Source organism: Schistosoma haematobium, chromosome 7 (assembly GCF_000699445.3).
Source record: "Schistosoma haematobium chromosome 7, whole genome shotgun sequence".
Taxonomy (NCBI): Eukaryota; Metazoa; Platyhelminthes; class Trematoda; order Strigeidida; family Schistosomatidae; genus Schistosoma; species Schistosoma haematobium.
The window spans coordinates 16164981-16237069 of NC_067202.1; the positions used below are offsets into that span (position 1 = coordinate 16164981).

A 72089-nucleotide genomic window follows, 5' to 3' on the forward strand; every position below is an offset into this window, starting at 1 on the left:
CAAGTATAATGCTGACATTATTGAAAATTGTGTATTATTGCATTTTTTTGAAGAAACCCGAAATGGTTTCTTCACAACACTTATGTACCCATAAGATGTTTGTGAATAATAATAATAATAATAATAATAATAATAATAATAATAATAATAATAATAATAATTAGATAAAAGTGTTAAGCATTATTTAGCGTTCATATTTAAGTGCCTTGCTGCTATTTTGTTTCTCTTTCTTCAGAACCCTGCTTTGAGGGCACGGTTATGGAACTTCTGACGTGTGAAACAAACCTAACGTACGCGTCCTCTCAAGGTCATACCAAGCGCTCTACAAATCTACTTTGTAACGTTTATGAACTTAAAAAGTTGTATTGCATAATTACTTAGCACGACCACAATTCTAACACAATTCTGCTAATGTTGGATCTGATGTGTAACGTGAACACGACGCCGCTTTGGAAAATATTTCGAAGACTGTACTCAGTGTAATACTAAGGCATAAACCTAATCATTAACGCTCCAAGACATCTGCATGAATGTAATGTTACTCACTTTTATTCGTTTTATCTATTTAACGACCCTACTTGTGAAGCATACTGTAGGCAAATTAGCATTGTAATTTGTTGGTCATGTCTGTAAAAATGGTGTATATTTGTTTTGGCAGAAATATATTATTATTAGTATTATTAAGTGAGAAGACGAGGAACAAAGTGAGCGGTACTTCTGACATAAATCTTTTGGGGAAAATCCTCTAGCACCGTGGAACTGTCTTAATGAGCTATAGATGAATGGAGGGTGAACTGATAATGTCAGTCGGCAAATCAAGTGTTCCAATCCACATCAACTTGAGTTTCCTTCCCAGAACATCACTACCACATTGATCGGGGTAACCCCTGAAAGACTGCATATTGAGGCGCACACTCAGATACGTTCCGTGGGAGTCGCTCCCACTTGGGATGATCTCTAAGCGGAAATGACTCCAATCCTCTCAGTGGATAACTTAAAGAGGAGATTTGACAAAGACGTATTTACCCACGGGTTGGCGATTCAATCTGGGACTAGCTGTATCTGATGCGTGTCTAATAATTTACTACAGTTGTCATTATTACATATCATTGGCCACTTTCTAATTCGCTTATTATAATCAACGTTTCTCCTCTCTATTCCTAAACTTCGATCTTCTCTTACTATATCATTTTATTGACATATTTGCTTCTCGAAACAACCGAATCGTCACTTTATTATTGTCACATTTCAACCGACCAAGGTTCTGATTAGTAATGTAATAGAGGCTGGTATCCAAGATCTTTACTACAATGAGACAAACGCATTCCCCCGAATTATAAGATATGAAAACTCACAACCAACTACACAAACTGAGTAGAATTAGTGCAATCCAGTGGCCAAACTAACAGCGGATGTTTAATAAAAGATTTATGGAACCATACTGTTGAGTCAGCTTTGAAAAACTACAACGGAGCTTCCAGAAGTCCTAAAGGAGCCGAAGAGTTTCAGCCAGTCAGTGCATGTGAGAGCTTCCTAGAATATGAACGTGGTATGATACTATTGGTCAGTAGCATAATATGTCTCTTAGCGGACTGGTCAAAATATAATGTTGATTTGACAAATGCTAATAATCTATAAATACCCGTGTTTTTCTGTACAAAAACGAACCTTTAGAGTAAAGTGTTTCTCGCTTATTTCGTGCCTTTTGTTTCATGTTCAGGTCTCTGCGTAGTTCTAGCTTGTGGGTTACCAGAATAGCATAGGAACCGAATAAGCGTTCAAATTAGCAAGACTTATCACATACCGAGACATAGAGAAAGGAGGGAAAAGAAATCGACCAACTTACACAAGTTTGTGATGAAGATATCAGATACGGAACATTGAATTTTTCGCCTATGGTGGACCATATATGTCAATTCCAAAATATTGATAAGATTACTGCAAAAATGCTTAGTTTACTAACATACTGAAATGTAAACTGTACACGAAGAGAATACGGGACTCAAAATAAATCGTTAAGGGCTGTGTTCGGGTCACGTAATCCACGGTTACAAGCAGTCAGTGATTCCAAACATAATTGGTATGACCTGTAGGGCCAGTGAAATGTCACTGAGCCCTAGCCAAATCATCCGGCAGTTGGATCACTGAATGTCGAACAGATCATCGCTCCCTGCCAAGGTCATGTACAAGCAACGCGCATTAGTTAATCATATGCCATGGACTGGCCCATGCGGCAGTGGTCTTACTTTCGCCTGTATCTACCTTAACTAATATATTTCTGTAATAACGTCCTCTGTGTTGTACAGTCTTCAAAGTATCTATGGTACCTTGATACGTCAATGGGGTAGTCCACGTAAGGTGCTGACCACGAGGTGTGACTTCGACGTTAGCTACTTTATCACACCATTCACGTCTAACTCGAGTAGGCCTCCAATCATTTCGACATAGATCATCTACGTTGGTGATCTACACTGGTGAGCAAGACTTCGAATAACGCAGTCTATCACTATGATCTTTATTTTTGCATTCTATACTTATTCTTTTTCATTTTTATCATCGCCTATGTTAATCTGTTACTGTGAACTTTCGTTGCTTCATGTCAATGTTGATTAGCATTTAAACCTAAATAATTCGTTCAATCGACAAAACTAACCAATCAACTACGATTATAATCGGCTATCGTGGTTCTTTAACAAGCATTAGCAGCATGTAAATGCTCCTGTGTAATATGTCTGTTAAAATATCAACCACTCGTGAGTATAGCCACAAGGCAACACGAACGCATATCTCTTTGTACCTTATCCACTGGTATAAATAAGACAAGATTAACTATCGACTATAAATTCATCTTTCTGCTTAACCACTATCCACTAGAATGTTCTGCTTTTTTACCACTGCCTGCCTAATTTCCAATTGCTGAGTTCCATGGCCAAACAGAGGATACGAATGCTAGAAATTCACGTCTACAACGCTGTGTTAATCGAAAAATTTAATCAACAGTACCTCGTACATAATCCAGATTCAAACTATTGCCTACTTCATTACTTAAAGGCAAGAGTAACCCAGGCGAGTTTCATAATTTCATTAGATTATTTCGTACTATATTTATGATGCGTGATAACATTTCGTAGTTGCTTTCATGTAAACTAGTCATATATTCTGTCACTGCCGTCAAGTTTTAGTCGAAATCATGTACATTTATGACTCGTTAGTCGACATACTGTGGTAAAACATATTGCATGTACACGAGCACGCTTAGTCCATGTCCCAAGTACACATGTTGTCGTACTTAATATGTCACTTAACGCTAGGTAATAAGCTCTTTGTATCAGCCTTTTACGAAATGGCCACGTTACCTGGACCCTCTAAACCTTAGTTACATTGGTGGTTACCATTTTAATTAATGTTTATTATACCCCTTGTATTTGCTAATAATTCACACGGTAAATCATGGCTCGATTTCCTTATTACACGACAGTCATTTTAATTCTATTTTCGGTTTATTTACATGCGATACGGGTTTGGAAAATATCTAAACGTCCTCGAAAATTCTCCACGAACCCAACCATAGTTTCGTATATGTTTTTATTCACACATCCAACTGTTACGCTAATCATACCTAAGCGAACGTTCAGTGCAACTGTCAATATACGTAAGAACGATGTTATTTAGACTTGACATTGTAACACATCTGAACTATTGTAGTTGTTCTACTTCGATGTCGTACTTTATTTTATGAAGTATTGTTTCCTCGTGGCTGTTATCTCACCGATGATTTCGGTACATCAATCGGTTGTTCAACTACTCGACGATTTACAACCTGTCCAGTTCAATTGGTGGTCTGACGACATTATCATTCGCGCGAATCATCAGTTTATGCAGTCGAGCGAATCTCCTGCAAAATGAAAACGATATTGTCGCCTCTATCCCAACACTGACAGCGTTTTTCAAGGGTATCATTGACATGAGTCCAGAGTGACACTTTTGTTTTCTTATGTTCTTTTCGATATTTTTCTGTTTACTAACCGAACAAACACACAGCACTCACCGTTTATCATCTTTTAGAGACTTCATCGTGCCACCTTTGCTGTCGATTTGTAGCCTTCAACCCTTACTAACTGTAGCAGCAGTCATCGACTTTTCAAACTGTGACTACAAGTTGGTCAATAGATTCGCACAATGAAATCACGACCACTCTTCACGGTTATACTTCTGTACTTACGGTTAGTCTGTTAGATATAGATATAACTAGAATTTGACACTAATTAATAGCTGTCAACGACACTGTCCGACTTACAACTTCAAACTAATGACAGTACAAACAAGGACATCGATTGATAATACACTTATCCTACTATCGCTATAGCATCATTACTCTTGCGACGGACTTAACGTTTGTCATCGGAGGAACTGAATTGCTTGTCAAAGCTATATATTTCAGCGCGACTTGATAGAACAATTAAACGCTTTGTTCTTTTCATTATTTCTATGGTTAATCGCTTTACGTTTAACCAACGTTCTACTAACATATTATGACTCGCTGTTTCCCGACCAGTTTCTGCCGCCTCCTTTCCATTTCTTTTACAGATAAGCAATACCTGGAGGATTTATAATATTCGTTTGGAACTCTCTGGCGCGCGACTGCTCCCAACATGTTTGGTACCGATTCAAACGGCCATTGAATCTGGTGGGGGAGTATTGTAGGGCCAGTGAAATGTCACTGAGCCCTAGCCAAATCATCCGGCAGTTGGATCACTGAATGTCGAACAGATCATCGCTCCCTGCCAAGGTCATGTACAAGCAACGCGCATTAGTTAATCATATGCCATGGACTGGCCCATGCGGCAGTGGTCTTACTTTCGCCTGTATCTACCTTAACTAATATATTTCTGTAATAACGTCCTCTGTGTTGTACAGTCTTCAAAGTATCTATGGTACCTTGATACGTCAATGGGGTAGTCCACGTAAGGTGCTGACCACGAGGTGTGACTTCGACGTTAGCTACTTTATCACACCATTCACGTCTAACTCGAGTAGGCCTCCAATCATTTCGACATAGATCATCTACGCTGGTGATTTACAGACCCAAGACGTGCATCCAGATAAATATAGTGTGATCTGTAAACACAGCAAATATATAAGAGTTATGTTATTGTGACAGATGATAAGTAAGAATGAGTATATATGTGCAACAGTGTATTTGTGAGCGATAATCGATGTCATCACATGAGTGCACAAAATGAGAACGGAATATCAAAGTCCAGTTTTTGTAAAGGACAATTTCAAAGCCAATAACTATCACTGTACGAATTAAACAAAATTAAGAATAATAAATGTAAACGAAATCATAAACTCATTGAAAAAGAAGTTTGTGTTAGTTATATCTACACTCTAACGTCTTCCTTAAGGTCACTTATAAACAACGCTAATTTAAAAATACCCGGAAGTGATCTGTAAGTCACACCCTGAGTTTTCTTGTCTTCAACTCTTAGCACACACAAAAGTTATTTAAATAAACATATAGGTTGTGGATTATTAAGTAAGGATTCACAAATTTAGAGTGTCAGAAGTGCTGACTATCTAGATATTGGTACAACACATCTGATGGAACAAAATTATTTTCCTTAAAATCTTTATGAGGCATAACTTTTAGATTTAGTAATTTTGATGTGCATATGTGGAGGTGTTACATAAATCACAGGAGTTTACGAGCCGGTGATAGGATGAAAACAGATTATACAACTAAATACAATAGGTTGAATGTACAGATTGGCATTGAGTTGACAGATACACTAATAATGACAAAGGCAATGAGAGCCCTATCTGATGTTTTAAAATATGAAATAGGTCAAGAGTTGTAAAATCGGACACTAATAGAGTATTATGGAGTACAGGTAATCAAGAATTACTAAGACTATGTAATAAGGAGTGTTCTAATTTTATTTTAGACAGGTTACTGAAATTAGTGGGGGAGAACAAACAGAAACTCACCTGAAGATTAAAAAATGGTACTATTATTTGTCGATCCGTATCTGGTTAAAGAGGATTGTGTGATACTACAATTTTCTGAAAGCATAAACTAAGGTTTCTATCGCATACATAGCGATTGCGTGCACTTATGTATAGAATGTACGCATATCAAATGTGTATATTCGCGACAGCTTAACACGTATTTGGAAATGTTTTGACACGTGCAGTTCAAAAGTTCGGATACTTCACTTCTAAGTGCAGTTGGTGATGATGTTATTGAGAAAAACAATGGAAGCCCCATGATCATATCGTTCACTTCAAAAAAACAAAGTCACTGAAAACGTGAGAAGTTTCTCATATTTACAAAAACGTACCGGATGGATTAGTAGCTCCTTCCGATCCCCCACTTCAGGACGAAATTGTAAACCGTATAATTTTCTCTCAACTGTGGTTATATTTCTCGGCACCAGGTTTCTGACATTTGCCTAAACACTTGGTAGAATAGTGACATTGTTTTCATAATAGACTATCTATCATGCAGATCTTTCCAATTCTTAACATTTTGAGTTATAGGTGAATTGCCATTATAATCTTAAGCACACTAAGAGTTTGAAAAATAATAAAATCAGGATGACGCACACGCAATAAAAGAACACCACATATAATATGCAATAATGAATACAGAAACATGTTGTCAAGGGTCGTCTTTAATTTTTTCCCATAATTGTTCGTCTCGATTGATCTATCTAACTTAAAACAATAGTGAGGTGAATGTGAACTACCATTTCTACAAAAATGCAAAGAGACGAACGCTTATAAGTTATCTGTTCTTAATCAACTCGTCATGAAGCTTTCGATATTAGGTATTACAGTCCTCTCTAAATTCGTGCTTTTTACGTATATTCCAATGTGACGTTACAAACGTAACAAGGTTTATAAATACTGTTACAGTAAATGTCATGTTAAATTTATTTACGCGCATTTGATAGAAAAACTAAATATTTTATTGCGAAAGCTTTCATTATCTGTAAACGCTCCGCTCCACACCCGGTCGCTAAAAAATGTCAAAATCAGAGAAATCAAATTTGCGAACCTTGCGAAAGAAAAATACAGTTAGGTATTACTCACTTTACAACCTTTTCCGGTTAGTATGACCAACAGTTGATACAGATATGCCCTAAATTTCCACACCTTATAGTTTTATTTTAGTAGGTATGTTAAAACTGTCCACAGAATTCTTGAGTAATGTGGTATAAATGATAACAAGTTTGGAACTGTGCCTTTAATCATCTCATTTAAGGTTTGTTCATAAATTCTGGGCATTACGAGAAATGGTTTGGAGAATGAGTTTCCTTTGTTTTATAATATCAACTAGAAACTAACGTTATATCCTATATTTAATAAGATAAATAATTTTTCACATGTTTACTGTCATTATTGTTGGACTAGTTCTACTTTAGTGAATTACACTGATAATGTAACAGTTTATTACTTAAGGTCTGCCACAGAACTACCTTTTTACTCCATTGACTGCTGGAGTAAAATTGGCCATAGGTAGCTACATTATGACATAAATCTATGAATTAAGTACCTGAATAGGATAAATAGTGTGGGACTTTTTTCATATTTAGGTAAAAATAGAATAGAGTTAGTGTTTTTATAGTAGAATATTAGCACTCAATAATTTAATTTCAAAACATTATACGTAACCCCTAAGGAGTATTTTGCACATTGTTTCAAGATTTGAATGCAATAATAAAATGGATTCTTATTTGTAAGTTTGTTTAAAAGACCCTTGACCAACTCTCCACTTTTATGTTAAAGATTTTAAATGTTTAAACCAGCCTAACAGACTTATATATGTTCCATCGATGGAAGATACCGAACTAAGATACTTTCGAAATCTCATTACATTCATTATTCTGATTACTTTTAAGTTGTTTTCAATCCAATGTTTACCTTTATTCTTGTTTTGATAGATGCTGCTAAATCTTATTAGTCCATAAATTTCCTAGATTTTATTCTTTGGACAAAATTTCTGCCTTCAAAGAACTTAAAATGAGGAAACATTCACATGTATATGATTCACAAAACTCCAAAGAATTTCAACACAGTGTATCTGTTAATTCTTCGAAATCTGACTCATTTGCACCAATATTTCATGAATGTTTTTCTTCAGTTGAACAGCTGTCTGGACCTGTATCTAAACTGAACGAAATAATTCAGGACCTTATTGACTATAAAGTAAGATTTGTGGATGGAACATTCTCAGTAGGCTTAGTGCTTGATGCGAAGTTTAGGATTTATAAGCAGTATATTTTATTTAGCCAATATTTCAAAAAGTGCCTAATATGTTTTAGTTGCTTTTAAAAATGAAGGATTATCGTTTTATTCAGATCGATTAGTAAGGCACTTTGTGTACGTGCTTGCATGGAACTACTGAAATATTTGCAGTGAATAAATACTTTTCGAAAGTAAGATCAAATATTATAGTAAATGTTTTTGTAATCCTAACCTGTAAAATTAATATTTAGCAATAAACCTTAAAAACTATCAAGGGATATATACACAGCTGACTCAATTTAACCTTCTTAATGCTGTGTGAAAGGTTATAACTTTGAATTCTAATATACAGATTATTGGTTTTCATCATAAAAAGATTTAAAAGATATTTGGTCGGACATCCTGTTATAAGTTTACTTCAGAAGGCTTATGTGCATTATTAATTATTAGTTCAGTTACAACACCACAAATGGATAAAAACAGTTTAAGTCTAGACCCATTTGTATCAATGTGGGCTGGTTATGGTATGGGTACATTTGAATTTTATTTTAAACTACATTTTCCGCTACTTCAGCTTTCATAAATCAAACATTAGATTATAATGTGGACTAAATTGTTCAATTATCTTAGAAATATAGCTCGCACCTGTTGTGACCACCGGGTAAGTAATAGTGAGGTTAGACACAGGGTATTAGGGAATAATGGTAAGTCAGTCTATGGGGTTGTCATTCCTCATCCACTGAGATGGTTGGGCCACGTGTTACGTATGCCCGAACACCGTTCACCACGACGCGCAATGTTGATTGACCAAACCATCCAGCTTAGAGAACAAAACTCCATCAAAACCATCCACCTGAGCTACAAATATTCTCCACCATCTCAATATTCATTCTATCAGAAGCATATTATTTCATGATTCCTTTCAGAATCACTGTAAATTAGTTGTTACAGAAATTCAGTTTATCGGATATTACAAGTTATGTAGAATTACTACAATCTTTTTGAATTTAACCGCTGAAGTATGGACTCAAGTATGAATTCTTACAAATTCAGTTAAGTTATTTAATTTAAGTTTTAAGGTTTTTGAATTACCTTGTTGATATTTTTGGTTAAATCCTGATCAACTTTAGTTTGACAGTTGAATGTATCCAATGCGGATTCCCTCAACTTAACCACCATGTTACACGTTTTACATAAAATAAATGGAATATGGTTAGTAGCGAAATTCAGCAGGTACGCGAAGTCCTTTTTCGGACACTTCAAGCGGATTTATCTGCATCCTAGTGTTGATGTTCATAACAGGTCTTGAACGCAGCATCTTCCGCAGGTATGTTTAACTAACGCGTCCAAAACACGACAAAATCCGAGTCCTGAATCCCACTGCAAGTAGAAAATCTATTCCATGAAAATTATGTTAATTACTTTTTACTGACTCGTTTAAAAGTTTAGTGTAGTTAATCTTTTTCTAATATATACAAACAGTGCCACTTTATTCGATATAAAACTCAGACCATTGCGTTTAGTTTATATGTGAATAGGTATTTTTCACACAGGGCCTATTTTTTATATTATCACTAGGTATATATTGTTTTTACTATATTTTGTCATTACAAAGAACGATGCTGAATTTGCGGCTATGACTGCTTCAGATTTGGCTAAACGTCTCCACTCTAACATATCTGCCGATGAAGCATTTCAAGTTGTATCATATATCCATAAATTTGCACGTTATCAAGCTGCGCGTTGTGGATTGGTGAATTGTTCTGAGGTATGTTGAAAACTTGTGTTTATGGGGAAAATCAGGTTCTTTGCATTAATTTCTTCCACTATGAACTTTCTTAGAGGAATTCAATGGTTGAATGTTTTCTTGTTTAAAACTTATTGTTTAATTGTGTTTCCAATAAGATTCGAATTCGTTCTCCATAACTTCTCCCACTGTGACTGCTACATTGATATGGTGATCGTTTTAACATATCATAATGACTCAATTGAGCTGTATTGTTTGAAATACCCATCTTCTTCGGTCATCCCATGCCAAGAGAGCCGATTAGAAACTGGCAACAGTTAAAGTAGAAAACCTATGGTCCTAGTGTAAAGCTGTATTGTCGAGGTTACAGGGCCACAACAGCAGTAAGGAGTTTTCCTTAAACAGTTAGCAACAAGATGTTACTTGAACTACGGGTTTTTGTTTTTGACGATAAGATCTTTAAAGTATGGAGCGCGTAGGTTCAAAACTATCCATCAAAAGACCGTTTGTAATCAGCTCCAAGGAGTTGTCACCTGGATTCTGCGGTCATACTCTAAAGTGGCCAATACCTTACCTTAGTTGGTTTCCTGTTTAAGTCCCTCAAGAAAAACCAACCTTCTACTAAGTTTTGACAACCGGCAATTTGCAAATACCCTCTTACCTCCAACAATACTAATTGCTTTTAATGATTAAGTATCATCCATTAGTTAATCAAATTAAAGTATTCACAAAGAGGCTAGAAAATTGTTTGTGTTATAAGGGTAGTGGATTCCGATTTCTTTTTATTTACCTAGATTGTTTATTAAATGATAAGTTTGTTTTCTGTTGTTGGCAACGATTATTCCATCACACCTATATCATGGGAGTATTCATAGACTAATTCCACATTTCTCGAGAACACAAATCTACTTTTCCAATACTCAAAAAAAGTTGTGTGATTTAGCAATCACCTTTCACAACTTTGTTGGTAGGTTCTTAGCATACGATATGATCGTATTAGGAACATATAGGTTAAGAAATTCATCCCATTTTGCTGATCGACTAAATAGTAACAATGTTACTGGCAAGTCCATGTTCAATGACCTAATCAAAGGTCAATAAGGACTCGTTACATGTTACCATCAACTGTGTTTATAAATTTACGAGTACATTGCCAAACCAGCTATATTGACCCAACACAAAGAAGGGCATATCTTAGATCTTTTGAATATGTTCCAGAAAATCTTCGAACAAGAAATAGTACTATTTTAATTTTAAACAACTCAATTACAAAATATCTCATATATACGGAACACCAGGTCGATATCCTGGAATCCTGATCAATAAACAGACAAGCTCCAGTATTCTGAAGCCTGATTTATGTGTTCAAAAGGAGATGGTTTCTAGTCTTTCTTTGCCTTTGTGACAAATATTCTTTGATTATACTATAAAATTCTGTTCAGTTCCTTTTTCTTAGTTAGTTACATGATTAAATCTTTTTATTTCGACTATCTTCTAGATTAATAATCTTATTTTAGTCAACTAAACTTTACTTGTTATCAGCGTTTACTCGTTACGTAACCACTTGTCTCTAAGACTTTTGATACTAACAATATTATAGAGTGCCTTTTTATATAAAGTTTATATTTACAATATCTCATTCAGTCTATTAAGTTTATCGTCACCCTTGCTCTGCTATATTGATGTGTTTTCAACATAGCTTCCAACTAAACACTTTCATGTAGGTGATTTAAACCCATTTTGTAATTATATTCTTAAATATCACAGGTTGTAAACAACCGACAAGAACCAAACGAAATGAAGTGAGTTCATGCTATTCTGCTCAAATCTTTGTTTCCGCTCTCTTCAAGATGATAAAGGAAATTATGTTTATTAAACTTGACCTATTATACATGTCCAATCTGTATCATTCACGTTGGGGCGACGCAAGCTGAACTCTTATTTATCCGTTATCTGGAACCCCTTCTATATCTCCTACTTTGAGTCTATAAGGAAGCTAGTCCCTATTATACTCATATTTCAGGCACACATAGGGTTTATATATAGACATACTGGACCACATCACTTCATAGTTTGAAAAACGACAACTATACATAAACGAGCTAAAAGTGACTATGAATAGGTGGTCAAGCAACAACTTAGGAAATATTTCTTTTTCTATTTATTTGAACACATAAATATTAGTACAAGAGAGCGCCAATATATATGCGCCACACAAAACAATGAGAATTCGAATAGAAAAAAAAGGTAAGGAGCGTAAAAGAAAAAGAGAACAATAACGAAGAGATTGGTGTAAGGTAGTGTGGTATTAACGAGAGAACGGAAAGGTACAATCAGAAGAAATCTTTCAGGTAAGGGAGACACAACCACTTTTTATGAAGAAAGTAAAAGAAGGTTACAGCAGGATCGCCACTGGCTTCTATTCTGAGCCATATCTGATAACTTCTCTAGCCACTGTGTAGCACCATCTCTCAGACCCCAACCAGGGAGTCGTGAAGGACCAACAGAAGCCAGTCCTTTGCAGCTTTCTTTCATACCACGACACCATGTCATGCACTGACCACCTCTCCGCTTCTTCCAACCAGTCCCAGAGTCGGCAAATAATGCACGACGTGGAATTCTCTGGGACGACATTCGTAGAACATGTCCAAGCCACCGAAGTCGGTGTTTCAAGATGGTGACACCAATTGCATTATCGTCTCTGTGACCGAACACACGATGCCGAACCTCTGCATTACTGACATGGTGTTGGCACTGAATTTCAGCAATCCTTCGGAGACAGCGATGATCGAACACAGAGAGTTGTCTAACGTCCTCAACTCGGAGAGGCCAGGTTTCACAAGCATAGAGCAAAACTGCTGTCATTGACGCGTTGTAGATCCGACCTTTTACAGCCAGACTAACATCACGAAGGCGCCAAAGGTGGCTCAGATTGGCATAAGCCGCTCTGGATTTCGCTATTCGTGCATTGATCTCATCACTCACACCCTCACCAGCACTTATGCAGCTACCCGGGTACACGAACTTCTCGACTACGTCTATCTGCTCACTATCCAGGGTGAGTACAGGACTAGAATCCTGCCAGTCTTGTAGAAGTACTTTGCACTTCGAAGGTGCGTAGCACATACCATACCTACGGACACTGATTGCCAACTGATTAAGTGCGGATTGCATGGCTTGGGCATTATCACTCAGTAAGACAATATCGTCCGCATACTCAAGGTCGAGAAGTCTTTCTCCAGGCAACAGATCCACACCACCATTACTTACATTCATCAGAGCTGTTTCCAGAATGTCATCGATGGCAAAGTTGAAGAGGAATGGTGAGATTGGGCAACCCTGCCTAACCCCACTGCTCGAATGGAACAATGGAGAGAGGTGGTTGTATTCCCTCACTCTGCCTGAGGTGTTTTTATATAGGGCTTTTAGGATGTTAATAAACTGAACCAATTGTTTGTTTTTCAAAGCGAGAAAGGCGCATATATATTGGCGCTCTCTTGTACCAATATTCATGTGTTCAAATAAAATAATATAATAAAATAATAATGTTAATAAACTTCTCAGGCACTCCCTTCTTCAATAGACAATCCCAGAGAACAGTTCTGTCCAACGAATCGAAGGCAGCCCTGATGTCAAGAAACACTACGATTGTTGGCCTTTGATAAGTATGGCGGTGTTCTAACATTTGGCGGAGGGTGAATATATGATCAATACATCCTCGACCAGAACGAAACCCAGCCTGCTCCTTGCGAGTCAATCTTTCTCGGGTTTTGAACAACCTACGAAGTATGACGGAAGCCAATAGCTTGGACGCAATCGGAAGTAGACTTATCCCCCGATAGTTGTTACAGGAACGACGTGAACCCTTTTTAAAGATAGGGACAACTATCGACTCATTCCATGCCGTTGGTACACTCTCTAACTCCCAGACCTTTGTAAACAACGTCGTCAGTTCCTTAGTTAGAAAGTCACCACCATCTTTAAAAAGAGCCGGAGGTAAGTCATCTGGGCCAGGTGATTTGTAGCGTTTCAAGAGTTGGAGTTCCTTGCGGGCTTCCCCCTTATTTGGTGGATCAGTCGCCACCGGCCATGGAGGGCAGGACAGTCTGACCGATGTTGCCCGAGCGGCAGGCCAGTTGAACTGCCCTTCGAAAATTCTGTCCATCGTCCAAGACGTCGATGGATGTTAGCTTCCGGTAATTACCAGATGCAGCTGCTGCTTCCAGCTCATTAGCACGCTTCGACCACCAGGCTTCTCGGTCCTTACGCAAGCTTTGCCCAATTTCCTTACGTAACATCCTTCGTTTATGGTCAAACTCACGGTCACCCGGAGTAGACCGACGGGCTTCAATGAGTTGTAAGGAACCAGAAGAAACCCAGTGCTTAAAAGCGGGACGTTTCGCGAACCCACAACTGACTGTACCCGCCATTTTTATGGCGTCATGCAATTGCAACCAATGCTCATTTATACTTTTCGGTGGAATGGTAGCTAACCTAGAAACTAGCTTAGTTCGATACTTACTAGCAACAAAAGTTGAAACCGACATGCTAACATCAATCCGTTGGTGGCGGTCACTTCGTTGTCCACTGAAAAGTAAGGTAAGATTGGCGCAGACCAAGGCATGGTCAGAGTCCAGAAAGGTACTGCAAAAGGAGTGGCAGTCTTGTACACAACCACGCCAGCGGTAGCTGATCGCGATGTGATCAATCTGAGTCCAGGCTTGGGATGCAGAGGGAGGACGCCAAGTGGCACATCGGCGATGACTGTGCCGAAAGTTAGTGCTAGCGAGAAACAGGTTGTGGTCTGCGCACAGTTGCAGTAGACGGTTCCCGTTACCTGTCCTGCGACTAACAAGTCCCCATCGGCCACCTTAACGACTCTCTTCTGTGCCTAGACGCCCGACCTGAGCATTCAAGTCTCCAGCTAGTACTACAATATCTATCGAACGCACTTTCTTGAGAGGAACAGATAACTGGTGGTAAAACTCATCCTTGACTGCATCCGGGCTGCAATCTGTCGGGGCATAGGCGGAGATGACGAAAAGACATCGTTTCTCACGCCGATTTCTTCTCACTTTGATGGAACCCTCAAATCTAACAGCACATAACCGACTGTTAATGGGGATCCAATCGATTAGTGCTGCCTCAGCTCTAGCGTTTAGTGCGACACCAACGCCAGCAACACCAGACGAGGATGTCACAGGGTCCCCGGATAAGCGCACGTAAAACAAGCTTTTCGAAGCGACAGATGGAGATCGAATTTGTAGTACTTCGCCAGAGTCTTGAATACGGGTCTCGGATAGACAACAAACATCAATATTAAGACTTTCCAAAGACATAGCCAGCCCTATCTGTTGTCCGACCTGCATAAATGTGCGAACGTTGAAGGCAGCCAGTTTGAATGGTGCACGTGGTTTCAGGAAGACTGCTTCAGTCCTCGTATTCGGTGGTAACATACAATTTTCAACCGGACAGTGACTCGAGAACATTTAGATACAGTCGAATTTCCACCAAAGACGAGCCGCTGTATAAGTATAAAAGAGGGTGAATAATGTGGTAAATAATAATAATAATAATAATAATAATAATAATAATAATAATAATAATAACAATAATAATAATAATTTGATTGTTAGTTGAAGCAAGTAAGGTAGTTTCCATAGTTATAGGCAGTTCATCATATTTGTGTGTGGGCTGTGATACTGCCCGGGTGCCCATACCGAAGCAGGTGGTTTTATTAGGGGGCTACTCCCCGAGCCTTTGACCTAAAGGTCTAACCCACAAGGAAGTGGAACATCGTAAGGAGATGCAATCCCATGGTAGCCGGTGACCAACGATTGGTTCATACGCCATTTGTTCCCTCAGGATACTGGAGTCCATGTGCACCATTGATTTCGTTTGGGATCCGGTTAAAGCGCCGGATATTCGCTTTTCGTCCTCTCATTTTCGTAAACAACACCCCCGTGGTGTGAAAAGGCAGTGAGTATGACTTCCCTGGCAGAGGCTATATACACGTGGCCGTGTGAGAGTATTTAGGGAGGGAGAGCGGACTCTCCCGACTCTCGGCCGTACCAGGGCATTCGGGGCTAGGAAATATTAAGTCGTAAAAAAATAGTTAATGGGTTAAACGAAAGCTTACGATAAACGGTATATGTAGACTTAATAATTTCGATTACTCAGTAATTATGCAACAAAATTGTAAGTAATAATAATTCATGGCAATCAGTTCCCAAAGTTTCAATTCTTACAATCATCATCCCATTATAACAATATTGTCAGTATAGGGTTGTGGAAATTATTAAGTTTTTGATTGAGATCGTCAATCGATTGATGTTTGACTGCCATTGAAAACCTGGAAGCCCTGGAAGGCCTTTTCGTCCCACTGTGGGACTCCTCAGCAGTGCTCATTCACGATCCCGCTCGCGCGAATCGAACCTAGGGCTTTCACTCTCGCATGTGAACGCTTAACCTTTAGACCATATTATTATTCTACTTACTTTTCAATTCAACATTTATACGGGTTTATCATACACTATTATTGCCTTACATATAATTTAGTGTTTTTCATGTATAAGTCCAGTAGTTTATAGACAGTGTTACTGCAATAAATGATTTGATTAAACTCTACTTGACTACAGTTTTTATCGTAAACTATTATCAAGTAAATGACCATTGGAAACTGGATAGTATTGAATAGATATTTCATTCTTGTTTGGTACTGTTCATCAGTAGTTTACACACGTTATTTCATGTATAAAGTTAAACTTGAGGCGTTTCAGGTATTTGTGATAGGCAAAATATCATTGAACCGCTAAGTCATTAGTTCATAATTAGATTCAAATCCTTACAAAACTAGAATAAAACACTTCTTCAATGTAATCACAGTTGATTGATCAATGGGTGGTGATCAATGTCATATGTGTGTCAAGTCCTTATTTAGTGCAGATCGAATGCTATCGACCATGTTGCAATGTGGCCACCAGTCTAGGTGACTCGACACTGCATGCACTATATATTGAGATTAGATGGTGGTTGGAGGTAGTCGACAGGAAACCCTGGACCCGGGTTTCGTGCTACTTGGCACTCGTCAGCAAGGTGTACCTGTAATCTTGAGGGAACTGGTGCTCCCTGGCGGATTCGACCCCATCTAATCTCAATATATAGTGCCCGCAGTGTCGAGTCACCTAGACTGGTGGCCACATTGCAACATGGTCGATAGCATTCGATCTGCATTAAATAAGGACTTGATGCACATGCCATTGATCACCCAGTGATCAATCAATTGTGATTACATCTCAGTCCCATAGGATGTCAGCCGCGGGCTAGATAGCTCAGTGGTAACGTCTTTGACTGTGAAGCTGTGTGATACCGGATCGAATCCTCCAGGGAGCACCAGTTCCCTCAAGATTACAGGTACACCTTGCTGACGAGTGCCAAGTAGCACGAAACCCGGGACCAGCGTTTCCTGTCGACTACCTCCAAACACCATCTAACTTCAATGTGTTTTCTGATTTTTAGAGATTCTTTAGATGAGATATCAATCAGTGATGAAAATGATCTTGAACTTGGCTTAATCTCTATAGATGACTACCTTTACTAAGTATGTATTTCTACTATTTAATTCCTTTTATATAGTTCGTTCAAATTGCTGATAACATTAACCAATATAACTACAATTATTCAATGTCCAGATGTCTTTTCTTTTATAGCTTGTTCGAGCTATTATTCACATTCTTCAAACAACTAAAAATGTTGACCTACAATCTGAAGCTGCATTGACACTCCAATTGTTAACTAAAGCTTTAACTGGTGCTAAATTAGCCTGTGAAGAGATTGGTATTCCACAATTAGTTGAAATGTTAAGGTACGGATTTTTTTTTAAAGATTCGATTCACTTGGTGTTTTTGTTTACTTGCATCTTCCCATTGTTATTTAGGACTGTAAGTGATCAGTCTCATGTTGGCATATGTACATCCTGTGCGGATCCCTTCAATATAGCCTTTCAAGTAAATATGGATAGTAGCTAGTAGTGGGATCCAGGATGCGTGTTTCATTCTATTTGGGACTCTTTAACTGGATGTACCTCCACCCCAGGCTATATCGAGGCAATCCGCACAAAATGTACATATGCCAACATGAGACTGATCAATTGCAGTCCTAAATAACAATAGGAAGATACAAGTAAAACAACATCAAGTGTATTTAAACTTCACCTCATTGCGCAAGCAAGTGGTTATCAGGACTCAGTAGCTAAGTGGATAACGCGATGGCGTTTGAAGCAAACGGTACTGCGTTTGGAGTCCCGGAGTGAACATCACCTCTGCGATGCAGGTACATCCAGATGACGAGTCCGAAATAGGACAAAACGCGCGTCCTGGATTCCACTACTAGCCACTATCCATCCTTGCTTATATTTTATTAGACCTACATAAACATTTTTGGTTTGGTCTGAAATAGTTGTCATCATAAAGGCTTATAGCTACCATATTATTTCTATTGACCTTCATTTTATTACACGAAATATACGGTTGAACTAGTTTGTTCTTAATTATTCCCTGTATTTCACATTGTCTTCGTCAACTTAATCCTTGTATTTCGACTATTAGAATCCATTCATTAACACTGTGTATAGATTAGGGAGAGACATCTTCACAAGACCTACAAATCTTCGATTCAGTTCTTGAGGGATTGATGACATAGGTAATGTTAAACGAGAGTCCTATACTAGGACGATGTAACTGTCTAATGCTTCCTGGTTTTCAATAGTTTTATAACTAAGATTAATTTATAATGTGAATTATGATATTCACGCTCTAGAATCGTTGACCATGATGATACTTGAGGAGGAAGTTTAGAGTTAAAAGCCTACATAGGAGGAATAATAGGAATTGAAGAGGGAGATTGATTATGAATATAGTCGTCTTCAGTGCTGTTGGAAGTATGAGGGCGGTATTCACTTCCCGGTTGCCCACACTGTGGAAGGGTTCTTCTAGAGGTACCTGGAAAGGTAATTGGATTGAAGGTGGTCTTAGCGACCACAGTGCCCAAGGGGCAACTGCTTGCGGCCGGTCACACACGACCATTTCATTATAATTTTCGTATTAGCTCCGTACTTGTTTGGACCTCACCACCGGAGACGGGAATCTGTGGGATACGTCGAGGTGCCCATTTTTAGGGTCGACCTTTTCTAACCCCACCCTTTCTTTATGGGGAAGCAGCATCGTTGATATGCTGGTTGTATGAGAGAAACACGTTACTCCCGTCACAGCTCTGTAAAGTCAGCAGTACGACTTCGCCCTCGGACCTTGGGTTTGTTGCTTTTAGTTTTATCGCTCTACAACCAACCTGCTTGACATAGCAGGACATTGAGCCCAACTGGTTCATCAAAATAGGCAAGCCCGACCACCACGTCAAGGTAGCAGCAAGGGTGATGATAATCAGATATAATAAAAGAAATTATGATTGACTAGTAAATGTTATTGTGAATAGTTAATTCAAATTGTATCATTTCATACTAATTATTTATTTAAACACACAAACATTGGTATAAGGAGGCACCAAATTGATATGCGCCACACAATAACAATGAGGCCAGTAACAGTAATCATTGATTTGTGAGAGGGCTGGGATGCTGACCGGGTGCCTAGACTGAAACAGGTGGTTTTCTTAGGGGCCCACACCTGAAGCCTGTGACCTAAATGTCGGATCCACAAGGCAGTGGAGCAGCGTCAGGAGATGCAGTTCCATGGTAACCGGTCACCGACAATAGGTTAATACGCCATTTGTTCCCTCAGGATCCTGGAATCCATGTTCACCATTGGCTTGGAATGAGGGTTTTTCAACTCCTCTTAGTGGACCCTCCGTATCCACCAACCCTGTTAAAGTACTGGACATTCGCTTTTCGTCCTCTCAATTTTGTGAACTACACCCGTAGTGCGAGATGTCAGTGAGTATAACTTCCCTGGCAGTGGTTGTATGCACGTAGCCATGTGAAAGCATTTCGAGAGAGAATGATGAGCCTTTCCACCTTCCACCATACTAGGGCATTTGGGGATATGTTTAGTGTAATTTATATCTAAATGTTACATTTAATTAGATGGTCCATAAAAAAAACGTAAAATTAATTTCGTACAATAAATGAGTAGCCGTCTAGTACTTCTAGGTTTTCAGCGGTGATCTAACCCAGATCGACTCATGAATTCAACCGTTATAATATTCATAGTTTATTTTTTGATCGACTTTTTAATTAATCGACATAAATTATTTTCATCAGTAGTATCTAATTATGAAAAAGAAATATCTCATTTTCGATCAATTATTGAATACGTCTTTGGATATGTTCCAGTGTCTGTAATTAAAGATGTGTTGTGAACTAATAATAAAATAATGTGATATCAAGAAGATGGTCATTTCAATGTAATTTACCTACCGATTCAAAGACTAATGGATCCAATGTTATAGTATGCCTTATTTGATTTAAGTAGATGTAATAAATGAATCCGTTAAATAGGTAGAATGACAGATAGATAAACCTATCCGGCATACCCTATTTTCCCCAAAATGCCCTGGTACGACAGAGTGGGGAGAGTCAGTTTTCCCTCTCAAAATACTCTCGGATGACCACACGTGTACAGCCACTGTCAGGGAAATCCTACTTACTGCCTTCTCGCGACATTACTTTTGTTTACGAAATTGCGAGGACAAAAAGAGAATGTCCGGAATTTTAACCGGGTTGATTGATATGGAGGACCCACCTAAGGGAGTTGGAAAACTCTGATCACAAACGAATGGTGCACATGGGCTCCAGGATCCTGATGGAACAAATAACGTATGAATCAATCGTTGGTGACCGGCTATCATGGGACTGCATCTTCTGACTTTTCTCCACTGCCTTGTGGATTAGATCTTTAGATCGAAGGCTCCGATTGTGGCTTCCTAAGAACACCACCTGCTTCGATCTCAACACCCTGACGGTAAATAAATAAATAAATTCAAATGAGTTCCTTACTAATTTAACAATAAACAAACATCTTAAATATATGAAAGTGGATTATTTAAACATACTATCTTTGTTTTTTTTCCTCATTTCAACTTTAAGGCATCCATCCGAAGTGATGTATACAACTGCTCTTTATGTATTAAATCAATTATTATGGCATTTACCAAATTATTCACGTCCAGAATTTCGACATTGTAATGGTCAACTAAATCTTATTTATTTACTTGAAGCAAATCGTTTGGATGATTCAAATTGGTTATTAATTTGTTTAGATACACTACGTATGGCAGTTTATGAAAGTAGTGAAACAAAGGTAGATATCAATTATAGATTGCTATTATTATTGTCCTCTTTATAAGTAGTAGTAGTAGTAGTATAGTGAACAAGAACATGAGTGTGGGGGGGACAATCGAATGTATTTGAAGACGAAATTACAGAATATCTCATTAAAATCTAAGAATCATACAGTAAATACTTAGTCGGCAAAATATCAATCCATTGTCTCGAACTTGGCTGTTCCATTTGCAGGTATCAGTTGATCGTCTCAGATTTTATTGTTCCTGCATTGTCATACCAATTACCTTCCGTTTCCGTTCTTTCCTTCTCGATTTTCTATTGAAATACATTCTATTCGTGACCATCGTTATATACTACTTATATGGATATCAGAAGCCCACATAACATTAGTAGTATAGTTTACCTTTTATAGTGGAGTCATTTTGAATTACCATCAGTTGGATCCATTCAATGAGTTTGTTCAATGAAAACTGTGTTTGATAACAATATCAATCTTATTCATTTCAAAATAATTTCTATTTTTGAGATAATCCACTTTGTAGCATCAACAATTTCGTTGTTCTAAACAACTTTAAAACTTGTCGAAATTGTACTCTTAAGTTGACTTGTTTTATCGGTATAGGGTTGTGCAGATTACGACGTTTTTGATTGAGATCATGAACCGGTTGATGTTAGACCACCATTGAAAACCTGGAAGCATTGAATGGCCGTTTCGTCCCATTGTGAGACTCCTCAGCGGTGTGCATTCACCATCCCGCCCACGGGATTCGAGCCCAGGGCCTTTAGTCCCACCAGATCAGTGGTCTAGTGGTTAAGCGCTCGCGCGCCAAACCAGTAGGCTCTGGGTTCGAATTCCCCGGGTAGGATCGTGGATGCGCACTGCTGAAAAGTCCCACAATGGGACAAAATAGCCGTCCAGTGCTTCCAGGTTTTCTATAGTAGTCTAGCTTCAATTGACTCATGATCTCAACTATTAAAAAAAGAGCTTTTTAAATACCTTCATTGTAGTGTCCTCATTAGAAGCGCATTCAACAGGTTTCTCAGTGTTGTTTACCCGAATTTCACCAATAATTTTGTATCACTTTGAATAAACTATGTCAGTACAAATGTATGCTTAAAGGATTTTAGTCCACAGGCTACCTTAAACAAATCATTAGGTTTAAATAGAAGAGACTATGTTTACAAGATAGTGTTATATGCAACAAAAGGAACTTATAATTCATTGAATAGAAAATACAGACAATTTAGCAAAGAATATTCTCTCATTTCAACAGTATTATTCACAGAAAGTTGTACAATTGTATTTATAGTGATTTAACGAATGAAGTACTTTTTAGGACGATGTAGAAAGTGAATTACATTATAAAACATTCCAAAATTACTTTGTTTAAAGAGAATGACCTAACAATCGATTAGTTAAAGGAAATTAATAGAGATGATCTGGCTCTTCTATCGCACACGCAACAACAAATGCAGGAGAAGACGACCAGTGTAGCAGCAGTAGTTCTCAACATACACAAAGGGAATAGCAAGATTCTCCGATACAACACAACATGCAACAATCGAATCACACTTGACGGAGAAGATATGGAGAATGTAAAAACCTTTACATATCTGTGCAGAATCATTGATGAACATGAAGGATCTGATGCACATGTGAAGGCACCGATCGACAAAGCAAGAGCAGCATATCTACAACTGAAGAACATCTGGAACTCAAAACAACTGTCAACCAACACCAAGATCAGGATTTTCAATACAAATTTAAAGTCAGTTCTACTGTATGGGGTGGAAACTTGGAGAACTACGAAAGCCATCATCCAGAAAATACAAATGTTTATTAACAGCTGTCTATGCAAAATACTTCTTTTCCGTCCGCCGGACACTATCAGCAACAAGCTACTATGACAGAGAAAAGACCAGATTCCAGTGGAGGAGGAAATCAGGAAGAAGTGCTGGAAGGGGTAGAACACATATTGAGGAAAGCACCAAACCGCATCACAAGACAAGCCCTCATATGGAATCCTCAAGGTCAAAGGAGAGGAGGACGACTAAAGAACACATTACGCTGAGAAATGGAGACAGACATGAGAAAAATGAACAGAAATTGGATAGAACTAAAAGGAAAGGCCCAGGACGGCGTGGGTTGTAGAATGGCGGCTGGCAGCCTATGTTCCATTGGGATTAACAGGCGTAAGTAAGTAAGGATGTTAAGGTATATATATATATATATATATATATATATATATATATATATATATATATCAAAAGTAGTAATAAGTCAACTGAACAAATTGGAAGTTAAGGGTGATGCTATAATTCTAAGGATACACAACTCCGGATAATATATCACTGATGCCAGGTTAAGTTCAGGGTGCTACCCAGAGTTTACAACCACTTTTCGTTCACGTTTAGTTTGTGACTGTTGAATGTAAGAGTATCAATTTTCATTGGGGACTTGATTTTAATTATCTAAAGCTATCTGTAGGCCCACAGACAGTCATCGTAAACATAGAGAATCTAGCATGAATGTGTATTACTTTCGTTATGATACTTAACTGTTTATATGTTCACTTCATCGAATCACAAGGTCATCGATTCTACCAATTACGGGTTCGTTTTAGACCTATCAGATTACTGCTGACCTTCGTTTTGACCAATAACATAATGACTACGAAATCTGACATTTTATTGAACCAATCAGCTTTTACTATCCCCAACAGCCAATCAGAAGATAAACATATTAAGCTAACACTGATTACATGATCGCATAGCATCATAAAAAATAAATTGTGATTTATACATTACCAAGTCATGAGTAGTATAAAACCGGTTACTAGGTGAATAATGATGAATTAGTGATAATCCATATCAATAATCAATAAGTTCAATGAAAGGTTAAAATTACAAACCAATTGATTAATACTTACACAGTAAAATAGGCTTTATAATTTACCATGTTATTGTTTGATAGTTTCATCTTCCTGAAATATTCACTCTAGTCTGACAAGTTCAAGTTACTACATTACTTATGATCAATACAGGGATTGTTAAAGGAAAGTAAGACGATGATCAACAATTGAGAAAGAGAGAGAGAGGGAGGAGGAGGAAGAGTAACATCAACATCAAATATAATTGTGGAAAGAAATGAATGCGATCAAATAGATCGAAAGTTTACATCGACATAACTCAGACCAACAGTCATTGATTTCATGAATTCATAACATGTTTTTGATTGATCACTTAGTAATGGCCAGTATCATATTTATATAATCCTTTTTAGTGCTGATCGATTTCTGTTGATTAATTTGCAATCCAGTCGCTGGTCTAAATGACTTGACATTGCACACTCTATAATGTGATGTTAATTATTTGAAGATAACCAATAAAAAACTCGGTTTGACTTACGTTCTGTGTTACCAAGCACTCGTCAACATAGTGTACCCACAACGTCAAGGGAACAGTCGCTCCCTAATGGATTTGAACTTACATTACTCAAGCCAACAGTGTGAGACGTTATCACTGGATTATTCAGGCAATGACTGACCTTCTATAGGACTGAGATATTTACAACTGAATAATCACAGAGTACTAGTGACCAAGATCATGTTTATCTATCTATCTATTATTATTAGTAGCTTTATTCAATATTATATTTTTGGTAAAATATAGAATTCTCAGCACAAGGTATTTGAACAAGTTTCCTTTTCTTATTTCTTGGTCGACTCTTGCGATAAATATTGAGTGGTCGCCAGTTAGATGTTAGCAGTCCATGAATCGACATCTAGTTAATTTATATTCTTTTCGATGCATATTGCTAACCACCACGATGTCTCTCATTGAGCTCTTTTGTAACTTGTACAGTGAAATGTCGTAAACTTTTTACAAACCCACCTGAATAGATTATGCGATTCATAGACATAATGATGTATTAAAACAAACAAATAAAAAAACAGATAACTTATTGAAATATCTAGATGGTAAGGAACAAGTAGCCCCGATATTCAAGCAGGCTGCCTTGGTCGTACTTTTTAGCACTAATCAATGACAAGTAGCATATGATTCAGGTTTAGGGTTTCTTGTTGACTTCCATTAACTACTACATAACGCTGTTTATACTTATTTGATACTCTATTATTATTAGTATTGTTGTTTTATATCTTATAGCTTTCTATTACATCAACTAATATCTATCAAATTATTGTACATCTTTTGAGAACATATCCAACTAATATGAAAATAGCTTATAATATAGCAAGATTAATCAAAGTTTTAAGTGTATGCAATGAAAATAAACTAAAATTAGTTGAAGCTGGCACTGTAGAAGTAAGTTTGCGTTTTACAAAATTGAAAAACAAACAAACAAACTATCATTATTACTATTCACAACTATATACAGTTTATTGAATGAATAAAGGGTTTATTGAATATTGAATGTTCAAATCGAAGAATATTTTAGTATTTATTTGATGTATATTGGTCACCGGCTACCATGGGACTGTATCTCCTCACGATGCTCCATTGCCTTATGAGTCAGACCTTTAGGTTCAAGGCTCGGCGTGTGGCTCCCTAAGATAACCACCTGTTTCGGTCTGGGCATCCGGGCAGAACCCCAGCCCTTACAGAAATCGAATGATTTATGTGGCGCATATCTATTTGGTGCCTCCTTATACCAATCTTTATGTGTTTAAATAAATAGATAAAATACTATTTTGAGAATAGTGATAATCAATTTATGAATTATATTCTGGTACGGTCGATAGAGAGGAGAGTCCACTTATTCTTTCACGAAATGCTTTCATATAGCCTTGCGTATATAGCCACTATCAGGGAAAGCGTACTCACAGCCTTCTCGCACCAGGGATGGTGTTAACGAAGTTGAGAGGAATAAAATCGAATGTTTGGAGTTTTAACGGAGTTATTGGATACGGAGAGTCCACCTAGGGGAGTTGGAAAACCTTCATTCCGAATCAATGATGCATATGGGCTGCAGAAAGCTGAGAAAACAGAAGGCGTATTAGCCCATTGTCAGTGACCGGCTACCATGGAACTGAATCTCCTGACGTTGCTCCACTGTCTTGTGGATCAGACATTTAGGTCAAACGCTTCAGATGTGGGCCCCTAAGAAAACTACCTGTTTCGGTCTGGGCACCCGGGCAGTATGACAGCCCACACACAAATCAACTGAATTGTGTGGCGCACATTTATTCTGTGCCCCTTTGTACAAATATTTATTTGTTCAAATAAATAATAAATAAAATAACAGGTAGGTATACCTTGAATCTTAAAGATACTGTACTGACTAGCGGACTCGACCCCGTCTTACCCCAGCTTCACAGTGTGATACGTTAGCACTTAGCTATTCGGATCTCTATTGACCTCCTATACCTCATTTGTAACATCTTCAACTATAAAGCTGGTTAATGTGAGTTTAAGCCTACTAAGGAGTATCAATTCTCTCAAAATTATAAGCACAATCTTCTGTTTTAGTTTTAGCATTCCCTATCGATTACTTTCAATCATCTTAACACAATATACACGATCTCGAATCATTTAGACTCGTGTTCATCCTGTGATTTGATCGACAAAATTCATTCAAACTAAAGGGACTAAACAAACACTACATTGATCACTATTTAATGATTAATCAATTGTTGACATTGATATTGAAAGTGTGTCGTTAAGGGGAGAATACCTTCAATTCAATTCAATTCACAATTAAATCCTAATCTTTTCCCATTTTATTGTATTATTATTTTAAATTTTAGGCATTAACTCCATTATTAAATTGTACTAATGAAATATTACAATTAGAAACATTATGGGGATTACGTAATATTAGTGATCAAGCTTATCATTTATTGGCTACAAAAAATCTTATCCCAATATTGATTAATTTATTAGCTAGTAAAAATGAACATATCTCTATATGTTCCGCTGGTTGTTTATGTAATTTAACTTGTCAAAATGTACAAAATAAAAGTTTACTTGTTGAAAAAGGTAAAATCCGTTTTTTTGTTTTTTGTTTTTATTTTTAATGATTCCATTTCATACACATCGAGTTCCCCTTTTAATCATTTTGAAAAGAGTAAGAACTAAAAGATTCCTCGCAGCAGACTAGCGTGCATTCATTTATATTTCGTCTGGTTCTCGTCAGTTGGTCAGTTGGCCCAAAAATGCCTTGGTACGGTCGAGAGTGGGAAGAGTCCACTCTCCCTCTCAAAATGCTCTCACACGGCCACGCGTATATAGCCTCTGCCAGGGAAGTCATACTCACTGCCTTCTCGTGGCGCGGGTGTTGTTTACGAAAATGAGAGGATGAAAAGCGAATGTCCGGCGCTTTAACCGGATCCCAAACCAAACCAATGGTGCACATGGGCCCCAGTATCCTGAGGGAACAAATGGCGTATGAACCAATCGTTGGTCACGGGCTTCCATGGGACTGCATCTCCTTACGATGCTCCACTACCTTGCGGGTCAGACCTTTAGGTCAAAGACTCGGGATGTGACCCCCTAAGAAAACCACCTGTTTCGGTTTGGGTACCCGGGCGGTATCACAGCCCTCACACATATCAAATGAGATTTGTGTGGCGCATATGTATTTGGTGCCTCTTTGTACCAATATCTATGTGTCCTGCTGGGTGCGGGATCGTGGATGCGCACTGCTGAGGAGTCCCATACTAGGACGAAACGGCCGTCCAGTACTTCCAGGTTTTCCATGGTGTTCTAGCTTCAATTAACTCATGATTTCAACCAGTGAAATTTCTAAAAATCTCCACATAACCCATTCTGATAATAATAATCACCTGCTCACCAGTGACTGACTTCAGGAGACGCTCCTGGAGTCCTAGTGAGAAGTCATTACCAGTGGAGTTCAACCAGGTCTGTTGTGAGATAGGAACTCACTGAAGACAATGGTGTACGGTGGCGCAACTTCGTGGATTGGTTGAAGTTAGACATTAACACCGTTGGATGCCGGCTCAGTGGTCTAATGGTTAAGTGCTCGCGCGCGAAGCCAGTAGGTCCTGCTGGGTGCGGGATCGTGGATGCGCACTGCTGAGGAGTTCCATACTAGGACGAAACGGCCGTCCAGTGCTTGCAGGTTTTCCATGGTGGTCTAGCTTCAAGTGATTCATGATTTCAACTTGTGATAAATAAAAAAGTTGGTTACAACCTATGATAATTAAAAAAAATCATCATTACATAATGGGTTTAAATTACTTATATGAAAGGGTTTGATTGGAAGTTATATCGAAGACATATTCGTATAGTATAGCAAGGGTATAAATAAATGTAATAGACTGAATATAGTAAATATAACCTTTATGTAGAAGAATATTTTACAACATTGATTGTGACAGCAGTTGGAACAGCCAGAAACAAGTGATTACATAATGAGTAGGAATATAGTGAAGGAATATTTGTCACCAAGGTAAGGAAAGATTAATAACCGTCAGGTTTATGACGTCTGATGGCAACGGTTTTAGTAAACTTCAAAAGACTGGAGTTTGGCTGCTTACTAATCATCTTGAAGGATTGCAGTGTATATATTTACAATATTCAGTCTGTTATATTTATTTATACCCTTGCTATACTATACTAATATGTCGTCAATATGAACTTCCAACCAAACCCTTTCATGTAAGTCATTTAAACCCATAATGTAATGATGATGTTTTTAAAGATCACAGATTGTAAACAACTGACGAGAACCAGACGAAATACAAATGAATTCATGCTATTCTGCTAGGAATCTTTTAATTCTCACTCTTTTCAAACTTATTCAATTGATTTACTTCTGGTAAAGTTATATAACAATAAAATGAAAATGATTTCTCTCTGTTACAATATGAAAAACGTTGCTATTCTACGACTTAAGTACGAGATTAGGCAATCACTAGACCTGGATACACTGAATACATAATTTTCGAATGAAAAATCGACAATCAGGAAAATAGTTTATTTAACACAATGCAATCAGTCTGTACATAATGATAGAGAAATAACTTCAATATTAATGGTGTTTCATATTTGACATGGCTGAGTGATTTGTTTATTTAAACACATAAACATTGGTACAAGGAGGCATTAAATATATTTGCGTCAAAAATCATTTGATTTGTGTGAAGGCTGATATACTGCCCGAACGGCAAAACCTAAGCAAGTGCTTTTCTTATGGGGCCAAACTCTGAGCGTTTGATTCAGAGGTCTAGTCCACAGTGCAGTAGAGTAACGTCAGGAGGTACAGTCCCATGGTAGTCGGTGGCTAACAATACGTTTATACGCTTTTTGTTCTCTCAGGTTCTTAGAGCCCATGAGTACCACTGGTTTGGAATGAAGGTTTTCCAACTTCCCTAGGTGGATCCCCCATATCCAACAACCTGGTTTAGGCTTCGAACACTCGCTTTTCGCCCTCTCAATTTTGTGAACAACACGTCTGATGCGAGAAGGCAGATAATAAGATTTCCCTGACAGAGGCTGTATATGCGTGGGGATGTGAGAGTATATGAAGAGGGATAGATGACTCTCCGCAACCCCGGCTGTACCAGGGCATTTAGGGGTAACATGACGTGTCATACAGATTAATATACGTTGCTTCTCAAACCACACTCTAAATATGACCAGTCTAGTGTGTGATACTAACCCGTTGCTTAAACTAAATTAGGTAGGACAGATTTTGAACCTGAGACTTAGTAAATGAAAGTCGAGAGTCTCGATCACTAAGCAACTGTTGTACTTTATTTCCAACTACCATTTATTGTTTTCTTTCTATTAAATTGTAAATATACACCTTTTTATTGAATATTCAATACTCAGTGAATAATCCATTAAAAGGCACTCTGCTCATAGTTATTCTTTATACCAATCAAAATACTAATGTTATTATGATTATTATTGTTAATTACAAAATGGTAATAACAACCGAATTTTGTACTATTGATTTATTTTAGTTCCATGAATGTCCTCAATGAGGTTGTAAATTAATCAGTTAGACAGTTGAATGTAAACAAACAAACTTTTGGGGGTTTATAATTTGATATTTCCCCTTTATAGTTTCGAGTAATCTTTAACAATCCTTTATATCAGAAGGGGTTTTGTGGAGATTTTAGGAATTTCACTGATTGAAATCATGAGTCGATTGAAACTAGACCACTATGGAAAACCCGTAATCACTGGACGGCCGTTTCGTCCTATTGTGGGACTCCTCAGCAGTGCGCACTCATGATCCCGCACCCCCCCCCCGAGATTCGAACCCAGAACCAATCAGTCTCGCGCCAAGGGCTTAACCAACTAGACCACTGAGCAGGCATTCAACGGTGTTAATGTCTAACTTCAACCAATCCACGAAGTTGCGCCACCGTACACCATTGTCTTCAGTGAGTTGATATCTCATAACAGACCTAGTTGAACTTCACTGGTAACGGCTTCTCACTAGAACTCCAGGAGTATCTCTTGAAGTCAGTCACTAGTGAGCAGATGATTAATATCAGAATGGGTTTTGTGGAGATTTTAGAAATTTCACTGGTTCCAGGTTTTCCATGGTGGTCTAGCTTCAATTGACTCATGATTTCAACCAGTGAAATCCTTTATATGACAGCATAATGTATAATGATCTGGATCAAGGCAATCTGTTGGAGATACCCAGAAAATTCATTGAAGAAAACCAAAAAGGACTCTGAAAATGCTGAGAAAATATCTTATCCAATCAGCACTCAATAGAAGTTTTATCAGAAACATTTAGAAAGTGAAAAGTCAAATGTCACATTTATGATTGGATAATTACCTATCCTACTATTATGTTTAGTAGCGTTCCAGAACTTTCCAGAAACCAAAGGCCATCTAAAATGCTATAAATACCCTAGATTTTTTTTGTATACGAACGAACCTTTAGAGTAAAGAGTTCTTTCCATATTTTTCACCTTTTCCTGCGTGTTCAAGTTACTGTGTAGATTTAGTGTACAGAACTTAATAAAACTAATCAAGAGTTAAATTGGAAGATTTAACAAAGTTCTGTATTTCAATAGCTGATTTATACTGAAATTACCCAGTAATTATGTAGGGATAACTAATCAAATAGGTACGGTGTCTTTAATCCAAATTATTCACGTTAGTATTGACAGATTCCTGTATTATCATTATATTGTCCACATAAATCGTGAGATTTTACTCGGTTGATCTAAATGTGTTAAACAAACAACATATACTCATAGCTACATAGATATGTATATGATAAATGTGTTCAATTTAAGGGATAAATGAATCCTTATATATTTGAATGGACCTAGAATTTTCGACTGATCCACTGTACCAATAAACTATGGTTGAATTTCTCGTCCCTTTCACGAACTTCTCTTTACAGAGTTCACTTATAATCTCCCATGAAACTGAACTTATGATCTTCAAAGTCTCGCGATAAGCATTTTACATTGTAGTAAAAAAACCCAACAGTCTACATTTTCGAATTTAGTCAATTCAGCATACATAAAGGAACTTTCATATAGTAATACTACTACTACTAACTATCAATGATAAGTGAATCACTTTCGACATAATTGAGATTAACCGTTACCGGTTTTTCAATTGAACTTCAAAAAAGTTAAGAATTAGTTAGTTAGTAATGAGGAGAAAATAGTTGTTCTGTTAGATATTTTTCTATTGGTAGTTTTGCCCCTAAATGCCCTGGTACGGCCGAGAGTGGGAAGAGTCCGCTCTCCCTCTCGAAATGCTCTCACATGGCCACGCGTATATAGCCTCTGCCAGGGAAGTCATACTCACTGCCTTCTCGTGGCGCGGGTGTTGTTTACGAAAATGAGAGGATGAAAAGCGAATATCCGGTGCTTTAACCGGATCCCAAACCAATGGTGCACATGGACTCCAGTATCCTGAGGGAACAAATGGCGTATGAACCAATTGTTGGTCACTGGCTTCCATGGGATTGCACCTCCTTACGATGCTCCACTACCTTGTGGGTTAGACCTTTAAGTCAAAGACTCGGGGTGTGGCCCCTAATAAAGCCACCTGTTTCGGTTTGGGCAACCAGGCAGTATCACAGCCCTCACACAAAGTGTGGCGCATATATATTTGGTGCCCTCTTGTACCAATATTTATGTGTTGAAATAAATAAAAATAAATTGATTGTTTGAATCTTTTTATTGACTTTTAAGACTGCAATGGATCAGTATCTTATCAACATGTATGTGTCCTTTGCGGATTGTTTTTATATTACGTTAAGCTACAAACATTATAAGCAGAAATGGATTGTAGCTAGCAGTGGGACCTAGGACGTACGTTTCGTCCTAGATAGATGGTTGATACGATGGTGTTTGAAGAGAACAGTACTAGGTTTGAGTCTCACTATGAACATCAACTCTGGGATTCAGTTACATCCAGCTGAAAAAAGGCGAGTCCCAAATAGGATGAAACGCGCATCCTTTATACTACTAAGATAGATAGTTTGTGTAGTTTTTGTTTTCTTTTTTTTCTTCTCTATAATGTCATTGGACTCGAGGTCAGTGGATTAGAGGCATCGTTTCTATTACAAAAACTTGGAGGTATTCAATTTTAGTCTGTATGAAGTAGTGACCAGTGGAGTTCAACTAGGTCTGTTGTGAGGTAGTAACTCACTGAAGACAATGGTGAATGTGTCGCTCAATTTCGTGGATTAGTTGAAGTTAGACATTAACACCGTTGGATGCCGGCTCAGTGGTCTAGTGGTTAAGTGCTCGCGCACGAAGCCAGTAGGTCCTGGGTTCGAATCCCGGGGGGGAGAGGTAGTGGATGCGCACTGCTGTGGAGTCCCATACTAGGACGAAACGGCCGTCCAGTACTTCCAGGTTTTCCATGGTGTTCTAGCTTCAATTAACTCATGATTTCAACCAGTGAAATTTCTAAAATCTCCACAAAACCCATTCTGATAATAATAATCACCTGCTCACCAGTGACTGACTTCAGGAGACGCTCCTGGAGTCCTAGTGAGAAGTCATTACCAGTGGAGTTCAACCAGGTCTGTTGTGAGATAGGAACTCACTGAAGACAATGGTGTACGGTGGCGCAACTTCGTGGATTGGTTGAAGTTAGACATTAACACCGTTGGATGCCGGCTCAGTGGTCTAATGGTTAAGTGCTCACACACGGAACCAGTAGGTCCTGGGTTCGAATCCCGGGGGGCGGGTCCGTGGATGCGCACTGCTGAGGAGCCCCATACTAGGACGAAACGGCCGTCCAGTACTTCCAGGCTTTCCATGGTGGTCTAGCTTCAACTGACTCATGATCTTAACCATTGAAACTATATATGCTTACTGTTGAAGTGTCCTATTCCGTAATATAAACTATTCTGTGGTAACTATCTAGATTAAACTGTATACAGTTTTACTTTCTACACTACAATTTTCAATCTGAATTGTAGCAACTAATGACACGTTTTTATACCTTTTTTATTATTTATTCATCCAGGTGGTGTAAAAGTGCTCTGTAGACTTTTATGTTTAAATTCAGATCGTCAAGAGATTGCAGAACCAATTTGTTCAGCTTTAAGGCATGTAACTCATCGAAATCCTCATTCTAATTCAGCAATTTATGAGGTAAGTTCTTCCTGTTTCTTCTTTCTCCACGTTATAGTTAACGTTCAATATTCCTAATATATTTCGGTACCTTTATTCATTGTCATATGGATGATACATCATTCTTTAAGAAGTCTCAGAATTTAATTCATTTTTGTTACTGGTTGTTTGAATCTTCCTACTGATGTTTAAGACTGTAATTGATCAGTCTCTTATTGGCATATCCGTTACGGGTTGCCTCGATGTTGCATTAATTGATAAGTATTATAAACAGAGATGAATGATAGCTAGCATCGTAATCTAGAACGCACGTTTCGTCGTATTTGGGACACATTTTTAATTGAATGTACCTGTATCCCAGAGTTGATGTTTACAGTGGGACTCGAACTCAGTGCCGTTCGTTCACTTACAGTGTTTATTGATTGATTAATATGAAACGATCAACTGATACGTTCATATGTAATTAAATGAACTAACTTGTTATTCTTGTCAACGGTCAGTAAATGGAATATATGTGCCAAAAACTGAAGAATTGATTATTTTTTATATTAATTAACCGCTAAATATTAAATTATATCACGATTGTCTAGTCTTTAGTGCTGGTTTAAGTCTATCAAACAACTCTAAATAACTTTACATCACAGTCAATAGTAAGCCCTTTCATCAGACTTTGTCCAAGTTAGTTCTCATCAATAACATGAATCGATAATAAATTCACTTGGTATTGTTTACTTGAATCTTCCCATTGATGTTTGTGGATTAAAGCAATGTCGAGGCAATACGCACAGTATGCCAATAAGAGACTGATCCGTTTCAGTCTTAAACATCAATGAGAAGATTCAAATAAACAATATCAATTGAATTTAAACTTCGCCCCATTGCAGAAGCAATTGGCTATCAGGACTAAGTAGCTAAGTGGATAACGCGATGGCGTTTGAAGCGAACGGTACTGGGTTGGAGTCCTGGAGTGAACATCACCTCTGCGATGTAGGTACATCCAGACGACGAGTTCGAAATAGGACGAAACACGCGTCCTGGACTACAGTGCTAGCTATTATCCATCTTTTCTTATGAATCGATAATCTTGCTGATGTTATTTTCGGGATTCAATATGTTACCATCTAGATTGATAGTCAGACGAGAAGTTACCAACTTAGATCAATCAGATTACATCTTGATATCAAGTCACTGGTATTATTGATATTGATTACTAACCAATGATCAGTTATTTGAAAAACAGAGTTGGGCACTGACTAGTAGTGGAATCCAGAACGCGCGTTTCGTCCTATTTGGGACTCGTTTTTTTACTTGGATGTACCTTCATCCCAAAGTTGATGATCTCTCCAGGATTATTATTACGATTGTTATTATTATGGTTTGTTTCTGGCAGTTATTCCATTAAAAGCAAGTTTTTTTCCTCAGATGGAGAAATCTTTACAGAAGGTAGTTTTCTTTCAATCTCTGATCAATACATTTTGAAATACTGTGGTGTGAGCTACTTATGTCCACATAAGTAGTATATAACGATGGTCACGAATAGAATGTATTTCAGTACAAGATCGAGAAGGAAAGGACGAGAACGGGAAGCAATTGGTATAATAATCCAGGAACAATGAAATCTGAGACGATGAACTGATATTTACAAAGAGGACAGTCAAGTTTGAGACGATTGATTGATATTTTGCAAATTAACTATTTACTGTTTGGTTCTCAGATTTTAGTGAGATATTCTGTAATTTCGTGTTCAAATACATTCGATTGTCCCCCTCACACTCATGTTCTTGTTCACTACAGCACCACTGAGAACTATAGAGTGCTAAAGAAACAAACTATCTTCAAAGATATACGCCTCTTGACTATATAGGCGCTTGAATCTTCAGTTAAAGCTCTATGCAAATCAGTCTACAAGACAGATGTTGTTAAACTCTGTTTATTTCCCTCTTTTAAATTAGGTTCGTACCAGTGACACTTTGTCAACTATTGCTTCCTTATTCCTGAAATATCAATTTGTATCCGCCTTACCTTTATTAAAATCTGTTGTTGGTCTTATTCGAAATTTATCTACTGTGGAAGTGACACGTCATGAACTTAAGTGAGTTAGTTATGTTTAATTATCTCATTGTAAATAATCAGTGAATAGCTGAATGTTTAATCATGGAGAAAAATTTCAATCAAAGCTACTCATATCTTTATGTTCATAACGTAGGTCTTGAAGAAATTCTAATTTTGACCAATTTTATTCATCTGTAAACGATAACATCGTCGATTGGAGATTATTAGCAAACTACTATATAAGTATGAGTTTAAAAGGTTTGAATAGTCTATTTTCCTAGTTATCGTTTTTTTGGTTAGTTTTCTACGGGATGGGGTTGCTAACGCCATGCCTAACCCTCCTCCTTTATCCGGGCATGGGACCGGCAGTAGCCCCCGGAGGGACTCCAGGTGGAGTTAGTCAATATCATATGGAATTCCTATGATGGATTAAACTGCGAAGTTGTACATGGAGGACAACTGACAGACTCGTTCGAGGTAAAGACCGGTGTCAGGCAAGGTTGCTTACTCTCACCCTTTCTCTTTCTCCTGGTGATCGACTGGATCATGAAGACGTCAACATCTGAAGGGAAGCACGGAATACAATGAACATCTAGGATGCAGTTGGACGATCTAGACTTCGCAGATGATCTGGCCCTTCTATCTCAAACGCAACAACAAATGCTGGAGAAGACGCACAGTGTGGCAGCAGCCTCAGCAGCAGTAGGTCTCAATATACGCAAGGGAAAAGCAGGATTCTTCGATACAACACAGCATGCACCAACCAAATCACAATTGACGGAGAAGATTTGGAAGATGTAAAAACCTTTACATATCTGGGCAGCATCATTGATGAACAGGGTGGATCTGATGCAGATGTGAAGGCACGGATCGGCAAAGCAAGAGCAGCATATTTACAACTGAGGAACATCTCGAACTCAAAACAACTGTCAACCAACACCAAGGTCAGGATTTTCAATACAAATGTCAAGATAGTTCTACTGTATGGGGCAGAAACCTGGAGAACTACAAAGGCCATCATCCAGAAAATACAGGTGTTTATTAACAGTTGTCTACGCAAAATACTTCGGATCCGTTGCCCGGACACTATTAGCAACAACCTACTGTGGGAGAGAACAAACTAGATCCCAGCGGAGGAAGAAATCAGGAAGAAGCGCTGGAAGTGGATAGGACACACATTGAGGAAAGCACCCAACTGCGCCACAAGACAAGCCCTCACATGGAATCCTCAAGGTCAAAGGAGAGAAGGACGACCAAAGAACACATTACGCCGGGAAATGGAAATAGACATGAGAAAAATGACTCCGCCTGTAGCTCTGATAGGGTTACTGCCGGTCCCAAGCCCGGGTAAAGGAGGAGGGTTGGGCATGGGGTTAGCGTCCCCATCCCGTAGAAAACTAACTCGCTAAAAAATCGCTTACCAGAAAAAATAATCCAAACCATTTAAACTCTGCTCTGGGAATTAGAAGGTCTTCAGTTAGAAGAATTATGACGCTTCATGGTGAAAGCCGAGTTCCTTCGGAAGCCACGAGGCCGATGACCCTTCTAACAACCAGAGCAAAAATTTTTATAGGTACATGGAACGTTCGAACAATGTGGGAAACCGGGAAGACCAGTCAAATAGTAATGGAAATGAGGAGATACAACTTAGCAGTACTGGGAATCAGCGAAACCCACTGGACCCAAGCTGGACAGAAAAGGCTAGCGACGGGAGAGATGCTGCTATACTCCGGTCACGAGGAGGACAATGCTCCACACACTCAGGGAGTCGCTCTTATGCTGTCCAAAGTAGCACGAAATGCACTTGTAGGATGGGAGTCTCACGGATCCAGAATCATCAAAGCATCATTCAAAACAAAGAAGGAGGGGATCTTAATGAATATTATCCACTGTTATGCACCCACCAATGATAGCAACGACGACATTAAAGATCAGTTCTACGAGCGGCTGCAGTCAATCATAGAGAAATGCCCAAGAAAGGACCTAACTATTCTGATGGGAGATCTAAATGCCAAAGTCGGAATAGACAACACTGGATATGAAGATATTATGGGACGACATGGACTGGGAGAAAGAAACGAAAATGGAGAAAGATTTGCAAATTTCTGTGCATTCAACAAATTAGTCATAGGAGGCACAATATTTCCACACAAGCGTATACACAAGGCTACATGGATCTCACCGGACCACACTACAGAGAACCAAATAGATCATATTTGCATCAACAAAAAATTTCGAAGGACAATGGAAGATGTGAGAACCGGGAGAGGTGCTGACGTAGCTTCAGATCACCACCTAGTTGTAGCCAATTTAAAACTGAAGCTGAAAAAGAACTGGACAACTGGACGAACAGCACTACAAAGGTTCAATACAGCCTTCCTTCGAGATACTGACAAACTCAATGAATTCAAGATAGCTCTCAACAACAGGTTCCAAGCCTTACAAGATCTACTGAAAGAAGAAGAAACTAGTATGGAGGACAACTGGAAAGGCATCAAGGAAGCATTAACTTCAACGTGTCAAGAGGTTCTGGGCCTAAAGAAACACCATCATAAGGAATGGATCTCTATAGAAACACTGGACAAGATCAAAGAAAGGAAGAACAAGAAGGAAGCAATTAACAACAGCCGAACACGAACAGAGAAAGTCCAAGCATAAGTTGAATACATAGAAGCAAACAAACAAGTGAAGAGGAGCATTAGAGCCGACAAGAAGAAATACGTGGAAGAACTAGCAACGACGGCAGAAAAAGCTGCTAGAGAATGAAATATGAAACAGCTTTACGATACAACGAAGAAACTAGCAGGGAAATACAGTAAACCAGAGAGGCCGGTCAAAGACAAAGAAGGCAGGCCAATCACCGAAATTCAACAACAGTGTAACAGATGGGTGGAATACTTCGAGGAACTCCTGAATAGGCCGGCTCCAATGAATCCACCGGACATCGAAGCAGCACACATAGATCTTCCTATAGATGTCAACCCACCAACGACGGGAGAAATCAGAATGGCCATCAGACAAATCAAGAACGGGAAAGCAGCAGGACCCGACAACATACCAGCTGAAGCACTAAAATCAGACATCGAAGCAACCACAAGCATGCTTTATCTTCTATTCAAAAAGATTTGGGAGGAGGAACAAGTGCCGATGGACTGGAAAGAAGGACACCTCGTCAAGATTCCAAAGAAAGCAGATCTGAGCAAATGTGAAAACTACAGAGGCATTACACTACTGTCAATACCAGGGAAAGTCTTCAACAGAGTGTTGCTGAACCGGATGAAGGATGCACTAGACGCCCAACTTCGAGATCAACAAGCTGGATTTCGTAAGGATCGGTCTTGCACAGACCAAATTGCAACACTACGGATCATTGTCGAACAATCAGTTGAGTGGAACTCATCACTATACATCAACTTCATTGATTATGAAAAGGCATTCGACAGTGTAGATAGGAGGACATTATGGAAACTTCTTCGACACTACGGAGTTCCTGAGAAGATTGTCAACATTATCCGGAACTCATACGACGGACTACAGTGCAAAGTAGTGCATGGAGGACAGCTGACAGATGCATTCGAAGTAAGGACTGGAGTCAGACAAGGCTGTTTACTCTCTCCCTTCCTCTTTCTTCTGGTGGTCGACTGGATTATGAAGACCTCGACATCTGAAGGAAAACACGGAATACAATGGACAACTCAGAATCAATTAGACGGTTTGGACTTCGCAGACGACCTAGTCCTCCTATCACGTACACACGAACAGATGCAGATGAAGACAGCCAGTGTAGCAGCAGTCTCTGCATCAGTAGGCCTCAGCATACACAAAGGGAAAACCAAGGTCCTCAAATTCAAGGCGGAGAACAGCAATCCAATCACTCTTGATGGTGAAACTCTGGAAGATGTAGAGTCCTTCACATTCCTAGGAAGCATCATCGATGAACAAGGAGGTTCAGATGCAGACGTAAAGGCGAGGATCGGCAAAGCAAGAGTCGCATTCCTACAATTGAAGAACATATGGAACTCAAAACAACTTTCAACCAATATCAAAGTGAGAATCTTCAATACGAACGTCAAGGCAGTTCTACTGTATGGAGCTGAAACTTGAAGAACTACAACAACCACAATCAAGAAAGTACAAGTATTTATAAATAGCTGCCTACGCAAGATACTCAACATCCACTGGCCGAATACCATCAGCAATAGCCTTCTGTGGGAGAGAACAAACCAACTTCCAGCTGAAGAGGAAATTAGGAAAAGACGATGGAAATGGATAGGACATACATTACGCAAATCGTCAAACTGCATCACGAGGCAAGCCCTAACTTGGAACCCTGAAGGGAAGCGAAAAAGAGGAAGGCCAAAGAACACATTGCGTCGGATAATAGAAGCAGATATGAAAAGAATGAATTACAACTGGACGGAGCTAGAAAGGATTGTCTAGGATAGGGTTGGATGGAGAATGCTGGTGAGTGGCCTATGCTCCTTCACGAGGAGTAACAGGCGTAAGTAAGTAAGTAAGTAATGAGAAAAATGACCAAGAATTCGGTGGAACTGGAAAAGATTGCCCAGGACGGCGTGGGTTGGAGAATGCTGGTCGGCGGCCTATGCTCCATTAGGAGTAACAGGCGTAAGTAAGCAAGTACTGTATAAGTATGAGGTTATTTGTAGAGATAAATGAATTATATAGTTTGACATTACGGTTCGATCTTAGTTGAACGGGCATCAAAAACGAGGAAAGACTGGATAGCTATTTCGTTCTAGTATAACATTCCTTAGTACTGCACGTTCACGACCACCACTGGGGATCTTATTCAGTACATTCAATTCTTATGAAGAATGATTAAATTATAGACCATTAAGTTGCCATCTAATGGTCTACATACTTAGAATGTAAACTACTAAATTTAACAATCCTTATCAACCTCAGTACAAACCACCATGTAAACACTGATAACTAATTTCAAGGGAAAATGAGAAACAGCGACCATCCGCTGATTCCATTAATATCGAATTTGAGGTACTTACTCATCGGTGACATTGAGAGATAGTTGCGCAATATCAAGAATTGGCTGAAGTTAGAAATATTAACCTTTAGACGCTAATTTAATGGTCTAAGCTTTCATCGGTGAACCTGAAGGTTGTAGATTCAATCCCTGATAGGGTCATAGATGGAAACCTCTGAAAAATCTCATACCAGGAGAAAACAGCTTTTTAACTTTCAACAGTTGTCTGACTAAAGTAAGTCTGTGATATAAAACTATAAAATGATTACTATGAATTGAACAGTCGCGTGTCGAGAAAAATATTTTTACTGGAGTCATGAGCTGATCAATATCAGGTGACCATTGAAAACCTGGAAGAACTGGATAGTTATTTCATCCTAGTATGGGACTTCTTAGCAGTACGTATCCACAACCCTGCATGCTGAGATCGAACCCACGACCTTCGGTTTTGCACGCGAACGCCTAACCTTTGAACGACTGACTCGGCAGCCAACAGTGTTAATGTCTGACTTTAATCAATCCACAGTACTGCGTGACCATCTTCTACTGTCTCTGATCGGTAATTGCATCCCACTTAATACGGTTGAAATCCACTAGTGACTACTTCTCTCTAAAGCTCTGAGAATTATCTTTCGAAGCTAGTCACCAGTGAGCAAATGTTAATTATCAGTATACGGTTGTGGAGATTGTTGGCCTACACTGAAATCATGGATTGATTGAAGTTAGACATCAACACCGTTGATTATCATCTCAATCGTCCAGACGGTAGGCGTTCGCGTGCAAGGTCGAAGGTCGGGGGTTCGATTCCAGCATACACGATTGTGGATGCATACTGCTAAGAAGTCCCATACTAGGATGAAATAACTATCCAGTTCTTCCAGGTTTCCAATGGTCATCTGATATTGATTGGTTGATGATTTCAATGAAATTCAACAATCTTCACAACATTTTACTGATAAAAATATTCATATTTTCTTTCATAACAGAGATTTAAATGTACCAGGAATGGTAGCAAATATTTTCTTACAAACATTTAATTCATTGAATAAAACCAATAGACAACAATATCATGGTATCACTGGAGAAGAATCGAATAATTATTTAGAAGGTGTAAATCTTGAAGATATGCTAGAATTAACATTGGCCGCATTACAGATTATGGCTAAAGATCAATCTATTCAAGAAGAATTCATTCATACAGCAGGTTTAGTTTCATCTGTTGTACAAGTAAATTTATTATATCATTGATCTTGGTAAAAAGTATTCTAGTTGATTAATATTTTCAATATTTTGATTGAAAAATGCCCTGGTAAGGCCGAGAGTGGGAAGAGTCCGCTCTCCCTCTCCAAATGCCCTCACATGGCCACGCGTATATAGTCTCTGCCAGGGAAGCCCTACTCACTGCCTTCTCGTGGCGGGGGTGTTTACGAAATTGAGAGAATGAAAAGCGAACGTCCAGGGCTTTAACCCAGTTGGTGGACATGCAGAGTCCACCTGAGGGAGTTGGAAAGCCCTGATTCCAAACTAATGGTGTACATGGGCTCCAGTATCCTGAAGGAACAAATAGCGTATGAACCAATCGTTGGTAACCGGCTACCATGTGACTGCATCTCCTTGCGATGCTCCACTGCCCTGTGGATCAAACCTTTAGGTCATAGGCACCGGGTGTAACCCCCTAAGTAAACCACCTGCTTCTATTGGACACCCGGGCAGTATCACAGCCCTTACACATATCATGTGAGATCTGTGTGACGCATATGTATTCGGTACTTTCTTGTACTAATATCTATGTGTTAAAATAAATTAGAATAAAATAAAACATTTTCTATCAGCTAGGAGTGTATATCTATAATTTTGAAGCAAATGGGATACTAACTGGTAATCATTTGTGATAATCAAAAAGCCTATTTACTTAATTACGTCCGTCACCCCTCATCGGGGAGGATAGACCGCCCACTAGCATTCTCCATCTGATTCTGTCCTGGAGAATCCTTTCCAGTTATTTTCACTTGTTACTTATCCTATTCATGTCTGTTTCTATTTCCCGGCACAGTGTGTTTCTTCGTTTTCCTCTATGTCTTTTTCCTTCAGGATTCCAATAAGCACTTTCGTCGTGATGCAGTTTGATGATTTCCCCAATATGTGTCCTATCCACTTCCATCATTGTTTCCTAATTTCCTCTTCAGCTGGAAGTTGGTTTGTTCTCTCCCACAGTAGGCTGATGCTGATGGTATTTGGGTGACGTTCATTGATTATCGTGCGCAGACAATTGTTTATAAGTACTTGTACTTTGTTGATGATGGTTGCAGTAGTACTCCAAGTTCCGTCTCTGCACAGTAGAACTGTGTCGACGTTCATATTGAAAATTCTCACTTTGAGATCGGTTGACTGATAGTTGTTTCGAGTGCTAAATGTTCTTCATTCGTAGAAATGCCACCCTCGCTTCACGTCTGTATCAAATCCTCTTTGTTTATCGATGATGCTGACCAGGTTCGTGAAAGTTTTAACGTCTTCCAGAGCTTCTCCTTCAAGCGCGATTAGGTTAGTGTTCTCTGTGTTGTATTTGAGGATCTTGTTTTCCCCTTGTGTATGTCGAGGCCTAATGCTGCAGAGGTTGCTGCTACACTGAATGTCTTGACCCGTATTTGCAGGTGTGTATGAAATTGAATAGTTATACCATCTGCAAAGTTCAAATCGTCTAATCGCATTCAAGCTGTCTATAGCATTCTGTGCTTCCTCTGACATATGGAGGTCTTCATAATCCAGTTAAACACCATATGAAAGAGAAAGGAGGAGAGTAAGCATCTTTTTCTGACTCCGGTTCTCACTTGGAATGCGTCTGTCGAATTTTGTAACATATATCCTATTCGCTTCCAACGTCTTTCCCTAATTTCATTTTCAGCTGGAGGATGGTTTGTCCTCTCCCACAGTAGTTTGTTGCTGATATTATCTGATCCGAGCCACTCACTGTATTTCGCGCTCCCATTGAGATGTAGAGGTTTTTATAATCTAGCCGACCACTAAAGGGAAGAGAATGGGCTAGAATAATCTGCTTTGTCTGACACCGCTTTTCACTTGGAATCTATTTGTAATACTGAGATCAAAAAGCGATTTACCGAGTAATTCATGACCTTCAATGCTTTTTCAGATATTTTCTATTCATAATCACCGACTAGTCAGTGATATCACTCTTTTCTAGTCCTTAGTCCTTATCAACTTCCGACCGATAGATTTGCAACAGGACCACTGGTTTATGTGACATGACATTCAGTGCACTATGTCTTGACATCAGATAGCTGAAGGTAATGGAAAGAAAACCCTGGATTGTGGTTCCATGATATTTGGAACTTTTTAACAAGGTATGCCTGTAATCTTGAGGAAAGTACTGCTGTCTAGCGAATTCGATCCTATGTCATCTACTTTCCAAGTTATAGACATTAATACTGCTGTATTTAGGCCTCAACCAACGTCCTACCAAATCGAGATATTTACAACTAATTGATCACTGAATAGTGGTCGATTTCATGTTTGTCTAATCCTTTAATGCTGACCTCTTAGCTTCTCAACATAGTGCATATAATATCTAATCACGTAAACTAGTATTTCATTTTGCAATTAGATCAACAAATGTAAGATTTAAATAGTTAGTCATGAAATTGGGTTACATCTAGTTTAATTTATTTTTTTATTATTTAGTTAGTATATTCTCCATCTGTATGTTTACAACGTGCTTCAACTGCTTTCTTAAGTCAGTTGTCAACATCTCGTTCTGGATGTCAAGCAATTGAAAATGAAGGAGCTTGTCCACGATTTACTGAACTAATTCAGTCGAATAATGAATATATTGGTAAGTGACCAAAATAAAATTTTATTCTCGCCACATAAATCATTCGACTTGTGTGAGGGCTGTGATATTGCCCGGGTGCCCAAACCGAAGCAAGTGGTTTTCTTAGGTGGTCACACGTGGAACCTTCTAACTAAAGGTCTGATCCACATGGCAGTGGAGCAACGTAAGGAGATGCAGTCACATGGTAGCCGGTCACCAACGATTGGTTCATACGCCATTTGTTCCGTCGGGATCCTGGAACCCATGTGCACCATTGGTTTGGATCAGGGTTTTTCAACTCCCTTAGGTCAATCCTCAATATCCACCAACCAATTTAAAACGCCAGACATTCGCTTTTTGTCCTGTCAATTTCGTAGACAACAGTAATGCCGCGAGAAGGCAGTGGGTAGGACTTCCCTGGCAGTGGTTGTATGCACGTGGTCATGTGAAAGCATTTGGTGAGGGAGAAAGTGCTCTCCCCACTCTCGGCCATACCAGGGCATTTGAGGGCCATTGATATTTATTTTCAGTTTACTATTGTAGTGGGTGTAATTCAGTGTGTAATGCATTAATATTTGTAGTGAATGGTACTGAGTTTGACTCGCAATGAAGATATCAACATCAGAATGAAGGTATATCCAGTTGATGAGTACCAGGTGGGACGAAACATGCGAGCTTAATACCACTGTTAGCCACTACTCAACTTCATTACATTTTGATATATAGTTTATATTTGATTAAAATCAATTATATTCCTCTCTTTTTAGCTGCATATACTGCAGCAATCTTACATCGTATTGCTCAAGATAAACCTGAAGCTTATAGACGTCGATTATCATTGGAATTACGTCAATCACTTTTTGATGGTGGACTACTCAATGATCCAAATGAAATAGATCCATATAAGTCAAGTCCATCAAAACTGATTGATGGTATATCACCAAATGATAATTCACCTCATATTACTGATCGAAGATCAAGAAATTTATCTGATTCAAGTTTAAGACAACGTTCAAAATAGAATAATGAATCACTTTTAATTGTAGTGAGTTGAATTCTATCAAAACATTTTCATCATGATACTTGATATCATATAGAATGAATTCATATTATGTTTTTGTTCATGGAAGGGGACATGAGGATTGTCAGATTCAAAGCTTTATACTAGCTTATAATCATGGTTCTTAGTAGTGACTAACTACAAGAGGTAATTCACAGAGTTAAATGTGTGGTGATTAGCTTCCATCAACAATATGAAGACGGTTGCACAATAACAAGGATTGATTAAAATTACAAATGTAAACCATTGGTTATCAGCCCATTGGTACAAAGGTTAACTGTTCGCTGTAAAACCTAAAGGTCCTAGATTCGATCTTCAATACAGTAGTGTATGGATACTGTTAAAGATTCGGATAATACGATGAAACAATTGTCTAGTACTTCTTAGATTTCAATAGTCTTTTTATTATCTGAAGTCAGTCGATAATATGCACTTCCAAAAGCATATGATCTTCTCCAGAAATACTTTAAATATAAAATCTGTATGTTAATGTAGATTTGTAGTGAAAAACAACAAGCTGAGGATAAAATCCACTTTATCAATTCATCTAAGTGTATAATATTCAGTCTATTCAGTCACTTAATTGTAGAATATTTATTTAAACATAAATATTAGTACAAGGAGACACCGAATAGATATGCGCCACATAAGCCATTCGATTTGTGTAAGAGCTGGGATGGTTTTCTTAGGGGACCACACCCGGAACCTTCGACTTAAATGTCTGATCCACAAGGCAGTGGAGCAACGTATAGAGAAGCAGTCCCATAGTAGCCGGTCACCAACGATTGGTTCATACTCCATTTGTTCCTTCAGAATACTAGAGCCCATGTTTACCATTGCTTTGGAATCAGGATTTCCCAACTCTCCTAGATGGATCCTCCGTATCCACCAACCCATTTAAAATGCCGGACATTCCATTTTGTCCGCTCAATTTTGTGACTAACATCTATAGTGCGAGAAGGCGGTGAATAGGACTTCACTAGCATGAGTAGTTGTATGCACGTGGCCATGCGAGAGCATTTCGAGAGAGGGGGCTGACTCTCCCTACTGTCGGCCGTACCAGGGCATTCGGGGATTAGATATTTTGAAATAACACCTATCACAGAATTAATTGAGAGTATGACTTTTATTATGACTGACTACCCTACACTTGACACGTCTATAATATGATGAAGTGGTATTTTCGTTGTACATTTTTCATGTAAGCCAGCAAAAATGACAGAGAAGGAAGCACATACACACACACACACCCATCATGGATTACAATCGTGTAGATAGTAAATCCTGTTTCATTTCAGTTGGTTACTAGATGTAAGATCAATATTGCGAACGAAAGTGGAGTTTTCTCCCCCACTTGCTTTACTGAATTCTTTTATTATTTTTTTTTCTTGTATATTTTAGAGAACTATAAACCGATACAATCTCAGGAACTCAGTTCAATATCATTAACTAACTTACATCATTTTGTTGTTTGTAATATATATATCGATTTAATTTTAATTTGCTATATCTAATTGAGACGATAATTAACTTATTCACTCTTTCGTTTTTGTTTTTTTTGGAATCATTTCCAAATCGGTCGTTACCTTTATCCTCATTAAGTATCGATCATTCAGGGGAATTCCGAAAATTGTTTTCGTATGATGTTACTTTGAAATTTCCTTCTGAGAAAAATAACCATCCAAGTTATATCGACAATAACGAACCCAGAATACAAACTGACATATGTGTGTATATCGATTCAAATTGTCACAGTGGATTAACATAGCGAGATACAACAGTTTGGGAAAATCTGACAGAAGTAGATGTAGTAAGAATATTACTTGCTTACTTAGTTACACCTGTTATCCCCTAATGGAGGAGCATAGACCATCCATTGACATTCCCCATCAAACTCAGTCTTATGCGATCCTTTCCAATTTCTATTCATCCTTTTCATGTCCGCTTTCAATTCTCAGCGCCATTTATTCTTTGGCTTTCCTCTTTTTTGTTTCCTTTCAGGATTCCAAGTTAGCGCTTGCCTTGTGATACAGTTTGATGATTTCCGAAATGTGTGTCCTATCCAATTCCAGCATCTTTTCTTAATCTCCTCCTTAGTTGGAAACTGGTTTGTTCTCTCTCATAGAAGTAGTAATAATGTTAGTGGTGATATAACAGATGAATTTAAGTACTTTTCTCTTCCCACGCTATTAAAAAAATATGATAATAAGACTACATTGTGTGACCGAGTTTATACTATCGTTAGATTGAATACTCGAAGGGGCACCCTATACAGATACTAGACAACGTTATATCATATATCCGATTCACCGCCAATAATAGAGAACCAATGTAACGCTAGACGATACTTTATTTCAAACAATTACAGGTGGTCACTTCCAATGAGTTCGAAGTAGAAATCAATAATAGAAAGGAAATCACATATTCAAATAATCAGTAATCGGAGTTTCTGTATCTTCACACCTAGGGATAAGTCACTTTTACTCTCATTACCACACACCAAGTTAAATAAAAATAAACAAACTCATGGATCATGTAATGCATTTAAAAAAAACAATACTTGACTCATTTTAGGTAGAATTGACTATCGCTTTTGAAAGATGAATTAAAATTAGGTTCCCTCTCAAATAGCTTCTTTACAAAAAACACTCTATAACGGATAGGTGAAATCCTGATAACAATCACCGGTCCACTGAAATATGATCTGTCCTTTTAGGCCTCTTTAATTATTTGAACACATAAATATTGGAACAACGAGGCAGCAAATGGATATTCGCCACACAAGTGGTTTGATATGCATGAGGAGTGTGGTACTGCCCGGGTTCCCAAACCGAGGGCCACACCCGGAGTTTCTGACCTGGAGGTTAAATCCACAAGGCAGTGCAGCAACAAAAGGAGATGCGGTCCCATGGTAGCCGGTCACCAACGATTGGTTTATACTCCTTTTTTTTCCTTCCGGATCCTGGAGCCCATGAGCACCATTGGTTTGGAATGAGCGTTTTCCAACTTCCCTAGGTGGATCCTCCATATCTACCAACCCGTTTAAAGCGCCGGACGTTCGCTTTTCATCCTCTCAATTTCCTAAACAACAGTAATTCCGCGAGAAGGTAGTGAGTAGGACTTCCTTGACAGAGGCTGCATAGGTGTGGTCATGTGAGAGCATATGGTGAGGGAGAGAATGCTCTCCTCACCCTCGGTCGAACTAGGGCATTTGGGGGACTCTTTCAAGCCTGACAGTACTTATAGACAAAACATATGTTCTGATATTGATGGTGTAGAGAGTCCTAAACTAATTGAAGTAACAAACATTTCAGTGTGTAATTCTAAGGCTTTCAGATAGTGATTTTCATTTTGTTTTTGTTTTTAAGAAAGTACCAACATATTATAGTTAATAGTTAATGAAATTTCACTATTCACACCACGATAATTTACATCTTTTAAAAAGACACATTCCCTTCTAGCTAACTTCATTTAAAAAACCCTATAAGTTCTATGCGCTTTATCAAAAGTTGTTTGTCTGACAACGGAAACATCAATGTCAACTTGTACTGTTAAACAATTATAATGGGCATCAATAAACTTCATTTACAGGACATGAAATACATCTGGGTTGATAAAATATATATTGTAAAGTATTAGAAAGGGAGTTTACATTCGATGAGGAATTAAATCGTGACAAATCAAGTTCATTGGGGGGTTTTCTTTTGATCGTATAAGACCCAAACTATAATTCCGAGGTTATTCTTTAAGTACTATGTAAGTATGGAAAATCAATTGACGAGGTAGTGGATATTTATGTATGTACTAGGTGTACCCATTTACCGACCACCTTAGCAGGCGACTGATGTGAACAGAGAAAGAAAAACCCTTGACATACTACTAAAGATATTTTTCGGGACTTCATTTAATTCAGAGATTGGAAAACAGTAACATTTATATTTGCCCCTAATCTATTCTTAAGATCATAAGCTTTCGTTTGGTGTGGGATTCACTGCCATACTTTTTTTTTGTTCCAAAGCTATTGTAATTTAAACGTATTATTTTGTACTCAACTTCCCAAATTCGGACATAATTGTATTTTCCGAAATACTGTACGTTGTGGTCAGGTCAGTTATCTATTTATTCATGTACTCTTTTACACCAATCTGAAATCGGGAATAAGTTGAGTAGTGTTCCAGTTGTCTTGTCTTCTCTCACTTGTTTGCCTGTCAGCCAATCAGGTGATAGAATAGTTTTCTTCTCTATACCCCACTTCGAACTCATGCGTACTAGTCTCAAGGTTCAGCCGGTCAGTCTACCTCGTCAAGGTCTTAATCTAGATTAGACAGGTTATCCTCAGCACCAAGAGTGGGTAGACAAATCAAGGACGTAACAGCGACGATGGTCGGTGTAGTAGATTTTTAAAAAAGCTATGGTGGGCAAAGTTCAGATATGGCATCAGTTCATTGACTTTAAGGCCCAGCAATGTAGGTAGGTACACATTACCTGGTTAGGGTTATGTGATTATCGTAACTAATGGTTAAAGACTAAATGATGTGGTTTAAATTGTTTTCAATAGTGCAAGTGTATTCACTACATATAACTTTAGATCCTAAAGCTTCAAAATTCCTTATTTTACTAATATACATTTTCTTGGATCTTACTTTGGATGCTTAATCGTTCCAAATACCATCAACCCTGTTGTGTTTCACTACCTAACTAGCCAATATAGTATATATTTCTTAATCTGTGGATTATCATCAGTTATTAAGTGTTAGTGAAATCTGTTATTAGCATGACAAAGTCCTGACTATTGAATACTTAAGTTAGGATCAGACGGGAGTACGCTGATTGTTCCACTTTTAACTTGTCAGCGTTATCGTGAATATAAAGAGGATACTCGAAGATTCCCATAAAAAATTTTAAATAAACTCTTTGTTGTTCAGTCAGTCAGCTACAACGTAGGACCAGGCACATATGTGCATCGGTCCAGGTTGCCATACCGCATCAGCACAACAAGATGAACACCGGATTCATACCAGTGGTTATGTCAAAGGTGATAATATATAAGAGAAAGATTGCATATAGAGATATAATACAAGAAGAAAGAATTGGTTCGTAGAAAGAAAGATATGAAGCGATTTTAATCTCTTAGTTTAAGGGAAGACAGGGAGTGTATACACCGACGCCATTGTGATCGATTTTGAGCCATGTCACCAAGTCTCCAACCATTGGTTACGATAGTCACGCGGACCCCAACCAAGTAGTCTGCATCTACCAACATGGCTCAGACTACAAGTTAGTGACTTCAAGCACTGATGTTGTTCAGACTACTGGAATATTTGTTCGCTTCCATAGCTTGTTCTGATTTATGAATTGTCAAGTGTATTACAATATACAAGGAATAATAAACAGTACAAGGTCATAATGAAGTATAGTGAAGGCAATTATTTGATACCTTGGCCGATGGCTTAGGTTCTCAGCTATATTAACTAAGACATTGTCATTCTCTTATAATATTTTTCTTCTGTATATTGAATGGTTTGAATGTAGGAAAATATGACTATTGTTCTGAGGAATCATAAATGATAACAACAGACTTTCATCATTTTCCTTCAGTGCTAAAACATCTGTACCGATAAATATCACGATTGTCTAGTCTTTTGTTTTATATTGACTGAGTTCTGTTGAGCAAGTAACAATGTGACCATTAGTCGAAATGAATCAACATCAAATGTACCATCTTAAGATGTTAGATAATTGAGGATAATCAACAAAAAACTCTGGCATGTTTTAGGTCTCATGTTAATTGGCCCTCGTCTGTATTCTCGAGTGAACTGATACACCATGGTGGAATTCAAACTCGAGTCATTCAGTTTCACAATCTGAGACGTCACTACCAATGGTCTAATCGGATCGTGAATAACCTGTGATTTAACAAATGATTGGCCAGTGAAATAGTGAAACTTGATTTACCGGAATATAAGAACAACTGTACACATATATTTACATCGTTTTATTTTTGTAGTAAACAAATTATTTACATATAAAATGATAATTCACTGTTTTCGCATAAGTTGGTGTAATAGTTGATCAGGTGGTGGAGCTGTATAAATAGGATATTCACTTATTTGTTTCAAAGTATTTTCCAATTGAATATCAGAATTTAATTTTCGTTTATTTGCTCGTATATGATTGTCGAATTTCACAGGAGCTGCTGTATCAACCAATTGTAGTAAGCTTCGTTGTTTCGGTGGTATATTTAACCCTGTAGTCTCCATCTGTAAAAGTATGGGTTGAATGAGAAATGATGTTTAATGAAGGAAAATAGTAAATTTATACAATAGTCAATATACACTCATTGATACGATGTAGATCATCCTTAGTGTTGTTAGAAGTATGAGGGCGGTTATCACTTCTCGGTTGCCTACATCGTGGAAGGGTTCTTCTGGAGGTACCTGAAAAGGAGATTGGACTAGAGGTGGTCTTAATGACCTAAGAGCGTGACCGGAGTGACCAAGAGACAACTGCTTGAGGTCAGTCATATACAACCTTTTTAGGAGTAATTTTCGTGTTAGCTCTGTAGCTGTCGAAACCTTACCGCCGGAGACGGATATCCATGGGATAAGGCGAGGTGTGCATGTTAATTCTTTCTACAAGGGACAACCTTCTTAACGACACTTTCCCAAATTATATTAACGCAATAAAATATGCTGCTACCTGATTGATTGTCAACACCTTTGGTTTGCTAACCTTGTTGTGTGTTACAAGGTCACCGGGTGTAATTGCATAAACAGAGTATTTCTATTTAATTTTTCGACCTCTGCTTCGAATATTAAGCTATCCTGAACATCCTGTATTCTCTACCTCTTATGAGGATGTAGATTATTCACGGTGAAGTATTGTTGTATGTGAAAGATGTCTATTCTATTCAGGTTCCTATTCGCTTATGTTCGTAATGGAATAATCCCAATTACGCAGTTAGTGATTACCATAAACCCATACCAATCCCAATAAACGTGAGATTTACCGTTTTCAACTTATAACATATATTAAGTCAAATTGAATACTGTTTTGTAATAATTTTGGATTTATAACTGTAGAGTTTGCAGAAGAAATTATCATAAACTATGATTCGCTCTTATACTCTTTGTTCTCACGAGAAGGTATGTATAAAGGAAGAGTGGAACTTGACATCTACAGAAAGATTAGAACTAGAGGCTGAATCTGCAATGTTACATAACCATTCCAAACAACGATCGCAGAAATTAAGAAGACCGTAACCAGGTAGTGTGCATTTACCGACAAGACTTAGATCAACAGTTCTTGACTAATGGGACATTTAAGTTCGGCTGCTCCATCTTTCTTCTAGCCTACTCTAACAGCAATTAACACCGGACGTCGATGTAGGCAATAGTGAAGCATTCGCAACACATGCCTCAATTAATGAAGACTTACAACCTCATTAAACAAGTTGTTTATTTTGCCTTGTTACTTAACTACTTACGCCTGTTACCTCTCATAGAGGAGCAAAGGCGGCCCACTAACATTTTCCATCCAACTCTGTCCTATCCAATCCTTTACAATTGGCAATTATTCTTTTGATATCTACTTTCATTTCCCTACAGGATGTGTTTCCTGGTCTTCCTCTTTACCTTTTCCTTGCCTTGTGATAAAGTTTGATGACTTCCTCAATGTGTGTCCTATTCACTTGCAACGCCTTTCTCTAATTTCCTCTTGAAAGTGGAAGTTGGTTTGTACTCTCTCTTACAATAGTCTGTTGCTAATGGTATCCGGTCAACGAACTTTGAGTATCTTACATAGACAATTGTCCATAAATAAATACTTTTTTGATGATGGCTGTGGTAGTTCTCTAAGTCTCAGCTACGTGTAGTAGAACTGTGTTGATGTTCGTATTGAAGATTCTAACTTTAATATTGGTTGGCAGACAGTTGTTTTGAGTTCCATATGTTCTTCAACTGTAGGAATGTGGTCTTTGCATTGCCAATCCTTACCTATACATCTGGATCAGATCCTCCTTGTTTATCGATGATACTGACCAGGTACGTGGAAGTTCCCGCATCTTCCATAGCTTCTCCATCAAGTGTGATTAGGTTGGCGTTCTCAATGTAATATTTCAGGACTCTGCTTTTCCCCTTGTGTATATTGAGGTCTATTGTTTCAGAGGTTGTTGCTGCTACTCTTACAGATCAAGTTTCACACCCATCCATCACGTAATACAGAGTCGACTGCTATGCATCATAATCGTTCTTCAAATCATAGATAAACATCTCGTTAAAACTACAAGTTATACAAATCGTTATTAGGATGAATAACGAATTTCCTGCTTAGATAAAAGAAAACCTAACCATCACATTACAAATAGACTTACTAGGCTTTTCTGTATTTGTTTACGTGTTCCATAATAAACTAAATCATATCGTCCTGTCTCTCTTCCAATTAATGTTTTCATTAATCCTATCAATTGAACATGATTATGATTATCGTTGATTGATTTTATCATTGTATCATTATTCAATGGAATAAAACAAAGGGATACAAACATTGTTCCATTTGATTGTTTATGTTTATTCTTTACTCCACTTTTACGTGTTCGATCGCATAATGGTTGAGAAACAAGATTTCCCAATGATTGTATGATATTCAATTTTATATTTGAATTCAATTGAACTTCATAAATGGTAACTAGAATGAAGAAAGGAAGAAGTTAATTGATTGAAAGTGATCCTAAACAATTGATGAAACCAGAATAGACGACATTTAAAAAAAATGATCTATATTATTATGAATAACGAGTTGAGTTATTCAACTCTTGATCCTCAACTATTGAAATTTGATGGAGCTATGTTTTATTCTGAATGTGAATCCTGAGTGAATTGCCTTGATATTAACTATTCTGTCACAAGTTTCACCTTTAAAAAAGATGAGTTATAACTAGCAGTGAAGTGTAGGATATGAGTTTCATCCTATTCGAGAATTGTCAACTGGACAAATCTCTCTCGGTGTGCATTTTTCATATCGGAACCTGAAGTCAGTATCATTCGCCTTATAAATGCTCGACGCTTTATCTGCTGAGTCACTGACTTCTAGTTTCAATAAAAAGATCAACACTGGAACGCAAATAAATCCAAATGTCAAGTCACATACACGACGAAAACCAAGTCTCGAACTTTAGTCATAACAACAATTTGTTTACTTCTAAACAGTAGTAGCCTTTCTCCATATTCGTTATTTATAATCTTCTTAGCAAATGTTCTCAATATACAATCCTATGAAGTCAGCATATAGCATTTATAAGTTAAAACGCTGATTAACGGATTCCATAATTACGTAACCTAACAGTGGGAGCAATATAAAGAATTCTTAATCTGAAATTTGGATAAATCATATATGTTGGTGAACATAAACATACCTCTTGCCATTCGGTTTATTCCTGAGTATCAGTTCATACTGGTAAACTACCTATAACACAAGTTAGATAGCTCGTCCAACTAATACAAGTCTCAGGTGAGAAGCTATTACAAGTTAAGTGATTCAAAGAGTCGACGTTTCAGTATATTTGAAATCAGTGGCTAGTGACTTTGTGTGACATCCTTCAGAATCGATCACAATGACACATTCGTCCACTCTTTATCTTCTTCAAGATGTAGAATTGCAGTGTGCTTTCATTTATCCCATTTCTAATTTATATTTCTGAGCTATATTGAAGTCTAGATAACCTCGGAATGCGACTATACTGTCCAAGGAACGACTGCTTGACATGAGTTACAAACTGTCATTTTTTAAACAGTGTTAGATATATTAGCTTCCCACTTCAAAACTACAACCGGTTACGGGAATCTGTGGGATGAGATGAAGTGTACTATTTTCAGTCCCCACCTTCTCTAAACCCATCCTTCTGTGATGAGAACCAGCATCACAACACATGTTGGTTGTCTGAGGAAAACAACTTACTAGCACTACACTCTTGTGCAGTCAGCAGAATCACTACACCCTCGAATCATGATTCTCCTATTTTCGTTTCGTCACTGCTCAACGGACATGGTCAATACGATAAAACCTGGAGGAACGAGTGTTCCGACCAATGTGCATAAACTCAGCCATTACGACAGACCAGTTCAACCAACAACTACTAAAAACACATTTTAACCGACGTTGTGGTAACTTTCCTAAAGGTAACCTCAAAACTACGAACGGATGATTTCAGGAAGTACTTTACTGCATAAAACAGCATTACGAAATTAAAATTAAATCGTTTTTATTTATAACACAAACCAACCTGTTCCATCCTTCAATCCCACAGCTAACCAAGGTTTACTCGGATGTGAAGTTAAACACGTCGCTAGTACATCTGGAACAACTGACATCATTTCAACACTGGAAGGTGTACATTTTAGCAGGCACAAAGCTCCAAGTGAAGTACGCTCACTCACTGATCTAGGAGCATGACCACGAACCGTGATAGCCAGGTAACGTGTAACATTATCATCGTCATTATCCGTATAAGAGACAATAACACATTTATCAATATTATTCTTCTTTGAATCTGGCCACAGATTCAATAGATTATCTCGTAGACAAATGCTGGCAGCAACTTTTGGATTGCCTGAAAACGAGAATGATTTGAACAGAACATTAATCAATCTAAACTAAACAGACAGATGTGATGAATTATTGAAGGAATGTTAGAATAATGGATAGCTAGCTAACCACCCACCCAAACTTGGAAATGTTGTGCAATACATCCAATAATTGTGGTAGATTAGTTGAATGTTAGGCATGAAGATCAAATCAAAACGTCCCGTTAGTCTATGAAATCATTAGCCATTGAAGTTCGAGTAATAATCACAAACGATAATTGGGGACGATGAGTGAAATGGATCAGAATCAGTCACAATGATGTGGATCTATCCACTCTTTATCCTCCTCTACATCTCCGGTTGTAGTATTCATCCACACCTACAGCTTTCCTATCTTCTCTTAGTATATCCTCAGTGTTCATTCTTGACAATTAACATCGTCACTACATTGTTTCGATTCCTTTCCTATCCATCTGTTAATTTAGTTGCGTCATGCCACTGTGGTATGGCAACTTGAGTTAGTGAACATGTGTAGCAGGATCTACATTGACCATGATTGACTAAATGATACATACATGATTGCAATAATTGTGTCTTTTGGAACAAACAACTGCCACTATCCACTGTCTAAGGAGCTGCAATCGGCTAGATTAGTTTACTTATCAACTATAATGTTCAGTAAGAAGAGTGCAAAATAAACGGAGAAGTGAAGACATACTCTCGTTGGCACAAACATAGTCCGACTGAATGTTTCTCACCGTTTTGTATTCCGTTCTGGTATACGATCAAATCACTTTCAAAAAACATTGGTGATTGGAAATATTAAACAGGCGATATGATACAGCATACAAACATACAACCATGTCAGAGTTACAACAATAGCAAGGTAAACACGTCTGCATAAAATGGAGGATGTCAAACCCCACTACATATTGATAACGAAATCAACACAGGCCTTGAACGGATTGCATTTTGTAGAGCGAGAGAGAGAAAACGTTTATAAATGACTGAGTAACAAAACAGATGGCCGCTTATTTGGTGACACTAAGTCACAGGTTCGAAACCCACTACACCCACTTCGGTTTGGGTAAACGGGTAGTAGTATCGCTTAATCAAAGGTGAATACATCAATATGTACTTGACAAATGAGTTAATAATGATTATACTACAATAGGGTAATCTGAACTTACTTTCGAGTAAAATTTGATTCCAGTTCAAAATAGTCAGATTAAGACCAGAATACACTAAAAAACTTGTCAATGTACTGAACTGATTTACATTAGATTGTACATTGAAGGGAATAATTAGAGAGCCAGGTGGTAGGATCGAAGAGTTTTGATTACAATACGATAAAAGATGACATGAAGCTGGAATCCATGGGGAGTATATGGGATCTTTCGCTGTAAAAGTAAAAAACGTTAATGTTTCGGCTTCTTAAAATATCAACTCGAGTGAAACGTAATTGATCTAAAAAAGCGTAGTTTACAGTCTTATTGTCCCTTATCTGAAAGTGAATAGCTGAAACCTGTAGCCAAACCAAGATATGAAATCAGCCCATAAAATGATTAACCATTGAACTGAGTCATGTTGTTAGGTATAAGTTACCTGGTTTATTTTATTTTATTTCAACACATAGATAATGGTACAAAGAGGCACCAAATATATATGCGCCACACAAATCTCATTCGATATGTGTGAGGGCTGTGATACTGCCCTGGTGCCCAAACCGAAACAGGTGGTTTTCGTAGGGGCCCACACTCCGAGCCTTCGACCTGAAGGTCTGGTCCACAAGGCAGTGGAGCATCGTCAGGAGATGCAGTCCCATGGAAGCCGGTGACCAACGACTGGTTCATACGCCATTTGTTCCCGCAGGATACTGGAGCCCATGTGCACCATTGGTATAGAATCCGGTTAAAGCTCCGGACATTCGCTTGTCGTCCTCTCATTTTTGTAAACGACACCCCCGCCACGAGAAGCCAGTGAGTAGGACTTCCCTAGCAGAGGCTATATACGCGTGGCCATGTGAGAGCATTTCGAGAGGGAGAGCGAACTCTCCCCACTCTCGGCCTGGTTTAGATTCTTGTAATTACTATAGCTGGAAAACAAGACTCAGACTTGGTTGAGGTGTATCCACTGTTTTATGTTTCCGAATTTTCTTAATGATCCTATGTTTCTTTATTTTATAAATTCATACTTTCTTATTGAATAGTATCGTTCATATCTAATCGTTTTTACTGCTAATAACACTCTAACTACTCTAAAATTTTCCATGGTAATCTCATCTCGTTGTGTGAATATATTATTAAATAGAATACTATGTGCTATGTTCCAGCATATTTGTTTCATCTAAACAGGTTGAGAGTTAAATAATTAAAACAAGTAGTATTTGAGCGTGTTGATCGCTTCGCTTATCTTAGGAGTCTCATCAGCCCTTGTGGTCTGGTGTCTGACGAAATCTCAGCACGGATACAGAAGGCTCGACTAGCTTTTGCCAACTTGTGTCCTTTATGGCGTAAGCGAGATATTCGCCTATCAACCAAAGGACGTGTTTACTGATCAGCGGTTCGTTCCATCCTACTTTATGGCAGTGAAACATGGCCGGTAAGAGTAAAGAATATTCGTAGGTTACTAGTATTCGATCATGGGTGTCTTCGAAACATTGCTCGTATAACCTGGGACCATCGAGTAAGTAATGCAGTTGTTAGGAAACGGGCACTAGGTAAGGATGGCAAATCAATTGAAGTAGTGATACTTTATCAGTTGAGATGGCTGGGATATGTGTTATGTATGCCCAACCACCGACTGCCCCGACGTGCGATGTTCAGTGGTATAGAAGTAGGTTGGGAGAAAGCTAGGGGCGGCCAGACCAAAATATGGCACAAATCCATGAAGTCACTGATAAGTGGATTGAATCATGTTGGTAGGTGTAGACGACCTGGTTGAGGACCGGGCGATGATAGCAACCAATAGTTAGAGACCTTGAATGACATGGCTCAAAATCATTTGCAATGGCGCAGATGCATCCACTCTTTCTGTTCTCCCAAATTCTAATCTTCTGATTTCTTCATGTCAATTCATGTCTTCTTTTTTCTCTTCCTAAATTTATTTCACTAGATTATACTCCTTGAATAACATCTCGAAACCTTAATCTTTCCAATTACTGCTTATACTCTTACTACCTCTACCACTACGGGATTTGAATGGACAACTGCATCTCTGTGCTAATGCGGTATGGCAACTTGAACTGATGTACGTACGTACGAAGTTCTACGTTGTTATCGACTGATTGAATTAAAACAAATGAATAAAACAATAAATCTTACTGTATTCAATATTATAATTCCATATCATCAGTCGATAATCCATTAACAGAACATATAATTGATTTTTCTCTGATGGAACAAACTCCATACTAACAGCAGGACAACCAAAATGTGACATGGAATAAGTATCCACTGAAGTGAATCTAAATAAGATTGAAGAAAATTCCCACACGAAAATATTAAACATAATTTGAACGATAAATAATCTTCAATGAAGTTTTGATAAAGAAAACACTGATACTATTTGAAAAAAGCTCCCTCAAACATCAATGTTACACAATCACTTACTTACTAATTAGTAACCTAAATAACATACGGTTCATAATTATTGATAATGACGATTTGTTTAAAGGAGAAAATGGGATACACTCATTGATACATTAAAACACTAAAGACGAATAAGACTAATTTCTAACAAAAACTTAATGAATAACATTTCAGATTAGACCAATTTTAGGTGTATTATATTCAGTTTACCTGCTTCTATGGAGGAGTCAGAAGTAAATATATACTATACTGACTACCTTAGGTAACCGATTATTGCAGTCAGGAAACGCTGATTAGTTTTATATTAGAACTGACAATACAAATCAATGGAATAATAGCTTTCATGTGAATAATTAACATTCACATGTCAAATTATCCCTTGTAGTAAAGAAAAAAAAATCAATATTACATATTAGGAGGTGGGTCAGTGTCACGAGTTAGGGTTATTACCCCACAGCTTCCGTCATCAATAGATATCAGTTGTAATGCAAAACGTAAGGGTTGGGTATTGAGTTAATTCAGAATTTTCAGTTGGATTTACAAATTAGGATTAGCGTTTTCATCACCAACCGACATCAGTTATAATACAATGTTTTGTCGCTCTTTAGTTTACAAACTTGAGAAACTTAAGGTTGAGTTAGAGTGTGAGAATCTTATCTAGCTTCACTAAATACTCTTGACTGCGCATTACATTATACAAAGCACTTCAACACACAACCTGGCATAGAAGCAGGCTATTTTAAATATAAGTCCTACAGATGGCGGTCCGATTGCGACCCGAATGGTTCATTGGTGGTAACATTCCAAATTGTAAAGCTAATTAAAGTGAATACCAATTCTAAAGCTATCTCATTAACGTAGATATAACTTGCCAACAAAAGCCAAAGAGTAGTAAAAACCTAATTTCAAGACTACTTCGAACCAAATTACATACTCCTTTCCACTAAACTGCTGAAACATGTTACTTCGTATTTCAATGATACTAATCAAATAATAAGTACTTCCATAACAGTTGAATATTTATTAGACGGGAGTTTTGTGGAGATTTTAGTAATTTCAGTTGTTGAGATCATGAATCGATTGAAGCTAGACCACTATGGAAAACCTAACAGCACTGGAAGGCCGTTTCGTCCGTTGTGAGATAGTAACTCACTGATGACGATGGTGGATGTGTCGCTCAATTTAATGGATTAGTTGAAGTTAGACATTAACACCATTGGATGCCGGCTCAGTGGTCTGGTGGTTAAGTGCTCGTGCGCGAGACCAGTAGGCCCTGGGCTCGTATCCCGCAAGGAGGGATCGTGGATGCACACTGCTGAGGAGTCCCACAATAAGACGAAACAGCCGTCCAGTGCTTCCAGGTTTTCCATGGTGGTCTAGCTTCAATTGATTTATAATCTCAACAATGGAATATTTATTACTCACACTAATAGACGAATGGTACATTACCATAAATGAATAAACATCATCATACTCTTAGATATCTTAATGTTGCATTATTCAAATAATGATATCTAAGTATTTATTTATTTATTTGAACACATTGGTACAAACAGACACCAAATAGATATGCGACACATAAATCAATCGACTTGTGTGAGGGCTGTGATACTGCCCGGGTGCCCAAACCGAAACAGGTGGTTTTCGTAGGAGGCCACACCCGGAGCCTTCGACCTAAAGGTCCAATCCACACGGCAGTGGAGCATCGTAAGGAGACGCAGTCCCACGGTAGCCGGTCACCAACGATGGGTTCATACGCCATTTTCCCCTCAGGGTACTGGAGCCTATAGTGACTCATGTGCAATTGAGTTTATTCTCATTTAACTCAGTTAAGCCCTTTTGCTAACTCATTTAGCGGACAAAGTCATCCGCACTATAACAATTTATTGTACCCTTATTATTTTGTGCTTGTATGAAATACGTATGTTTGAATATTGCTTAATGCCTACGCATTTATTCACTCTGCTAGTCTTACTACTAACCGCTTATTTGATTCGATTACTCATTCATTTCACATGGTATATATATGTCCATGTTATTCATATTCAACTCACACACTCTTGTCTCGCTCTTGCTCTGGCTTTCGCTTGCTTGCCTGCCTTTCGGCACAACTCTTCTATGCTTGTTTAACGCATCTGTACATTTGGATATATGTGTGTGGTCTCGCAATAAACGTAATCAACACTTCGTATTTGACTTCTGATTAACATACCGTTTGGGCGTTATATAGAACGGTTATCAAGACGAACTGTATACGAAGTTAAGGATTATATCGAATACTGACCACCACAAGCCCATGCGCACCATTGGTTTGGAATCAGGGTTTTCCAAATCCACTAGGTGAACTGTCCATGTCCACCAACCCGGCTAAAGCTTGGGACGATCGCCTTCCATCCTCTCAATTTCGTAAACGACATCCCCGCCACGAGAAGGCAGTGAGTAGTACTTCCCTGGGAGAGGCTGTATACGCGTGGCCATGTGAGAACATTTCGACAGGGAGAGCGGACTATCCCCAATCTCAGTCGTACCAGGGCATTTGGAGAACATTTGATAAAAATGGTCTGATGAACTTATGTTATATCATTGAAACTAGAATTTAACATTCAATAAAGTGTTTATTATATATCTGTCAGGTCTTGATAACTATGATTACGTAATTAGAATATCAACATGAAATACTCCTGATCGAATTTCTAATAATAATTTTTATCCATCAATTTTCACTCATGTTGTAAATAACTTCAACGTCTGTCAACATCTTCATATGACTGCCCTATCTGTGACAGTTCAACAGTATTTCGGTCCACCATACAACAGCTTCCTTATCTCATGAGTTCCCACTCCTACAAAATATAAATCTCACAACGAAGATTTATTCATGATACAGTCAAATTAATTGGAATTACTGTCGAGTTTACTCGGTCTTGTATCGACTAAATTGAGTGATTATTCGTCGTAAAAATTATAAATTAAAGTAATCATCATTTGAACACCTAAACTACAAAGAGTCGATTAAAATCGATAATGTACACTGTGAGTACATTTCCACTCTACTCCTGTATTCAACTATCAATTAGATTTGGGTAAAAGGAAACGACTATTTAAATGAGATAATAGGTTGAACATTGACAAATTCTATTTACAAACAATTGGGAATTTTTTAATATGAACGAGAACACATATGAACTCGAAAGAATCGGACGTCTGCCCCCAAAGGCCCTGGTACAGCCGAGAGTGGGGAGAGTCCGCTCTCCCTCTCCAAATGCTCTCACATGGACACGTGCATACAATCACTGCCTTCTCGTGGTGGGGGTGTTTACGATATTGATAGGACGAAAAGCGAATGTCCGGCACTTTGACCGGGTTGGTGGACACGGTGGGTCCACCTGCGGGAGTTGAAAACCCTGGTTCAAAACCAATGGTGTACATGGGCTCCAGTACCCTGAGGGAACAAATGGCGTATGAACCAATCGTTGGTGACCGGCTACCATGAGACTGCATCTCCTTACGATGCTCCACTGCCGTGTGGATTGGACCTTTAGGTCGAAGGCTCCGGGTGTGGCCTCCTACGAAAACCACCTGCTTCGGTTGGACACTCGGGAAGTATCACAGTCCTCACACAAATCAAGTGACTTGCGTGGTGTATATGTATTCGGTGCCCCTTTGTACCAATATTTATGTGTTTAAACGAATAAATAAACTGATACATAACAATACTTCAGAGTTACCGATCCACATGGTGATGATAATAGTTAGAGAACACGGGACTTTCAGAAGAGTTTTGTATTCTGTACAAAAATCAAACGTTGGAAAGGTACAACTCTGTTTATATAGAAACGTTTAATGACCTAGAAATCTATAAATAATAAAGGTAGTGAACTAGAAGCGATAACAATCAATAATGTAACGCCAAGTGTTATTTCAGAAATAGATATTAGAGGTGTTATCTTTTGAAGAAATAACTAGATAACCTAAGCTGTCCTTAGCATTACCACATCAAAATATCAAATTACATTGTCCAATATGTAATACAAACGATAATTGCAAAGTGATATTTTATTTAAAAATTATTCTACAAAAACATAATCAATCTATTCTAATGAATTAATTCAGAACTAGTTGTTTTCATGCAGGCGAAAACGATACTGATCACTGACTTTCGAGGATGATTTCGCGATAGTAGAAGTTAGATGTCTAAGAAGTCATTTTTTGAAGTAGCAAAGAGAGCAAGCTTAGCGAATGAACAAAAATGCATAGATAATCATGATAAGTAAAACGATCTAAGATATAAATTACGAAATGTATTCACTAATAAAAACGAAACGCTTCCTTACTTAACAAAATCATGAATTCCATCGACTGATGATGAAGACAGATCTTTATTCTCATTCTCTTTTTCTGATTCACGGCACTGCCACCAAGTTAAACGTGACTGATCATCAATTGGTAATCCTTGTTCATGATCAGCTAACTTTTTTACACATTCATAAGTCACAAACCACGTAAATGCAACTTCAGTGCACAACTGGGTCATTAGTAATACTTCAGCATGTATAATTGGATGTTTTGAATCCGTACTTCTGACAACAAGATTTTGGTGAGTAATATCAATCTATAGTGAGAGAAAAAAGAGGAAATGTCACTTTCTCTGAAACCGTCTCACTTACACATGACTTCTTAATTCCAGTTTCTTTTATTAGTTTGAAAAGCTGTCTGGTGTTACCTACAGAAACTACCTTCTCCATCTCTTATGTGTTCGTTGCTCACCACTGCTCAAGATCGTTCCGTAGACTTTTGGATAACAATTTAGTTCAAGTAACTAACAGGTGTCGCTGCTAATTCCACAGCTGTTTGCATATCCTTCCAAGCAACATCTCGTTTTTAGAACTACCTAAGTGTGACCTCAGTTGTTCCTGGAATCTACTTTCGGCCTTCTCGTCAATCAATTCAATTCTAATGGGTCTTTTTGTGTGGACTTTCTGAGTCGTGAGGCCCAATCAGATGCGTGCTCGTATTAGGGAATAGTCGGAGTCCAAGCAAGCATTCCAGAACGAGAAAGTCTTCTATCGACCCTTTTCAATGGTGACTGATGGCAATATGATCTATTTGAGTCGATCGTTGGTTTGGTGCAGGGGGTCACCATGTTATATGATGTCTCTCCTTATGCTTAAAATTAGTGCTTACTAAAAAAACGATTGACTGAGCACAGTTGCAACAGACGATCACCATTATCTGTTCACTGAGCCGGGATACTAAATTACCCACCTAAATGTCTTTCTGTTTGGTTTAAGCTACCTACTTGGGCATTATAGTCACCTGCTACGAGTACTATGTCTGGGCGTTTAGGTTTTTGAAGAAGTTCAAAAAGCCTTCTGCAAAAGTCATCTTTCGCTTTATCCGGGCTGCGGTCAATGTGCGCGTAGACAGAAATGACGAAAAGGCAATGAAGTGTGTCCCTATCCTCCCGAGTTCTTAGCCGAACAGCACATAGGCAACTGTTAACGGGGACCCACTATGATAGTGTTTGTTCTGCCCTCGTACTCAGTGCTGTCTACACACGCCGGTCCACGAGAACCATCGGGTCGCCAGATACACGGAGGGTGTGTCTCGTTGGGTTTCCGTTTCGGCGAGGTGATGTCAAGTGAATGACCACACTAGGATCCTGTATTTGTGTTTCAGAGATACACCGTACATCAATGGTACGAGATTCCAGGGTTTTAGCCAAGGAGGCCTGCTGACTGATTTGACATACGGTGCGTACGTTGAAGGCTCTAATGTGTATAGACTTGAGACAGTGTTTCGAGCACTAGAATCGTTGGCCATGGTGACACTTGAGAAGAAAGTCAAAAGAGGGAGTCTAGAGTTGAAATTCGAGGTAGGGGAAATAATAGGAATCAAAGACGGAAAGTGATTATGAATACAGTGGTCTTGAGTGCTGTTAGAGGTATGAGGGCGGTCTTCACTTCCCGGTTGCCCACACTATGGAAGGGTTCTTCTATGTTCTTCATATGTGTTCTCGTTCATATTAAAAAATTCCCAATTGTTTGTAAATAGAATTTGTCAATGTTCAACCTATTATCTCATTTAAATAGTCGTTTCCTTTTACCCAAATCTAATTGATAGTTGAATACAGGAGTAGAGTGGAAATGTACTCACAGTGTACATTATCGATTTTAATCGACTCTTTGTAGTTTAGGTGTTCAAATGATGATTACTTTAATTTATAATTTTTACGACGAATAATCACTCAATTTAGTCGATACAAGACCGAGTAAACTCGACAGTAATTCCAATTAATTTGACTGTATCATGAATAAATCTTCGTTGTGAGATTTATATTTTGTAGGAGTGGGAACTCATGAGATAAGGAAGCTGTTGTATGGTGGACCGAAATACTGTTGAACTGTCACAGATAGGGCAGTCATATGAAGATGTTGACAGACGTTGAAGTTATTTACAACATGAGTGACAATTGATGAAAAATTATCGTTATAATTCAATCAGCAGTTGAAAGTTAGTTGGCGTTTATTGAAATACTATGGGAAAATTCACTACATCATACCACATCAAGGCACAACAATGTTGAACTTTGGATAAAATTGAATTTATTGTAGCAATAGGACCAATACTAACTGGTTACTTAAACCGAAGTAAGTGGGACGTGGTCAGTGCTTGGAACTTAGTAACTGAAAGCTGAATGTATTTATCACCAAACCAAGACTAAGCAAAAGTTTGTTAGATAAAAGAATAAACGCTTTCTGTAAAATATCATCCGCCTTATTGCAATTATTTGTATGGGGATGTGAGGATTGTCGAATTTCATAGAAATCATGAATTGATCTTGAAAGACTGGATAGCTGTTTCATCCTCATTTGGAACTACTTATCAGTGGGCACCGACAAAGTGATCACCGGGGATCGAAGCCAGGACTATCGATTTCGCATGCCACTTAGTAAGAACTCGTCCGTGTTAATGTCTAAATTCAATTGATCCGCGATATTGCGCGAGCATCTTCCATTATGATCAGTGGGTACCTTCCTCACACCCGATACAGATGAACTCCACTGGAATCAATGTGAATTTATTACCATAACCTGCTTCGGTTTGGGCGCCCGGACAGTATTTCAACCCTCACATAAATCGAATGACAAAGTGTGGTGCCTCCTTGTACCATTGTTTATGTGTTTAAACAAATAAATAAAGTAAATTATCATAAAGTTTTTAATCAACACTGCATCCACACAATAATAATTGATTACCGTTTGAACACAATGTTCACGGTCATTTACATTCATTAGTTGTATTTTACCACAGCCACCATTTGTCAAGAGATAAGTCGAAGACAATTCATCATCTCTATGTGGAAGTTTACTTTGTAAAGTCATTAAATTTTCGGGCATCGTTAATGTAACAGGAAACCAGTGTTTAGGTAATTGCATAAAACCTTGTTTTGAGTAGATTATTGTGAAAGCTCCATCCATAATATGAAATGCTGATGAGTTTAAATAAATTGAAAAAAAGAAACAAAAGTTTTCTTAATGATGTGAATCTGCTTTTTTCTGGATTATTATTACCATTATTGTTATATATACTCATATCGTACAATTATTAAGTAACTAGGCTTCCTATATTCCCATTATTTTAAGTTTTTGTTGGACCTCTTAACTGTGGTTATTACTTATTTACTTACTTACGCCTGTTACTCCCAATGGAGCATAGGCCGCTGACCAGCATTCTCCAACCCACTCTGTCCTGGGCCTTCTTTTCTAATTCCATCCAATTCTTGTTCATTTTTGAACAAGAATAATAGAAACTTAGCTGGGGCGTTTATCAGTACATAAATAGGAATTAGGATGACCTCGAACTTAACTTACGGTTATTCTTATCACTCGAGGAGTACATTAGTCAAAACTAGGAACGACAAGCCAAAGACGGAATAGTAAACGCAAAGTAAATGAAATATAGTGGGATATGTATGGCGAGATTTTTTACGATATCGATCAAAACTACTATCGTTGGTTTAGAGTAACTGAGCGATATCACCGCTTTTACACAAACGTTTGAGCATGACAAAAAACTGATTTAAGTGCATAAATTACCAAAATTCGGCTCGACGAAATATAAACAGAATAGAATTTCTAGAAGCATGATATTCAAATTAATGTGCAACTGACAACCATGCCAAAATAGAGCGAACAGAGTACCATATGAAGCATTGATTAGTTGTATCCCACAGTAATTTTGGCCTTATGACAGTGACTGCTATGAAGAACCCGGGGATGCCGTAAGCAAAATTAGTAAAAGTCACCAAAATCATTTCCCAAAAACAGTTTAATCCGATAATGATGACAATAATTATTTTCAAAAATATATATAGTAAGCAAATACTTACAATTATTCTCCAAATTGACAGATATCATATCTTCACATAAACCACCATGACTTCGAACAGAAGATACTGGATAGCCAAAATGAGGTAGAAAACGACGCTGTTGTGGACCTCCAAAACAGTCAGTCACATCCCATTTGACCAACACACCTTCCAAACCACCAGAGAGAAGATGAGTGCCTGTAAGTTGAGAAGACTTTTGATTACTGCATGCTTCAAACTCGTAGTACGCTCATTTTAACACACGAGACAACTTTTGGTAAAACAAAATAAATTTTAGCACATTTTCAATTCTTAACAGGCTCCAATAAGTGCTTATATTGGATGAATGAGAATGAAAAGTAGCTCTCTGAAATAATACATGTTAACTAACAAAATACTAAAATTACCGAACATGTTATTAATAAAAATAATTGACTCCACGATTCGATTCCTTGGGAGCATAATACATACAATATGTTCCGCGATGAAAAGTATGAATAAGTATTAGAGAGTGAGACAGAAGACGATATAAGGGTACAAGAACGAAATCAATACATGTGATGTAGGAATCTAGGGGAAATTATGAACCATATAGCTCGCGAAATATCGTTTGGTTGTTATCACCATCATCAAACAGTTTTTAAAGATGTTATAGGTCACAAAAATATCATTCAGTTAAAAAATAACCGAACAAGTTTCCTAACACATAATATGACAGACGTAAAAACATTACATTTGTAACTAACCGCATGACGTAAAGCAAAGACTTGTCACTTGTACAGAATGCCAATGAAGTAAAGACCTTTTAACATGAGAAGGATGAACTGGGTAATAAGTGAATAAACGACCTTCTGCAAAATGTTTTTTGATAGCTTTTTTGACATCATCGAAAGTATCATTTTCTGCGCAATTTTCATTCCCAGTCCACTCGTCAGAAACAGGGTTTAGCATGTTTAAATGATCATCAGTTTGAGCACATAAATTCCACCAAATGAATATTTCACCAAGACCATTTCCTGTAGCAACGATGCAGTCGTTTGGATGTGCTGCGACGCATGTGTAATTCTTTTGTTCTGAATGCCTTTCATTATTGGGAACCGAGTACCTATGAAAAGGGGTAAAATTTACTTTGATTACATTAACATTGGTACAAGGAGGCACCAGATATATGTGTTACACTTTGTCATTCGATTTGTGTGAGGGCTGGAATATTGCCCGCGCGCCCAAACCGAAGCGACATTTACATAAACATCCTTAAAGAGAATGAATACTGCCATTTAGTTAAAATGTTAGAAATTCAGTAAACAAGTGTTTAAGTTCGACCGAATCATCACAAAAGGTATGTCCAACTACTATGACTGCTACTCGGAAAACATGGCCAACTATTCGTATAATACTGTATTAGTTGTCAAGTTTGAGATAGTATGGCTTCAACCTTATTAAACATTTGCAATTTGATGTAAGCCATATTAACGTTACTCGAAAGAAAACAAATGACTCAACCATAAAGACATCGAATTTTAAAGCTCAAGTCAACCTTTTTATCAGACTGGACTAAAATAAATTAACTGACTGAATGTAGTCTATCCACTAAAAACAAACCTTAGTAAGGATATGTTAGATATAAAACACGCCAATATGATCAAAAAAACCCAGAGGTTGCCTGGAATGAAAAAGTTTTACTTCGTAAAAAGGAAGATATCCCATGACTTCAAGACGAAGAAGGCTGCCACGAATAATGATACTTTAATAGAGATAAATTCAGCCGTCCAGTAAGCATGAGTGTTAGTACTGACTTAATTAGGTAACCGAATGGTGGGAAGAAATGTATATATTCATTTGCTCAACGACATCGTAAAATTGTGGTATGGCAACTGAAACAGATGCAAATATATGGCAGGTTTAACGCTGCTTTGACTGCTAACAAGATGTACTGTTAGACGGACTACTAAGACTGAACGGATGTTTCCAAGCAGTGAAAGAATGAATGTATCCATTGTTAATAAACCAATAAGTTATGCTTTATGTTCATTAGTGACAGTTCATGATAATCACAAGAGCGCACACAAAAGCTTGTCATCATAAAGACCAATTAAGGATGATAGGATAAACTTATTTCATTCTTTGATGTATTTATGTATAGAATACACTGGACAGATAAGTAAGAAACCAATAAATCCGATCAGTCAGTCAGTAACAACTTAGAACTTCGTACGTACGTACATCAGTTCGAGTTGCCACACCACATTAGCATAGAGATGCAGTGGTCGATTCAAATCCCGCAGTAGTAGAGGTAATAAGAGTATAAGCAGTAATCGGGAAGATTAGTGTTTGGAGATGTTACTTAAAGAGTATAATACAGTGAAATAAATTTGAGAGGAGAAAAAAAAGAGACAAGGAGATCAAAATTTGGGAGAACACAAAGAGTGTATGCACCTGCGCCATTGCAAACGATTTTGAGCCCAATAAATCCGGTGCACCAGCAAGTAGAGTCACTTTACACTTTCGATTAAATTACGACTGTTTAGATAGAGAAATGCAATTTGTGAATGTACCCAAAATGAAGCGTTACATAAAATTTAGTAAATGGCAGCTCAAGCTAATAGATTTTTGCCACTAGATTTTATCAACATTAGCATCTACTATTCAAGTTTACGATATAAAAGACAAGTCTACAGACTTTTATTATTTACTCTTGAGTAACATATAGTGAATCTGTCATATTCTGAGAGTAATATTCTCTTTCGTTCATTCAAATTTATGAAGAGATCCAGTCGCATGAACTTCACGATAACTTAGTTTTATGAAAACCAAATTGTTTGGAGAAAACAAGACCTTTATGAGTTTATTTTTAAACGGCGAAAGTCAATTCAAACCGAAGAATACTATGAGGAAATAAGTACCTTAATATTAAAAGTTAAAGAATTACCTCACTGAGACATTTAAGTTAATCCAGTATACGATAAGGATGGAGTCGACTATACATGCTACAAAATCAGAATCCTACAACTGATTAAGAACATAAATCTTATACTTTATACGCCATAATAGCATTCTGAGGGAATTCTACGTAGTCTACATAACTTCCTGTAGAGCGGTCATATGACTTCACGACATCTACAAAAGAATATACGTAATTACCACTCATCTACGTTTGTTTTTGCAAGTATGGCTAAAAATGTAGCCAGTGGCAGTAGGGAAGCAGAAGTCTATTGGGAACCTGGTATTCAAAATCTTTACGATATTGTACAATGGATCAAAAACTTACCTGGACCTTCTCAAATGTTTTAGTATCCCAAACGATTAGCTTTCCATCTAGACCACCAGAAATCACCTGAAACATTAGAAAACCACTTAGAGACATACATGATGGGGTTTGTCGATTCCAGGGACAATCCAAACCACTGAGTCTCTATGTCCGTGTAAGAACTGAGAGACTCCTGTGCGTGTATCAAGAACAACGACAAACTTGTCAGAGGAGTAAACAATGCGACTAGAAAAAAATGTATTTCAATGGTTTATATTACCTCTCGCTTTTCAGATATACAGGATCCGAGTTAATAACAAGCGATGATAGTCTACTAACTTTAGAAGTCATGCCGCGCGATCCCTACAGCGCGCCGGTTTCATCGACCTTCAGATATTCAATATTTCGCCACGAGCTTGTATAAACCGATTGCTATCTGGGGAAGACCCTCGTTTCGGTGAGGCTCGGCGTACTCAATATGCTGAATGCCGTTACCAGTTATACA

General features: G+C 38.0%; 2 protein-coding genes across 3 annotated transcripts; one reads left to right on the forward strand and one right to left on the reverse strand.

Annotated features, from left to right (window-relative positions):
• The first annotated feature begins 5408 nt into the window (after nt 1-5408).
• On the forward strand, nt 5409-48257 carry RAB11A_5 (Ras- protein Rab-11A). Its single transcript, XM_051218109.1, has 13 exons — nt 5409-5453; nt 7950-8214; nt 9869-10021; nt 17710-17864; nt 21099-21312; nt 25464-25622; nt 27065-27296; nt 33750-33877; nt 35809-35948; nt 41897-42137; nt 44607-44757; nt 45504-45781; nt 47198-48257. The coding sequence occupies exons 2-12, from the start codon at nt 8029-8031 to the stop codon at nt 45755-45757; spliced, it is 2013 nt and encodes a 670-aa protein (XP_051064545.1). The 5' UTR covers nt 5409-5453; nt 7950-8028; the 3' UTR covers nt 45758-45781; nt 47198-48257.
• A 3515-nt stretch (nt 48258-51772) lies between these two features.
• On the reverse strand, nt 51773-71985 carry MS3_00009710 (uncharacterized protein; the record flags this gene model as incomplete). 2 transcript variants are annotated; one of them, XM_035733242.2, is made up of 15 exons in its annotated part: nt 71865-71985; nt 71704-71830; nt 71606-71671; nt 71490-71571; nt 71372-71454; nt 71267-71340; nt 69084-69442; nt 68359-68535; nt 67226-67458; nt 64301-64578; nt 59700-59842; nt 57567-57776; nt 56076-56402; nt 54168-54481; nt 51835-52056 (listed from the first exon to the last, which is right to left on the reverse strand). In XM_035733242.2, exons 1-15 carry the CDS (start codon nt 71933-71935, stop codon nt 51835-51837), a joined length of 2766 nt encoding a protein of 921 aa, XP_035588226.1. In that variant the 5' UTR covers nt 71936-71985. The 2 variants fall into 2 exon arrangements, with proteins under 2 accessions (XP_051064546.1, XP_035588226.1); XM_051218110.1 differs by having other exon boundaries at nt 51773-52056; nt 71490-71671.
• Between the last annotated feature and the right edge of the window lie 104 nt (nt 71986-72089).

What these genes read in the sequence shown, in the direction of transcription:
- RAB11A_5 (XM_051218109.1), top strand. Translation starts at nt 8,029, where the DNA reads ATGAGGAAACATTCACATGTATATGATTCACAAAACTCCAAAGAATTT. An exon ending in ATGAAAGTAGTGAAACAAAG is followed by an intron (nt 21,313 to 25,463) that starts GTAGATATCAAT and finishes TATATCTTATAG; the next exon opens with CTTTCTATTACATCAACTAA. An exon ending in TTGAAGCTGGCACTGTAGAA is followed by an intron (nt 25,623 to 27,064) that starts GTAAGTTTGCGT and finishes TTTAAATTTTAG; the next exon opens with GCATTAACTCCATTATTAAA.